The 70,964-nt window shown below is 43.7% G+C and overlaps 2 protein-coding genes and 1 long non-coding RNA gene across 3 annotated transcripts in view; all 3 read right to left on the minus strand.

The window, feature by feature from the left end:
- The window catches only part of LOC145423202 (L-selectin-like), a 15,515-nt gene extending 4,076 nt beyond the window's left edge, over positions 1-11,439 (minus strand). The window contains exons 1-3 of the mRNA XM_080295419.1: positions 11,267-11,439; positions 976-1,189; positions 155-493 (exon numbers count right to left, since the gene is read on the minus strand). Of these exons, the coding sequence (XP_080151545.1) occupies positions 155-493; positions 976-1,147 (511 nt within the window). The 5' untranslated portion in view covers positions 1,148-1,189; positions 11,267-11,439. The remainder of the gene's footprint in view (positions 1-154; positions 494-975; positions 1,190-11,266) is intronic.
- Positions 11,440-32,514: 21,075 nt separating this feature from the next.
- LOC145423279 (uncharacterized) lies at positions 32,515-33,614 on the minus strand. The gene is made up of 2 exons (XR_013904361.1): positions 33,358-33,614; positions 32,515-32,772 (listed from the first exon to the last, which is right to left on the minus strand). It is a non-coding gene; the product is annotated as an uncharacterized LOC145423279 (long non-coding RNA).
- A 12,595-nt stretch (positions 33,615-46,209) lies between these two features.
- On the minus strand, positions 46,210-60,418 carry LOC145423277 (secretory phospholipase A2 receptor-like). Its single transcript, XM_080295554.1, has 8 exons — positions 60,187-60,418; positions 50,189-55,422; positions 49,914-50,010; positions 49,501-49,685; positions 48,753-48,948; positions 48,278-48,607; positions 47,648-47,739; positions 46,210-47,071 (listed from the first exon to the last, which is right to left on the minus strand). The coding sequence occupies exons 3-8, from the start codon at positions 49,945-49,947 to the stop codon at positions 46,952-46,954; spliced, it is 957 nt and encodes a 318-aa protein (XP_080151680.1). The 5' UTR covers positions 49,948-50,010; positions 50,189-55,422; positions 60,187-60,418; the 3' UTR covers positions 46,210-46,951.
- Positions 60,419-70,964: the final 10,546 nt, after the last annotated feature.

The following is a 70,964-nucleotide window of genomic DNA, read 5'->3' on the forward strand; positions in this document are numbered from 1 at the left end:
TTAGTTGCAGAGAAAGCTTAGTGTAACTTAGCATGAACCTCACAACAACACAAACAAACCCATCTTCTCACTTTCTTAAGAATAAGTCACTTTTTGTTAGTGCAGCGGGTTTTGTTATATCAGCAACTGCAATCAAAGTAAACCTGGAGGGTACCTGAGCCATTGTAGCAAATAAATCCTCTCTGAAAGTCACATGTATAGGATTCCCATTTTCCAGCAGCTCCAAAGTATAGTGCTGCACAATTATACGACACGACACTGCTAGGCTGGTTCACATTCCAGTATGTAAATGAGGTTTTACTTCCATCAGTCCACATCCAGCCTCTGAAAAGGCCGATCCAGACCTTTTGTCCTGCAGGTATCAGCTCCTTTATCTTCTGGTTCTCTGACATGTTCCTCACACTGGCCAGGTCTGTGTAATGAGCTCTGCAGAAGCTCCGGGCCTCCGTCCATGTCATGGGATTATTGATTAAGATAAAAGTCACATTAGCCCCTGAAACAGATCAAAGTGAAGTGCCATATAATATCATAAAATATTTTTGCAATACATTAATATGTAAAAAACAAACAAAACAAAAAGCATTACAGTCTAAATAAATCATATTAAGTGGTTAAGGTCTCCCTCTAAATCTGGGACTCTCCACCATTTGACCTTAGAACTGAAGAAGCTTCTCGGATGAGAGGGGAAACGTCTTCAAGCAACTTAAGGAGGTCCAGACGCTTTTCTTTGCAAGCTCCTTTGAGCCATCATAATATTTTGCATCCACTTGTGTCAGTCCTCAGTCCTAGACAGGCTGCACTTAATTTCTTAAATCCACAAGTCACGTTTTATTGCTTACATTTCAACTCTCTGATCTTTAGTTATCAATATGAGCTGTATGAAAAGAGATAAAATTGTGCAGCAACAGGCATAACTCATAGATGCAGAGCTGAAACTGGTTTGTGTTGTGGTCTTTAAACTGTTTAAATCCTCACCTCTGACACTGGAGCAGACTGCCATAACATTTAGATAACAAGGTACATCATTCCATTCTCCGGTACCGATCATCTGTCCACATTCTTCATTACCGTTCTGGTTGTTTGGGTCACCAGGTGCCCAATTTCTGAACTCAGCTTCACTGTTTTTGTAGACATCTGTGCCTGACATCGACCAGCTCCAAATCTTATTGTATAACCCAATCCAGCCATACTGCAAAGACAAATTTTAAAATGACTTCGTTAGCGTCCATAGCTAACATCTGTCTCGATCCCCCCCTCATGTTGCATATTCATATTTTGTGGGGACATCAAATTGACATAATACTTTTCCTAGCCACTTACCCTAACCATCAAAAGTGAATGCCTAACGCTTACCCTAAACCTAACCATAGCCTAATTGTAGCCCTGACAATAAAACCATATTTTAAGTCTCAAAAATGCCCCACATGCATATTAAACTTCATATTTCTGGTCCCCACAAAGATATGAATACACACACACACACACACACACACACACACACACACACACACACACACACACACACACACACACACACACACACAGTATATTAAAGTTATATATATATATATATATATATATATATATATATATATATATATATATATATATATATATATATATATATATATAGCTCAGTGTTCCAACATTCGAAAGAAGGGACTGCTCTCACAGCTAGAGATTGACGAGGTACAACACAAATGCTACGGCAAGGAGGAGTCAGGACGCCAGGTCAGGGGGGAGATATCATCACCCCCACCCGAGATTGGGTACATAGCCCCAAGTGCGATAGGAGAAGGATCGTTGAGTGCGAGAGGAACTGACCTGAAAAATAGGATCATGGCCAAGCTTGAAACCTGGATCCCGCGTAGCCGGTTACCAAGATTACGTGAAGTTCCCTCAGAAGGTCTGCTAGATGATGTTAATGCAGCACTACGGGCAATACCTACAACCACGATTACCGACACTAACAAGCTGATCTACAATACGGCAACAGTGATCAGTGAGATGCTTGGCTACAAGTTGAACAGCGACAAGGGGCAGTACCCTCCATGGAGAAGGAGGCTAGAGGGCAAGATCAAAGTAGCACGGAGGGAGGTTAGCCAAGTAACGGAGTTGCAGAAAGGTGCGACAAATAAGGTGCCTAAGAAATACAGCAAGCTGTCCATACCTGAGGCCTTGGAAACTGCCAAGCAAAGACTCACAGCCTTGGCCAGCCGCTTGAGGAGGTACACCAGAGAGATAGAAGGCAGGAGAATAAACCAGCTGTTCTCCACAGAACCAGCAAAGAAAGAGGAGGGAGACGAGGAACCATCATGGAAGGACAGGCCCCTGCACGGTATGTACCACCGGCAGATAGAGGAGGTGGCTGATATCCAGAAATCCTACCAGTGGCTGGACAAAGCTGGACTGAAAGACAGCACAGAGGCACTAATCATGGCAGCACAAGAACAAGCTCTGAGCACAAGATCCATAGAGGCTGGGGTCTATCACACCAGGCAAGACCCCAGGTGCAGGCTGTGTAAAGATGCCCCAGAGACAATCCAGCACATAACAGCAGGGTGCAAGATGCTAGCAGGCAAGGCATACATGGAACGCCATAACCAAGTGGCCGGCATAGTGTACAGGAAGATCTGTGCCGAGTATATCCTGGAAGTCCCGAGGTCAAAATGGGAGATGCCCCCAAGGGTGGTGGAGAATGACCGAGCTAAGATCCTGTGGGACTTCCAGATACAGACGGACAAAATGGTGGTGGCTAACCAACCGGACATAGTGGTGGTAGACAAACAGAAGAAGACGGCCGTAGTGATCGATGTAGCGGTTCCGAATGACAGCAATATCAGGAAGAAGGAACACGAGAAGCTGGAGAAATACCAAGGGCTCAGAGAAGAGCTCGAGAGGATGTGGAGGGTGAAGGTAACGGTGGTCCCCGTGGTAATCGGAGCACTAGGTGCGGTGACTCCCAAGCTAGGCGAGTGGCTCCAGCAGATCCCAGGAACAACATCGGAGATCTCTGTCCAGAAGAGCGCAGTCCTGGGAACAGCTAAGATACTGCAGGACCCTCAAGCTCCCAGGCCTCTGGTAAAGGACCCGAGCTTGAAGGATAAACCGCCCGCAGGGGCGTGCTGGGTGTTATATATATATATATATATATATATATATATATATATATATATATGTATATATATATATATGTATATATATATATATATATATATATATATATATATATATATATATATATATATATATATATATATATATATATATATATATATATACACATGCATGGAGGGTTTCACCCCAAGTCCAGCACCCTGAGGCTGTACGCTAAGCGGAAGGAAGGGGGCCGGGGACTGGTGAGTGTCAGCACCACAGTCCAGGATGAGACAAGGAACATCCAAGAATACATTGGGAAGATGTCCCCAACTGACCGAGTGCTCAGTGAATACCTCAGGCAGCAGAAACCCAAGAAAGAGGAGGGAGACGAGGAACCATCATGGAAGGACAGGCCCCTGCACGGTATGTACCACCGGCAGATAGAGGAGGTGGCTGATATCCAGAAATCCTACCAGTGGCTGGACAAAGCTGGACTGAAAGACAGCACAGAGGCACTAATCATGGCAGCACAAGAACAAGCTCTGAGTACAAGATCCATAGAGGCTGGGGTCTATCACACCAGGCAAGACCCCAGGTGCAGGCTGTGTAAAGATGCCCCAGAGACAATCCAGCACATAACAGCAGGGTGCAAGATGCTAGCAGGCAAGGCATACATGGAACGCCATAACCAAGTGGCCGGCATAGTGTACAGGAAGATCTGTGCCGAGTATATCCTGGAAGTCCCGAGGTCAAAATGGGAGATGCCCCCAAGGGTGGTGGAGAATGACCGAGCTAAGATCCTGTGGGACTTCCAGATACAGACGGACAAAATGGTGGTGGCTAACCAACCGGACATAGTGGTGGTAGACAAACAGAAGAAGACGGCCGTAGTGATCGATGTAGCGGTTCCGAATGACAGCAATATCAGGAAGAAGGAACACGAGAAGCTGGAGAAATACCAAGGGCTCAGAGAAGAGCTCGAGAGGATGTGGAGGGTGAAGGTAACGGTGGTCCCCGTGGTAATCGGAGCACTAGGTGCGGTGACTCCCAAGCTAGGCGAGTGGCTCCAGCAGATCCCGGGAATAACATCGGAGATCTCTGTCCAGAAGAGCGCAGTCCTAGGAACAGCTAAGATACTACAGGACCCTCAAGCTCCCAGGCCTCTGGTAGAGGACCCGAGCTTGAAGGATAAACCGCCCGCAGGGGCGTGCTGGGTGTTTTTTATACGCCTTTGGAGTGGAGGATGGCAAGTTCGATTCCCGCCTGGGGTGTCTGTATCCAGCAGGGGTCCTAAGGCTAGGCCCCCCATGTAAAGCGAGCCTACCGCAGACATGAGCGAGACAGATAAATATGAAGGCATGCCTGGCTGGACATCGCCCTGATCAACCAGGTCTGCATCAGGTGTTGAGGAACCAGGGCACTCTGACGAGAAGTGGGCTACTGGAACAAGAAGGCATCATTGGGTAAGAGACAAAAACAGGGCGTTGTTGCAATGTTACTACGTAAGTAACCCTGGTGGAAGGGGCTACATGAATAGGATGAGGGACCTATGGATTCTTCAATACCCAACATCCACAATGACGGTGAAACAACTAGTAGCTCAGTGTTCCAACATTTAAAACAAGGTGCTGCTCTCACAGCTAGAGATTGATGAGTTACAACATAAATCTGTTCTTCATGCAACGAACCAAGGTGTACTCTCAGTGGCAGGGGAACAATATGAGAACAGCATCACCAAGGCTGGAGATGGAACAATACTGGAAGAGCATATGGGAGAAGGACGCAACCCATAACGGCAATGCTCAGTGGCTAGTGGATCTGAGGGCAGATCACAGAAACCTCCCTGAACAGCTTCCAGTAACCATCACAGTGGCAGATATCCAAGAAAGGGTTTCCAGTATGAAGAGTTGGACAGCACCAGGCCCCGACATGGTTCACGCCTACTGCCTGAGAAGCTGACTGCACTCCATGAGTGTCTGGCAGCACAAATGAACTAGCTGCTAGTTGACGAGAGACACCCGGAATGGCTAACCGAAGGTCGGACGGTCCTGATCCCCAAGGACCCCAAGAAGGGACCGGTCCCCTCCAACTACCGACCAATAACCTGCCTCAGCACCACGTGAAAGCTCCTGTCAGGCATCACAGCGGCTAAGATGAACAGGCACATGGCTCAATACATTAGTGGGGCACAGAAAGGGGCACACAACACCAGCTACTGGTAGACCGAACAATCAGCCGAGACTGCAAGACCAGACTGACCAACCTGTGCACTGCCTGGATTGATTACAAGAAGGCCTATGACTCAGTGCCCCACACATGGATCCAGGAATGCCTAGAACTATATAAGATCAACAGGATGCTAAGAGTATTCATCAGGAACTCAATGGAGATGTGGCGGGAACACTAGAGGCCAACTTCAAGCCATAGCACAAGTCACCATCAAGTGCGGGATCTACCAAGGAGATGCTCTGTCCCCACTGCTGTTCTGCATAGGCCTCAACCCCCTCAGTGAGATCATAGACAAGACTGGCTACGGATACCGACTACGGAGTGGAGCAGTTGTCAGCCACCTCCTGTACATGGATGACATCAAGCTGTATGCCAAGATTGAACGAGGCATCGATTAAATCTTGATGCACCAGGATATACAGCAATGACATCGGAATGTCATTCGGACTGGAGAAGTGTAGTCGGATGGTAACAAAGAGAGGGAAGGTAGCCAGAACTGAGGAGATCGAACTACCAGACGGCAACATTGCAGACATAGAGGACAGTTACAAGTACCTGGGGATCCCGCAGGCGAATGGGAACCATGAAGAGGTCGCTAGGAAAGCTGCAACCACCAAGTACCTGCAGAGGGTCAGGCAAGTCCTGAGGAGTCAGCTACACGGTAAGAACAAGATCCGGGCTATCAACACCTACGCCCTGCCCGTGATCAGGTACCCGGCTGGGATAATAAGCTGGCCAAAGGAGGAGATAGAAGCCACTGACATCAAGACAAGAAAGGTCCTGACCATGCATGGAGGGTTTCACTCCAAGTCCAGCACCCTGAGGCTGTACGCTAAGCGGAAAGAAGGAGGCCGGGGGGTGGTGAGTGTCAGCACCACAGTCCAGGAAGAGACAACGAACATCCACGAATACATCACGAATAAGGCCCCAACTGACAGCGTGCTCAGTGAATACCTCAGGCAGCAGAAACCCAAGAAAGTGGAGGAAGGCGAGGAACCATCATGGAAGGACAGGCCCTTGCACGGTATGTACCACCGGCAGATAGCAGAGGTGGCTGATATCCAGAAATCCTACCAGTGGCTGGACAAAGCTGGACTGAAAGACAGCATGGAGGCACTAATCATAGCAGTACAGGAACAAGCTCTGATCCATAGATGCTGGGGTCTATCACACCAGGCAAGACCCCAGGTGCAGGCTGTGTAAAGATGCCCCTGAGACAATCCAGCACATAACAGCAGGGTGCAAGATGCTAGCAGGCAGGGCATACATGGAACGCCATAACCAAATGGCCGGCATAGTGTACAGGAACATCTGTGCCGAGTATAACCTGGAAGTCCCGAGGTCAAAATGGGAGATGCCCCCAAGGGTGGTGGAGAATGACCAAGCTAAGATCCTGTGGGACTTCCAGATACAGACGGACAAAATGGTGGTGGCTAACCAACCGGATATAGTGGTGGTAGACAAACAGAAGAAGACGGCTGTAGTGATCGATGTAGCGGTTCCCAATGACAGCAACATCAGGAAGAAGGAACTCGAGAAATACCAAGGGCTCAGAGAGGAGCTCGAGAAGATGTGGAGGGTGAAGGTGATGGTGGTCCCCGTGGTAATCGGAGCACTCGTTGCAGTGACTCCCAAACTAGGCGAGTGGCTCCAGCAGATCCCGGGAATAACATCGGAGATCTCTGTCCAGAAGAGCGCAGTCCTAGGAACAGCTAAGATACTGCAGGACCCTCAAGCTCCCAGGCCTCTGGTAGAGGACCCGAGCTTGAGGGATACATATTAGTGCTGTCAATAGATTAAAAAAATTAACTAATTATTCTCACAATTTTCTGTAATTAATCACGATTAATCGCAATTACTTGATCAAGAGGCTGGTTGCAATTACATTTTTTCAACTTTAAACTCAAAGAATGTTAAATGCTTAAATTCAAAGAAAATTTGAATAGCTTTCTTCAATCTTTTAGCACAGGTTCTCTCCTGTGAAATACAAAAAAAAAACTATATAATAATAGGTAAGTATACACTAATATATAATATATATATTAGTGCTGCCAAACAATTAAAATGTTTAATCAGATTTATCACAGGGTTACTTTGGATTAATTTGTATTAATAACTATAAAATATTATCCATCCATCCATCCATCCATCCATCCATCCATCCATCCATCCATCCATCCATCCATCCATCCATCTTCATCCGCTTTATCCAAGGCCGGGTCGCAGCAGCCTAAGCAAAGAGGCCCAGACCTCCCTCTCCCCAGCCACCTCCTCCAGCTTATACAGGGGAACACCAAGGCGTTCCCAGGCCAGCCGAGAGATATAATCTCTCCAGCGTGTCCTGGGTCTGCCCCGGGGCCTCCTCCCGGTGGGACATGCCTGGAACACCTCACCCAGGAGGCGCCCAGGGGGCATCCTTGTCAGATGCCCGAACCACCTCAGCTGGCTCCTTTCAATGTGGAGCATCAGCGGCTCTACTCTGAGCCCCTCCCGGATGGCCGAACTTCTCACCCTATCTCTAAGGGAGAGGCCAGACACCCTTCGGAGGAAGCTCATTTCTGCCGCTTGTATCTGCGATCTCGTTCTTTCGGTCACTACCCACAGCTCGTGGCCATAGGTGAGGGTAGGGACGTAGATCGACCGGTAAATTGAGAACTTCGCTTTTACACTCAGCTCCCTCTTCACCACGACGGACCGGTGCAGCGTCCGCATTACTGCAGCTGCAGCCCCAATCCGTCTGTCGATCTCCGGCTCCCTTCTCCCATCACTCGCGAACAAGACCCCGAGATACTTGATGATAGGTTTTGTATTGTTGATTGTCATTTATGCTTAGAAACATTTACTCATATATGCTTAGAAGTATATAATCATTTGTAGATTGAAAGAATGTTTCATCCTAAGAGGTCTGTAACAACTCTGTGTAGCATGAAGGGGGGGTGAGTTCACTCCCCTACAGAGGAGAGATCGTATCTTCCTTTGCTGATTTATGGTATAGCAAACACACGTATATCTGTTTAAGTATAAGAGCCTTTTGTTTAGATAAATCTGCTAGACTTCTAGGCGCCAGCCTTGGGGAGGCTTCACAGGGTCACATCTTGACCTCACACACACACACACACACACACACACACACACACACACACACACACACACACACACACACACCCACATACACAGGCAAGGTACTCTTTGTGTGAATGTAGACGTCATATGTTAATGAACCTATGCATATTCATGTAACCTCAATAAAAGGACAGTGGTACGGGAGAACGGACGAGAGCAACTGGGGTCAAGCGAAGGGACGGCGCTTTGTCCGGTTCTCTCCCGTATACGAGTAACATGAAGAAGCTTGCCTATTTGTGTCTTGCTTTGCGGTGTAATTATATTGTCTTCAACGTTCCAGCGAATAGGTTTATGCTACAAACCTATCACTTGAACTCCTCCACTTGGGGCAGGAACTCATCCCCGACCCGGAGTGGGCACTCCACCCTTTTCCGGCTGAGAACCATGGCCTCAGATTTGGAGGTGCTGATCCTCATTCCCGCTGCTTCACACTCGGCTGTGAACTGCTCCAGTGCGAGCTGGAGGCCCTCACCCGATGAAGCCAACAGAACCACATCATCTGCAAAAATCAGAGATGAGATTCTGAGGCCACCAAAGCGAAAGCCCTCCGCCACTTGGCTGCGCCTAGAAATCCTGTCCATATAAATTATGAACAGAACTGGAGACAAAGGGCAGCCCTGGCGGAGCCCATCACCCACCGGGAATGAGTCCAACTTATTGCCGGCAATGCGAACCAAGCTCTTGCAACGGTTGTATAGGAATCGAATGGCCCGTAGCAATGGGCCATTGGACTGGGGCCTCTGCTAGATGTTCCCAGCACACCCTCACTACGGGTTCAGGTACACCGGGTCTGTCCAGCGTCCTCCCCCGCCACCTGATCCAACTCACCACCAGGTGGTGATCAGTTGACAGCTCCGCCCCTCTCTTTACCCGAGTGTCCAGAACATATGGTCGCAGGTCTGGTAATACGATTACAAAATCGATCATTGACCTACGGCCTAGAGCGTCCTGGTGCCACGTGCACTTATGGACACTCCAATGTTCGAACAAGGTGTTCGTTATGGCCAAACTGTGATTAGCACAGAAGTCCAACAACAAAGCACTGCTCAGGTTCAGATCAGGGAGGCCGTTCCTCCCAATCACGCCCCTCCAGGTCTCGCTGTCGTTACCCACGTGAGCATTGAAGTCTCCCAGCAGGACAACAGAGTCTCCAGGTGGAGCACCTTCCAGCACCCCCCCCCCCCCCCTCCCCAGGGACTCTAAGAAGGCTGGGTACTCCAAACTGCCACTCGGCGCATAAGTGCAGATGACAGTCAGATACCGTTCCCCGACCTAAGGTGCAGGAACAAACCCTCTCGTCCACCGGGAAAAACCCCAACGTACCGGCAGCAAGCCGAGGGGATATTAGAATACCCACCCCAGCCCGCCGCCTCTCACCAGGTGCAACTCCAGACTGAGACAGAGTCCAGCCCCTCTACAGAAGACTGGTTCCAGAGCCCAAGCCATGCGTAGAGGAGAGCCCGACTATATCTAGCCGGTAACCCTCAACCTCACGCACTAACTCAGGCTCCTTCCCCACCAGAGAGGTGACATTCCATGTCCCTATTGCCAGTCTTGGCAGCCAGGGGTCAGTCCGCCAGGGCCTCCGCTCCTGGCCGCCACCCGGTACACAATGCACCCGACCCCTATGGTGCCTCCTGCGGGTGGTGGGCCTGCGGGAGGATGGGCCCATATCTCCTCTTCGGGCTGTGCCCAGCCGGGCCCCATGGACTAAGGCCCGGCCACCAGACGCTCACCCTCGGGCACCCTCCCTGGGCCTGGCTCCAGGGCGGGGCCCCGGTAACCCTATCCCGGGCAGGGTAAACTGTTCCCTCGATGTTCTTTTCATAAGGGTTTTCTGAATCGCTCTTTGTCTGGTCCCTCACCCAGGACCAATTTGCAATGGGAGACCCTACCAGGGGGCAAAAGCCCCCAGACAACATAGCCCCTGGATCCCTGGGACACACAAACCCCTCCACCACGATAAGGTAGCGATTCAAGGAGGAATAAAAGTGAATAATATTAAATATTATTCACTTTTATTCTACATTAATCGCATTTCATTTTGCATGAGCAAACAGACTCGAGATAAAAGGGAAAAATATACGAACTTAACATGTTTATTGAACATCTTGAACATTCATGTTAACAAAAAACTCTGTAAACATTTATCCAATCTCTCTGTCACTCTTGGGGAGGCACTTCAAGTCCTTGAAACAAGGAACCAAAGCTATATAAAGCGCGTGTTCTCAATGGTATTAACAGGTCTGCAGTTTGTTGCAATCCACTTGGCATTGTGTCAGTCAATATGTCCGAGGCAGACTTACTGAGTCCCCGATGTTCCGTGAGTGGTTTGTCTCAAGCTGGGTGACGCGTTAGCCAAAGTGCTAGCAGCATCCCCGACTATCGTATGCTTCTCATCAATGTGATATTTAAAGCTGGAAGTGCTTCAGTGAAAAGGAAACTCCTTCTTCCACAAGGTGCATAATACTTTATATCGGTCGACTGTTCCGTCTTGTTATTTTTTTAATACTCAAATTTCCCATCGAGAGGACCGATGTGTTCCAAATTGAGTGGATTGGTTCAGCTGCCTGTCACTACAAGATCAGCTGCCCATTTGCGCATGTGCGAAGGTAACTCTACTTGGACAAACGAAATGCGTTGACAGAAATATTTCAGGGATTTTGAGTAATTCTGCACTCCAGATGCGTTAATAATTTTAATCGCGTTGACCATGATGTGGGATTAATTTACTTTTACGCGTTAATTTTGACAGCGCACGCACACATACACGTACGTGTGTGTGTGTGTGTATAAAAACTCTAACAGAACTTACAAAGTTGAGATGATTGTTTGCGACTGCTCCGTCATTCAGGGTCTTCACATCCTCTGTGCTGCTAATAATAGCCAGGTCTGTGTATTTCTCTCTACAGTAACGCTGTGCTTCAGTCCAGTTCTTTCTAGAAGCAATGATATGGTACTGACGTTGAGCATTCAAGGTGATGGCACACAGCCCTGCAGTGACAGATGTAGAAATGAATTATATTTGAGATAAAACTTTGTAAATATACAACACAGCAACAATGCATTATTTCTTCTGCACTGAGGAAAGAAACAAAAACACTTCTTTTTACAGTAATGATGTTTGAAGTCTCACTGCTGTATACACATCATAAAGACAGCACATAGATCAAATTATTAAAGGTTAATTTAATAATTTCTAGAGAAAACTTACCTGATGTAGCTATAATGTACAGAAGAACTTTGTCCATCATTGTGCATCGGTTCTCACCTTCAGTTTGTGACTGTTGATGAAATGGATTTTAACTGTTCACACCTTAATGCAAAGTATTTATGCAAACATTTTTTTCATAGAAGGTATAAATCATCAGGCAGAAGTCAAGTCAAAACAAGGGACTACTGTTGTAAATAATATAGACCAGTATAACATGCAGCAAATTGCCATCAGTGACAAAACAACCTTTCCCACCTCCACCTCACTTCTTCAAATAAAAAATGGGGACAAACGGACACAATCAGCAGCGGTGTGGCCAAGATGTATATGTCAGTTACTTAGAGACCCAACTGTATACATACATATCCTGTTCCTGATTGGGAGACAGAGCATGCTGCATGTTTTCTATTTATAACACAATTTCTCGTTTCTAAAGTTTAAAAGAAATTTGAAGCAACTGTTGCCTTGCTTTCTATCCTCACGTTACACATGGCAGTGAGACAGGTGTCTCTTTGTGCTACTGACAGAATGAAACTGTGTAGCTGATCAGGACTCACACAACATGAATGCAAACCAGTAGGTCTGGAGCTGCCTGGCTGCTATCTCATTCACAGGACTGTCAGCAAATTTTACTCTAATTTGACTGTTACTCTGTCAGTGTCAGCAACATCCTGTGACAGATAAAGAGGTACATACTTGAAAAGTATCAATCAAACATGACAGTGTTATTTTAAAGAAACTGCATAATTTTTAATCACCAATCAGGTTTCACATTATGACCACTGGCAGATGAACATCGAGACATAAAACAGCTGATCTGTTGAGATTTGGACTTGACTAGACCCCTTAAGGTGTGCTGGCACCAAAGTGTTAGCAACAGATTCTTGAAGTCCTGTCATTTTTGACCTCCATGGATTAGAAGTGTTTGTGCAGCACATAGGCAGGTGGTACGTGTCTAAATAAAATCCACATGGATTGGATGAGCCAGTGTTTCTCAGCGTAACATTGCCCAAAACATCATGCTGCCTCCATTGGCTCACAGTCTTTGCATAGTGCATCCTGGTACCAGGTGTTACTGTAGTGCACAAACAAAGAAGGGATGGTGACTCAAAGTGAGCAAGGCAGCAAAGCTTGTTTTTCCCAAAACATTATTTCTCAATTACTAACAGAAGTTAGTAGTACTGATTGTGACTTGTGTGTAACTCCTCCTGTACTTCACACAAGGCTCAACAAGGTCCGCGTCAGGTGTTGAGGAACCAGGGCACCCTGATGAGAAGTGGGCTACTGGAACAAGAAGGCATCGGTGGGCAAGAGACGAAAACAGGGCGTTGTTGGAATGCTACTACGCAAGTAACCCTGGTGGAAGGGGCTACATGAATATTGGATGAGGGACCTATGGATTCTTCGATACCCAACATCCACAATGACGGCGAAACAACTAGTAGCTCAGTGTTCCAACATTCGAAAGAAGGGACTGCTCTCACAGCTAGAGATTGACGAGGTACAACATAAATGCTACGGCAAGGGGGAGCCAGGACGCCAGGTCAGGGGGGAGATATCATCACCCCCACCTGAGATTGGGTACCAAGCCCCAAGTGCGATAGGAGAAGGATTGTTGAGTGCGAGAGGAACTGACCTGAAAGATAGGATCATGGCCAAGCTTGAAACCTGGACCCTCCGTAGCCGATTACCAAGATTACGTGAAGTACCCTCAGAAGGTCTGCTAGATGATGTTAATGCAGCACTACGGATGATACCTACAGCCACGATTACCGACACTAACAAGCTGATCTACAATACGGCAGCAGTGATCAGTGAGATGCTTGGCTACAAGTTGAACAGCCACAAGGGGCATCTCCTCCCTGGAGAAGGAGGCTAAAGCCTAAGATCAAGTTAGCACGGAGGGAGGTTAGCTAACTATCGGAGTTGCAGAAAGGCGTGATGAGGAAGGTGCCTAAGAAGTACAGGAAGCTGTCCATACCTGAGGCCTTGGAAACTGCCAAGCAACGACTCACAGCCTTGGCCAGCCGCTTGAGGAGGTACACCAGACAGATAGAAGGCAGGAGAATAAACCATCTGTTCTCCACTGAACTCTCAGTGGCAGGGGAACAATATGAGAACAGCACTGTTCAGTGGGGAATTATATATAAAAAACACCCAGCACGCCCCTGCGGGCGGTTTATCCTTCAAGCTCGGGTCCTCTACCAGAGGCCTGGGAGCTTGAGGGTCCTGCAGTATCTTAGCTGTTCCTAGGACTGCACTCTTCTGGACAGAGATCTCCGATGTTGTTCCCGGGATCTGCTGGAGCCTCTCGCCTAGTTTGGGAGTTACTGCACCTAGTGCTCCGATTACCACAGGGACCACCGTCACCTTCACCCTCCACATCTTCTCGAGCTCTTCTCTGAGCCCTTGGTATTTCTCGAGCTTCTTGTGTTCCTTCTGCCTGATGTTTCTGTCAAAAGGCGATGCTCTGCATGTCAACAAGAAAACAGGGACTGTGACCATTGTTTCAAATGTGGCAGTGACTCTCACTGGGCAAAAGGATTTAAAGTAAGGGGAGCTCAGAAGCAGGGAAACTGGGCGGGGCTGTGACTGCGGGACAAGCCACAGCTTCAGCACCAATGTCCCAATGTGACAACATTCCCAAGGCCCAAAGCTTATCCCATGCATCACCAACTGACTTAGGAAATCCTAAAATTAGGAACCAACCCCCAAACGTGTTCAATCTGAGTACCAAAAAAAGAAAAGTAGCACAGCTCATGGGCAAAAAGTGTCTAGTATGGTGTAGAATGAAAAACTGCAAAACACAGGCACTCTGGGACACGGGAGCCCAAGTTTCAATAATGAGTGTGTTACGTTCTTAGTCTAGGCGAGTATTGAACGCAACAAGAAGTTGGCCCACTCAAACACCACCCAAGCAAGAACACAAACAACAATATCTTTTAAAATGCTAAGTAGCCATTTATTTGCTTCAGCAGTGAGCAGTGCCAAAAATAACAAACAAAACTCCCTAATGGTCCCTACGCTTTCCTACACAAAATGAAAACCAAACAAAAGACAATTCTCTTACCTAACTTTCTACATGAAAAACAGGAGAAAACTTAATCAACAAAAATGGCTTCTCACGCCTACTAGGCTGCTGATGGATATCAAACTCACTGATCAGATTCCTGTAGCCAAATCCTATAATGCGGTCCCACATGCTCTCTATGATGAAGTAAAAAGTCACATTCAGGACTTGTTAAAAAAAGACTTTATCCGCAAATCAACCTCACCATATGCCTCTCCAATAGTGTGTGTGAGGAGGCGGGATGGAGGCCTGAGACTGTGTGTATAGGGGCCTATATAAAAAGACCATTCCAGACAGACACCCTATTCCACGAATACAGGAAATCCTTGATGGACTTGGCGGTAATACGTGGTTTAGTGTGCTTGACCAAGGCAAAGCGTACTATCAAGGTGAAATCAGCGAAGACTTGAAAATATATACCACCTTCACAACACCCTGGGGGCTGTATGAATGGAATAGAATTCCATTTGGACTCACCAATGCGCCTTCAGCTTTCCAATGTAGTATGGAGGAAAGTTTAGAAGGCTTGAGGGACAAAATATGCACTCCATATTTAGATGATGTTTTAGTGTACAGTCAAACATTTGAGCAGCATATTGAAGATTTGAGATCAGTTCTCAAACGTCAGCAGGCTTGGTGCGTAAAACTAAGACCTGATAAATGTGACTTGTTTAAAAATGAGGACGGTTACAAAATGGATGAAAAAGAGGTACAAGCAGGACGAGCTTTGAAGGACAACCCACCGACAAACATTAAAGAGCTGAGAAAGCTTTTAGGATACTACCGAAGCTATGCACAAGATTTTTCAAGACATGCAATGTGCCTATATGATTTACTCTCAGTTGACCACACCCAAACACCAGCGTGGTCAGCCAAGGCGGGGCATGCTGCACCCACCCAAAAAAATCATATGGAGCCACCCAAAAAGCACTAGACTATTTGGTGGATGTTTTGACTAATCCACCCGTGATGGCTTATCTCAAGTTTGAGGAACCCTTCATTCTGCACATCGATGCATCAGAAGAAGGCCCTGGTGCAGTTTTGTACCAGAGGCAGGACAGTAAATTAAGAGTAATTGGATATGGATCAAGAACATTAACACAGGCTGAGAAGAACTACAGGTGGCACTCAGGGAAACTGGAGTTTTTGGCACTAAAATGGGCGGCGACTGAGCGCTTTAGAGACTATTTGTTCTATGCTCCCTCAGTGACAGTATACAGTGACAACAACCCTTTAACGGTTAAAGGGTTGTTGTCACTGTATACTGTTTACCTGTGCCTAAAACATAGGTTAAAGTTTAACCTATGTTTTAGGCACAGGTAAACTGAATGCGACAGGACACAGATGGGTTTCCGAGCTGGCTGATTTTAACATAACACTGAAATACAGACCTGGAAAAAGTAACGTGGATGCAGACTTTTTGTCCAGAACACCTTCTAGTATGAACTCATACATGTCAGAATGTACTGAGCTGTGTTCGCCTGAAGTGTTAAGCGCAGTACTGAATGCCATTGAAACACAGGAAGAACAACAACTGGATTGGATATCAGCTATAACGTGCAATCCAGAAGTAAATAAGATACTTAGAGAAACTCAGCCAGATGTGAGAATCACAACACAGGAGCTATTACAAGCTCAAAAGCAGGACTCTGCCGTAGCTTATGTTCTCAACTTAAAGAGCACAGGTGCAAGCTTTGACAAAACATCAGCGACCAAAAATCCTAAAGTAAAACAGCTACTACATGAGTGGAAAAAGCTGTTTATTTCAGATGATGGGTTGCTGATACGAAAGACTGTGACTTATACTCAGATTGTGATTCCAGAATCGAACAAAGAACTGGTGTACAAACACCTTCACTGCGAAATGGGTCACTTGGAGGTGGACCGTGTGATGAATTTGGCAAGGAGTAGGTTTTATTGGCTGAATATGTACAAAGATATTGAGTTTTTCATCACACGTGTGCAAATGTAATATTCAGAAAAAACCTACAGTTCAGCGTAGCGCCTCCATGTGTCACATGCCGGCTACTGCACCCTTTGAAATGGTTTCAATAGACTATGTCCATCTCGAAAAGAGCAGGGGAGGGTATGAGTATATTTTAGTGTTACAGGACAACTTCACCAAGTTTGCTCAAGTCTACTCTACACGCAACAAATCTGGCAAAACAGCAGCAGATAAAATTTTTAATGACTTTTCCTTGAAATTTGGTTTTCCTGGTAAATTACATCATGATCAAGGCAGAGAATTTGAAAACCATTTATTCAAACAGCTGCAGAAGTACAGAGGAATAGCTAATTCAATGACTACACCCTACCACCCACAGGGGAACCCAGTAGAAAGGTTTAATCGCACCGTGCTGTGAATGCTGCGGACCCTGGATGAGGAAAAGAAAGAAAACTGGAGTGACTATGTAAACAAAGTTGTGCATGCCGATAATTGCACAACTAGTGACAGGATACTCGCCCTTTTATTTACTCTTTGGTAGACATCCACGTCTCCCTATTGATGTAATTTTTGGACTGAGTGAGACAAACAAATGCAAATCAGGATAATGATGAGCCGGCCCATCTCATAATATTCGTGCTGTCAGCTTTAATCTAGTTAAAATGACGCTAAGGCCATAACCGCACCAATGTGCAAATCTCCGTTAGCAAGTTCACCCCGTGCGTGGGGCTGACCTGCTTTTGTGAAGAATGCGCCATCTTTACAGCCTCAATCAGCTTCTAATTCTGCTTCTACTGCATCAAACACTCAGTGGCTGTCTGTAAAGTGCAACAGCGAAAAACCGCATGTATTAAAATTACAGTGAACTGTCACCAAATACCCAGCAAACGTCTTGTGTTTTAAATGTTAACAGGTAAGAATAAAACTATGTAAAACTATGCAAAGACATCATAATTAGATTTTTGTTTTCTTTGGATGATGATATTCACACAAAGCATAGAATAATATGATAATATGGCACAATAGCACTTGAAAGGTCAAAGGCGAAAGCAACATTTCTTGAACTATTTTCAGACGATGCTCTTCTTCTTCGTTTCCTCGTCCTTGTGGAAGACCAATCCATCTGACTGCTTCCTCCAGCTCAGTTTGACGTCTCCCTGTACTCCCTGCTCCTTCAGCTTCTGTTGGATCTGACACACACAAATACTTAACATTACTCAGACAATAATATACACTAAATTCTTCAGAATCTATTTTTAAGAGAAGATATTTAAATTTGCAGTAATATTTCACAAGAGAGTTGATGACTAATAATAATGTCTAATAAACCTACAAAAGCACATGAGATTGGTCCAAATATTAGAAATGAAATATATAAAAAGTTATTATAATGTGTGATAAAAATAAAACAATCCCAGGTGTAAATGTGGCGCAGCTACTCTTAAAGGAGGACTATTTGAACACCTTGTGCTTTTCAGACTTTGGTTACTATTTTTTGATCGCTCTTTGCAAGCGTCGTACTGACCACGTGTACTTGTCATGGTCCTGGGTCGTGCGACCCAGTGTTTTGTGTTTAACCTATTTTGATGATTATCGTTTATTGTTTGTTTAGGTTCACTAGGTAGTCCAGCCAGTTGTATATATTACCCTTGTATTAAGACTCCCTTGCCCTTCGTGTGTTTATGTCTGTGTGTCTTGTATTGTCAAGTTCATGCTGTCAGTTATGTCATCTCTCCTGTACTAAGTCTCCCCGGTTCATGTGTCTTGTCTAATCTCCATGTTTCCTGTTTTACTTTGAAAGCCTGTATTCACTGTCAGTGTAGTCAGTTTCACCCCTCCTGTCCTGTCGTTAAGTTCATGTGTGTCAGCTGTGTTCCCATGTGTGGCCACTTCCCCTGATCATCCCTCATGTGTATTTAGTCTCTGTGTTTCATACAGTCTGTGTCGCGTCGTCTGTGTTCTCACCCCCATGTTTTCACGGTCAGTCTTTTCAGTGATCATCTTCGTCTCTGAGTTTTCTTAGTTTGTCACAGTATTAGTTTTCCCAGTTTAGTTATAGTTTAGCCACGCTATCCCTGCTGTGTTTGTACTCCTGGTCTTCAGTCATATTAAAGGCTCGCTTTCTGTTAAGCTCACTCCCGGCTACTCACTTGTGTACGCACCTGGGTCCATTACACACACCACCGCACGGCCTGTCTCTGCAGACCGTGACAGTACGACGCGACCATGCCGGACCCAGCGACACAAGAACGGGAGATCATCCGGACAGTGGAGTCGCTATGCGGCAAGTGGTTGCGGTGTTCCAGAGAGGAGGAACGGAACGAGTTAGCCCGCCAGGTAGGGGTATGCGTGTCCGTATTCCCTTGGTTATGGGAGGCGCTGCATCCCCTCGTCATTGACTTTCTCGTCTCCTCTCTCCAACTCCGCCCGCAACTGCAGCGGTCCTGTGTGCGTGAGCCGTCGCCAGAGTCATGCGGTAGCTCTGTTTCCCCGCTGCCTCGTGAGCCCGAAGCAGTCAGAGTCACCGCCGACACACCCTCGGCTCACGCTCCATCAGCTTCCGCATCCTCGCCACCGCCTGACTGCACTACGCGGATCAAGGAGATGCCAGCGGCTATTGACTTCGGCGAGGAGGAGTGGCAGCAGGTATTACGGGCGTATCGCGAGGACGAGCGCTGTTGGAAGCCCTGGCTCATCCCCGAGGAGGAGTTCTCGCCAACCGCCCCGCCTCGCACCTGCCGCCCGCCCTCGCCGCCTCGATCGGGCTACTCGTCTCCTGCTGCCTTTCTGGCACAGATGTGGTTGGAGGACGAGGAGCCGGTCGCTATGGAAAGTCAGGTTTTGTCCAAAGCCGCTTCAAGGAAAAAGCGGCATTCTCGCAGCCGTCGCGCACCGCTACGTCCCGCCTCGCCCTCCACGGAGCATCACGAGGATGCTGTGGGGGTCCTGGATGTCGATCTCGAGGAGCAGCAGCACGCCGCATACGCACAGCTAGAGGAAGAGTTCGGGAGGGAGCCGTGGCTCGCCCCTGATCGTGATGAGCGCTCTTTCCGGGGAACTCGACTGGCTCTTGGGGGTCCCCGGAGTTGCCAGGGACTTCCACCGCTCACCCCGCCCGCTTCCACGGATGGAAAGAAGCGGCACTCTCGCCGCCGGTGCTCTGAGCCTCAGCCTAAGGAGGTCCCTCAGTTAATGCCATCTGAGGCTTTAACTCCCATCAGCCATCCAGCCGTGAGTACCCCTGACTCAGTTTCTGACGTTGTATCTAGCCCCATAGCCAGAGACCTCAAGTCAAAGGGTTTTTCTGAGTTAACTAGTGATGAGCACGTTACGTCTCACACAGTGAACCTGCAGTCGGTGGGTTTTTCTGGAATAATGAAAGATGCTGGGAGTAAGGGGTCAGACTCAAAGTATTCTGTATCATACGACTTTCGATTTAATGTGTTGACATCCTTAGCGAGCAGTCCTAGTTGTGTGGGTGATCAAGAATTAAATCCTATTACCTCTGACAATTTAACGATTACCAAGCCACCTCATGCCAGGTTTGAAACTTTGTGTGAACCATTTACCGAGTCTGAAGAGAGACTGCCTAGCTTTCCTCAAGGAGCAACTAAAGACTGTTTGTACTGTGCTGAAGTCTCTGAAGAGGTGGGGGCAGCAGCTGTCCAGTCAGCACCCGTCCTAGTTTTGCCCCAGACTCCTCTTATAACGGAGGTGAGTGACTGTGCTTTTTCATCTCATGAGCCTGATATAGTGGAGTGTACTGGGTTGCCCTTTTGTGGGCCCAGCTATGAAGAAACTGGTGCCAAAGACTGCTCTACCATTAATCATGATTTCATAGACACCCATGCTGTGACTGACCTAACTCTAGTTACGACTGAGGGCCAGTCAGAGCAGTGTTGTGATAATGAAAGGACTGTGTGTAACTGTTTTGAAGAAACACACAACGAAACCACAGACCATGTTCTTGACCCTGTAGAATCCAGGACTTTTTCTAGTGTAGCTCCCATAGCTGCACCACATGAAGCCAAGGTTCATGAGACAGCGAAAGGGGTTCACACGTCGACTGTACAGTCTGCTTCTGAGCCTGCTAGGAATGGCGTGAGCTTTCTCTCCGCCTCAGACTGTTTTCTACCGCAGCCAACTCGTACAGCCGAGACGGAGTGTTACCCCCGCGTGCAGATTGTAGTGGAGTCTAGTACCGTATTCCCTGATGGTGGGATTGCAGACAGTGCTCAAGACCAAATGCACAGGAACGTGAGCTCTGATGCTACTGCTTCTCAGTTGCAGACTGTTAGGCCAGCCATAAGCATGCCTGCCTCTTTATGTGACTCTGAATCCAGCTACGGACTTATGTGTAATCCTACCATGAACTATTGTGTTGACAATACCGACAGGGAGTTGGCATCTACCACTCGAGTTACCGAAAGTGTTCATGACCTAAGAAATTATGTTTTCAAAGCTTGTCATGCTAACAGTGTTCTATGTGCTGCCTCACCAGTCACTTCTGAGCTTAAGACTCTCCCCAGGGCCTCCTCAGATGCCACATCAGCTGGAGGGCCCGAGGAGCCCGTCCAGCCGTATGCCACGTCAGCTGGAGGGTCCGAGGGGCCCATCCGGCCTCCTGACCGGCTCTGTCACCTGTGGCGCCCGCCTGGTCGGCCCCCCGACCGTGTGACCCTTGAACTCTTATGCCCATGGGCTCCGGGTCGGCCTCCTGAACTGCACCGCCACTGCCTCCGGCGTGGACGGCCTCCTGATGGGAGATGGCGTGGCCTGTTGGGTTGCCAACCCCCTGAACTCATAAACTGTGGGCTGGTGTGTTGCCGCCCTCCGGGCCGGCCCCCTGAACTATGTTTGGACTATTGTCACGTGCTCCAGTGTTTTCTGTTGGCTGTTTTTTTTCTTGTTCTGGTCCCTCCCTCCTGGTCCCCCGCCGCCCGCCCGGGCTCGGTGGTCTGTTTTTTTTGGTTTTGGGCTGTCTGGAGTCAGCCCTTGGTGGGGGGGTGGTGTCATGGTCCTGGGTCGTGCGACCCAGTGTTTTGTGTTTAACCTATTTTGATGATTATCGTTTATTGTTTGTTTAGGTTCACTAGGTAGTCCAGCCAGTTGTATATATTACCCTTGTATTAAGACTCCCTTGCCCTTCGTGTGTTTATGTCTGTGTGTCTTGTATTGTCAAGTTTATGCTGTCAGTTATGTCATCTCTCCTGTACTAAGTCTCCCCGGTTCATGTGTCTTGTCTAATCTCCATGTTTCCTGTTTTACTTTGAAAGCCTGTATTCACTGTCAGTGTAGTCAGTTTCACCCCTCCTGTCCTGTCGTTAAGTTCATGTGTGGCCACTTCCCCTGATCATCCCTCATGTGTATTTAGTCTCTGTGTTTCATACAGTCTGTGTCGCGTCGTCTGTGTTCTCACCCCCATGTTTTCACGGTCAGTCTTTTCAGTGATCATCTTCGTCTCTGAGTTTTCTTAGTTTGTCACAGTATTAGTTTTCCCAGTTTAGTTATAGTTTAGCCACGCTATCCCTGCTGTGTTTGTACTCCTGGTCTTCAGTCATATTAAAGGCTCGCTTTCTGTTAATAATAATAATAATAATGGATTGGATTTATATAGCGCTTTTCTAGGCACCCAAAGCGCTTTACAATACCACTATTCATTCACTCTCACATTCACACACTGGTGGAGACAAGCTACAGTTGTAGCCACAGCTGCCCTGGGGCAGACTGACAGAAGCGAGGCTGCCATATCGCGCCATCGGCCCCTCTGGCCAACACCAGTAGGCGGTAGGGTAAAGTGTCTAACCTGACTTTCCACAACGACCAGGACAGAGAGCCCAGGGATCGAACCGGCGACCTTCCGGTTACAGATGCGATTCCCAACCCCCTGAGCCACAGTCGCCCATAAGCTCACTCCCGTCTACTCACTTGTGTACGCTCCTGGGTCCATTACACACACCACCGCACGGCCTGTCTCTGCAGACCGTGACAGTACTTTTATATCTGTGACTTCAGTGGATCTTAAACTTGTGCACAGAGCAAGCACTCGTGGATTAAATCGAACCTCATTTTCATAACCAGGACTACAACAAGCTACAAACCAGAGGCCAAACGGGATCATGGTCCTAAGCTGAGGAATTTGGCTTGAACACTGTGGGCTGATGATTTTCACAGTACTCGAAGGATTGCTCCCCACAGCTTCATCTGCCAGGATGAAACAGACTGACACTCATGGCTCTTACATATAACTGAGAACTCAAAACCTGACTCAGCCTAAGGTACATGAGCTGAAGGAGGTGTCTGTGCAAACAAGCATGACAAAACATTTTGTGTAGACAACTTTAATACACAGAAGAAATCATCTCTAATAGTCAGTGTTTTGAATATTGAATATTGAATATTATATGCTGTAATAAAGCACTTGTTTAGTGATCAAGTAGAAGTAATACGCTGCTTTAAGTTTGATTTGAGAAAAATTCTTGTTTCTATATTGTTGTGAAGCAGATACAGTCGACTGGCAGTTTCAGTGACACATCATGAGGACAGACCCAGAAGTAGTGAGAGTCTTAAGTTGTTCACACAGTCGTGCAACTGAATCCAGCCAGATTGTTAGGTCCACATTCAGTGTTGTGATAAAGCTGCAATTCAGTGAGAGCTTCAATTTTTAAATACATGCACACATACACAGATGTATGTGTGCATGTATAATCTCTCTCTCATGTATATTAATAAATAAACATGACTTGCCTGGTTCAGCATGGCTTCCATCACATCAGGGTGGGTCAGATCCAGACCGGAGTTTATCAGGTTCACTTTCACCACTTCCTTGTAAACAGGTGCTTTTAAAATAAGAACAAATTGTTACATCCTTCATCAGCTCTATCTTTCACTTGCATTTTCATATTCTGCTTTTAAATACATAATTTACTTGCAATTAAACACTTATGAGTGCCAAAATCTCAGATTAACCTTCCTGGTGTGTTGTTTGCTGTTTTAATATTATATTTAAGCGACAACCAGAAAACAGAAATGGCCCATTTGTTATGACCCATCCTGTCATACTAATATTCACAATAATTTTACAGTGTTCACTTCAAACCTCTGAACTGAACACAACGGTTGATGCAGCTTCCATCACAACACTGAATGTGGGTCTGGCAGAATAAACTGTGTGACCACTTGAGGTTTCTGGGTGACAAAATGTGAAGCCAGCAGCTAGGAGCTCACTGTACAGGACTGTTTTCTCACATACAGTTACTTTCACATATTGAGCAGCTGCCACCACAACAGCGGATGTACAGCAAGAACCTTTTACATTAGGGTGTAGTTTGTAAATTGTGACCAATAGCAGCCAATGATTCAGGTAGTAATGCTTACCAACATTGCAAACAAACTCCTTCTGTGACTCACAATTCCAGTCCTCCCATTTTGCATTTTGTTCAAAGTTTGCTGCCACACAAAGCTCTGGTCCATTCTTGTTATTGGGTTCATTTGTTTTCCAATATGTAAATGAGAAGTTACTTCCATCCATCCACTTCCAGGACTCTCTGAAAAGGCCGATCCACACCCTTATCCCTGGAGGTACCAGGTTATCTATCTTCTGGTTCTCTGTCATGCTCCTCACACTGGCCAGGTCTGTGTAATGAAGTCTGCAGTAGCTCTGGGCGTTCGCCCATGACGTTATAATGTCAATGAAGACAAATGTCCTAGTCGACCCTGAAAACAGACCATACTCAAGTGCTGTGTACAACTGTAAATGCATTTGTAAGTCTAAACAATTAGGCCGTTGTTGAAACATCAATAAAAGCACAGAACAGGACCTGTTTTGTTCTAAGCTTCTAGTTAAGTTGAAAATCCTCACCTCTGTTATCAGAGCAGACGAATCTGTACCCATTCGCACAAGGGCCATCCAACCACGGTCCATCAAGCATATATACGCAGTATTCTATAACCCATTGGTTATCTGGTTGTCCAGGTGACCAGTTTCTGAACTCACTGGTTTCTGACATCGACCACCTCCAGCTATTGATGTCATCATACAGCCCGATCCAGGCTCTCTGAAAGCACCAGTGGGTTTGTTTCATTAGACATAAAATATATGAGTTAGGCTGTCAGATTATCAGTAAGCACTGATATATACAGTATAAAACATTTCATATCTTGTGATATTTTGTAATTTAGTTCTTTAATTTTTTCCATTTTTATTTATAAAGATTAATGCCGGAAAAGGGTGGAGTGCCCACTCCGGGTCGGGGATGAGTTCCTGCCCCAAGTGGAGGAGTTCAAGTATCTCGGGGTCTTGTTCGCGAGTGATGGGAGAAGGGAGCCGGAGATCGACAGACGGATTGGGGCTGCAGCTGCAGTAATGCGGACGCTGCACCGGTCCGTCGTGGTGAAGAGGGAGCTGAGTGTAAAAGCGAAGCTCTCAATTTACCGGTCGATCTACGTCCCTACCCTCACCTATGGCCACGAGCTGTGGGTAGTGACCGAAAGAACGAGATCGCGGATACAAGCGGCAGAAATGAGCTTCCTCCGAAGGGTGGCTGGCCTCTCCCTTAGAGATAGGGTGAGAAGTTCGGCCATCCGGGAGGGGCTCAGAGTAGAGCAGCTGCTGCTCCACATCGAAAGGAGCCAGCTGAGGTGGTTCGGGCATCTGACAAGGATGCCCCCTGGGCGCCTCCTGGGTGAGGTGTTCCAGGCATGTCCCACCGGGAGGAGGCCCCGGGGCAGACCCAGGACACGCTGGAGAGATTATATCTCTCGGCTGGCCTGGGAACGCCTTGGTATTCCCCCGGATAAGCTGAAGGAGGTGGCTGGGGAGAGGGAGGTCTGGGCCTCTTTGCTTAGGCTGCTGCCCCCGCGACCCGGCCTCGGATAAAGCGGATGAAGATGGATGGATGGATTAATACAAATTAAGAAAATCTCAATTAATTTGTAGATTTTTGCATCACAATTTTTCTGTCAAAAACATTTTCCACTTGACAAAAATTATATTCAAATATTTGTAAGTTCACAAGATCCTAACGCTAACCTTATTCAGTTCAATTCAAAATGGTTCATAATAATTCAGTTTTATTTTTATAAAAGCAAATCACAACAACTGTTGCCTCAATCTGCTTTATTATACTGTAAAGTCAACGATCAGATGACCCCATGTGAGCACTTGGCAACAGTAAGAAAAGAAAAGTGATCTTTCAAGAAAATATAGTTTAAATATAGTTCAGTACCATAAAATTCAAATAATGTACAAAAACCTAAAGCCCTACTGTCACAAAAAAAGCCAGAAAAATAATTTACATTGCCGTATGTCATGGTGGTCATTTTGCTTAAATCTACTGTGCTGGTCAGCATCTGCACATCCTGCATGTCATCTATAGTAGCCAGGTCTATGTATTTGTCTCTGCAGTAACTCAGCGCTTCAGTCCAGTTCTTCTGTTCATAAACAAACTGGTAGTGATGTTTAACATCTGAGGCGACGGCACACAGGCCTGCAAACACAGTAAATAAATGAGTTTAGCTTCAATGCATTTCTGTGTAATCTATTCTGTTGGCAGAAAATTTGTGTCAGGAGTAAATATAACGCACTAATGCATCATCTTTTTCATTTCTGTGAAGAAAAACAATGAAAGTTGAAGTCCCTTAGAGTTACAGTAATAATCTTCATCACAAGGATCACACTTAAATATGATGATGGAAACGTAATAATTCAGACTTGCCTGATGCCGCTATGATGAACAGAGCTTTGTCCATTCTTGTATGTTCCCTGCTTTCTCCTTTGGTCCGACTGTTGTGACATGACTTCTCATCTTCATCTTCATGGAAAATGAATATGCAAGTTACTTCCAAGGAGGCGATGGATGCATGTGTGTGTGCAGAAGTCAATTCAAAACAAGTCAAATCAGTTTTCCTTACAGTCAATCATTTGCATGAGGGCGTCCTAGCTAATTAGGACATAAAGGAAACCTACTTACACCCCATCTAGAAAAACATGGAAGGAACAGAAGTAATAAGATTCACAGATATTTTATATACACTTTTATACCACTTCATGAAAAAGGTAAAGCCCTGAAATCACACAAGCACGAATATCATGAGATGGGCCGGCTCAAAACTGTGTTAAGGGTTCAAATATCGAGGAGGGATACAGGAGGGATTCAAAATCACGTGTGGGGAGATGAACGGTCACACACTCAGCGTCGATCTCCGCCCAATAATACACAAGCAGTTGTTTTTATAGCATCAGGGTATTATTGATGACGCCCCCTCATGCGTCAAAGCAGATACAATACATGCATAACTTCCAAAACCACAAATGTTCTGGTAACGACTTTTGACACAGTTTGAAAAGAACATTTTCTTCGCCTCCAAGCCAGGTGCATCCAGCTCATCTCGCTCTTGCTTCTCCAAAACCTCAGATGCATGCTCTGCAACAAAACTGTCAATTCTGCAGGCACTTTGTTTCACCTCTCACCTCGCCTACTAAAGCTCCCAACCAGACAGAGGCCACTCTCAAATCAAATCACTTTTTATTGTCACATCACATGTGCAGGCACACTGGCACAGCACATGCGAGTGAAATTCTTGTGTGCAAGCCCCACAAGCAACAGAGATGTGCAAACACAACAACACAAACGAGCAAAATACAAGAATGGCCAACCTGAAACTAATAAATATATGTACAATATATAATAGTGTATGCATTTCTGGATGTGTATACTAAATATTTTCCTACGTGTGTGTGTGTGTGTGTGTGTGTGTATACACATTTTTACAAATTAAATAGTAAAAAAATAAAATAAAATAATAATAATAATAATAAAATATATAAAATATACAGAGTTGAATATGTGCAAAACAGTGGCATTTATATACAGTATGGAGTGCATAATGTTAAAGTTCCAGTAGTGAAGCTGAGGTGTCTATGACGTGTTCAGCAGTCTGATGGCCTGATGGAAGAAGCTGTCTCTCAGTCTGCTGGTACGGGACCGGATGCTGCAGAACCTCCTTCCTGATGGAAGCAGTCTGAACAGTTTATGGCTGGGGTGACTGGAGTCCTTGATGATCCTCCCCGCTTTCCTCAGGCAGCGCTTCCTGTAGATGTCTTGGAGGGAGGGAAGCTCACCTCCAATTATCCGTTCAGAGCACCGCACTACTCGCTGGAGAGCTTTGCAGTTGTAGGCGGTGCTGTTGCCATACCAGGTGGTGATGCATCCAGTGAGGATGCTCTCAATGGCACAGTGATAGAAGGTCCTGAGGATGCGGGGGCTCATGCCGAATCTTTTCAGTCTCCTGAGAAAGAAGAGGCGCTGCTGCGCCTTCTTCACTGTTTTGTTTGTGTGTACTGACCACGTAAGATCCTCAGCCAGGTGTACGCCAAGGAACCGGAAGCTGCTCACTCTCTCCACAGCAGCGCCGCTGATGGTGATGGGGGTGTGTACTTCTCTGCACCTCCAGAAGTCCACTATCAACTCCTTTGTCTTTGCGACGTTGAGGGTGAGATGGTTGTCTTGACACCAGTGGGTCAGGGCGCTGACCTCCTCCCTGTAAGCCGTCTCATCACTGTTGGTGATAAGACCCACCACTGTAGTGTCGTCCGCAAACTTCACAATGATGTTGGAGCTGTTAGTGGCTGTGCAGTTGTAGGTGTAGAGTGAGTACAGGAGAGGGCTCAGTACACACCCCTGTGGAGCACCAGTGTTCAGTGTGACGGGGGATGAGGTGATGCTGCCCAGTCTGACCACCTGGCGTCTGTCAGACAGGAAGCTAAGGATCCAGCTGCAGAGGGAGCTGCTTGAATGATGAGCTGTAATCTACAAACAGCATTCTCACATACGTGTCTCTCTTCTCCAGGTGTGACAGGGCAGTGTGTAGTGTCAGGGCTATGGCATCATCAGTGGACCTGTTGTGGCGGTATGCAAACTGTAGAGGGTCCAGTGAGTCGGGTAGTGCAGAGCAGATGAAGTCCCTGACCAGCTTCTCGAAGCATTTGCTTACGATGGGGGTCAGGGCTACAGGTCGCCAGTCGTTCAATGAGGAGATGGTGGAGGATTTGGGTACGGGGACGATGGTGGCCATTTTGAAGCAGGCTGGGACTACAGACAGAGAGAGGGAAAGGTTGAAGATGTGTGTGAACACTCCAGCCAGCTGAGCCGCGCATGACCTGAGGACGCGGCCGGGAATCCCGTCCGGACCAGTAGCTTTGCGTGCGTTCACCTTCCTGAAGCACCTCCGCACATCCTCCTCAGACACAGTGTGCGCACTGACGTCATCCGCGGTGCGCACACTGTCCGGTCTCATGGTGTTCGCTGTGTCGAATCTAGCGTAGAATACGTTTAGATCCTCACACAGAGAGGCCGTGGTCTGCGGTGTGCTGGGTTTCCCTCTAAAGTCTGTGATCGTGTTTAGTCCCTGCCACATACTCCGAGGGTTGTCAAACTGTTGCTCCACCCTGTCCCTGTACTCACGTTTGGCTGCTTTGATCGTCTTCCGGAGTTGGTAATGTGCGTGTTTGTAGTCCGATGTGTTCGCGGAGGCAAAGGCGGTGTTCCGTGCCGCCAGTGCCGCGCGAACATCTCCGTTAATCCAGGGTTTTTGATTTGGGAAGGATTTGACTGTTCTGGATGGGACGACATCTTCCACGCATTTCCTGATAAATCCACAGACTGAGTCTGTGTATTCATCGATGTCTCTGGTGGCCACGTGAAACATTTCCCAGTCCGCGTGATCAAAACAGTCCCGCAGCGCAGACTCCGATTGGTCCGTCCAACAGTGCACCGCCCTCCGGGTTGGAGCTTCCTGTTTCAGCTTCTGCCTGTAGGCGGGCAGGAGCAGGATGGAGCAGTGATCTGATTGGCCGAATGGGGCGCGGGGGAGGGCTTTGTACGCATCCCGGAAAGAGGTGTAACAGTGGTCGAGTAGCCGGTTTCCACGTGTGTTGAAAAGGATGTGTTGATGGAGTTTTGGTGAGACTTTCTTCAGGTTTCCCTTATTAAAGTCTCCGGCTGTGATAAACGCTGCCTCTGGGTGTGCGGTTTCCTCGCTGCTGATCGCGCTGTACAGTTCCCTGAGTGCACGGTCAGTGTCGGCTTGTGGGGGAATGTAAACAGCCGTAATAATCACTGCTGTAAATTCCCTCGGTAGCCAGAATGGCCGGCACTTAATCATCAGGTACTCCAGGTCCGGTGAGCAGAAGGATTTGACCGGGTGCACGTTCGCATAATCACACCAGCTGTTGTTGATCATGAAACACACACCACCGCCTCTGCTTTTCCCAGTAAGATCCTGTGACCTGTCCGCGCGGTGCACAGAGAACCCCGGCAGTTGTATTGCGGAGTCCGGTACTTTGTCCGATAGCCAGGTTTCTGTGAGGCAGATCACGCAGCAGTCCCGCATCTCTCGCTGGAATGAGATCCGTGCCCGAAGCTCGCACAGCTTGTTCTCCAGAGACTGCATATTAGCCAGTAATAAACTGGGTAACGGTGGTCTGTAAGTGCGCCGTCTCAGTCGAACCAGAGCGCCAGATCTTCTCCCTCTGCGTCGGCGTTTGCGGCCTCCAGGGCCAGAGAACAAAGGCGTCTCAGGTGAGATGAATGGGGGGTCTGCAAACGGAGCGTCCGTGTTGCAAAACTTGAACTCCGGAAAGTTATAAGAAAGACCGTCTTTTATGTCCAGTAAGGTTTGTCGGTCGTACACAAGGAGACATGTGCTGCTCGTGAAAAAATAAAGGAAAAGTAAAATTAAACACAGAAGAAAGCCGTTGCTTGGGGGAGCTCGCGACGAGGCTGCCATACTCGGCGCCATCTTGATCACTCTCATATGTGTAACCATCTAACTAAAACTATACATGTATATATTGAATAAATGCTTTAATTAAATTCCACTACTCAAAGCTTAATAAAAAGAATATAAACAAATAAAAGACAATAATGAATAACCTGGTTATTCAAATAGCCTCATCCAGACAGCTCCTCAAAATAACCAGAAAAAATGCACACTTTACAGAGGAAACAAAGACATTTCAGAAGTACACTTCCTGACTTATTCTGAGTCATCTGTTACCAAGAAAACTCAAACACAGCAGGTTGCTGAATACACTCAGGCCTTTATTCAGGCCTGTTTCTAGATTATATGTGATATATGTATTGTAAGCATGTATGCAATCCTTCCATAGCTCTAGGCCACTTTGCTCAATAGATCGGCCGGACATCGCGCCGGATGAAGCTTCTGACCAGCAATTAACTGACCGAGCTTCAACTCTTTAACCCTTTAAGACCTACCATAGAACCAAGCCCGCCAGAGCTTATATTATATTTTTACCTGCTGTGGAGCCATTTTTGGGAGCATTTCAAGTTGCTATACATCAATACAACCATTACAGCCTAAATTTTAATAATATGTCTGCATTAAGTGCATAGTCATTACATAAATTGCAAAAAAGTGCAATAAACTACAAAAGAATTTAAAATAGTTTTTTTTAACATATATTTCTAGTTAGAGAAATTTAAGAGGCTTATCCCTCAAAACTGTAAATACAAAAAAGTTGCACAAAATAGTTTCCCACCACTTCATAGTTTTATTTTTGAAATACACCAATTTTTATACACTGCAGGAAAAACGAAAATAAATATTATAGTGCAAATTTGCAAAAAAGCCGCATATGCATCAAAATAAACTATTTCCAGCTGTGCATTATGAGTCCTAAGCATCCCAGAAACGACACAGAAAGTCATAAAGTCCAAGATAATTTTTAAAAACACCAGTATAGGCTCATGAGGCCCTGATGGTAAAAAACTACATTTCTGCAAAAATGACATCACTTCCGGTTTTCGGGCAGGTAATGGCGGACATGCGATAGTTCATGCTGATGTCTATTCCAACATAGGAAGTGTTACAAACAGCTGATCGGCAAAGCGTGTTTCTGGAATATTATGTTTTTGTTGCTGCAAGTGCTTTTTATGCAGTTTTTGCAAAGCTATATGTGGAAGGAAACTGTGACCGAGGACAAGCTGATGGCATGAGATGTAATTACAGCTCCTCCGGTTTCATATGCAAAAAAAATTATTGTGCTAGCTTACGTGGTTGCAGTGCTACTGGGATTTAAAAATAGTTATGCAAAACGGAGCGTGCCCGCTCTGATTGGTTTTAAAGGGTTAAAAACACCAAAATGCAATGTGTATAAAATGATTACAGTTGCTCCTGCAATGAAAGATTATTATGTGATTATGCTAACACCTGAAATACAGACTTTAATGTAATATCAACAGCTCCAATAAATGCTTTAACGCAATGCTTGTTATGTGGTTCTAATGCAATAATAATGACTTAATGCAAGGTTAATTAATGCAATGATAATACAGATAACAAGTAACAGTGAAATAATTTGTTTTATCCCACAACTGGAAGGTCCATGTCTGTAGGTTCAGCTGTGTCTCCCTCCTGTGTTTTGTTTCCCTTTGTGTATATAAGTGTGTCTTCTGTCGGGATGAGAATATTATTTTACTGTTACTACACAGCAAATCCAGCATGTCCAAATTAACACTGTCGGATTTGATTTCAACACTATTAAAGTGTCTATATGGGTCCACACCAGAGAGTGTTAATTTAACTCTTTTTGGAGAGTTGGTACATTAACACTGATTTAGTGTTAAACACCAAATCTGTCTGGAGTTGATAATTTAACACTTAGTGTTAAGAGTTTATATATTAACTCTCAAAGAGTATTTTAGTTTAACTACGTAAGAGTTATCTTCTAATTCATTCTAAAAAGCGGGAATTTTACTGTTCTGAACTTCTAGAAATTTCTTTTGGAAATAAACATTTACTAAAAAGATGCAATGGTTTTTGAAAAACATTTATTCTGAACTGTGCACCACAATTTCAAAACATTTTCTGAAAGATGTAACAGTATACATGTTCTCACTTTCATTAGAATTTTGTTTATCAAAAGGTCTGACATAGGTGAGCTGGTAAATGCAAATAACAGCATTCTCAACACTTATTTCTTCAATACAATATGCATGTCCTTCATTCATCCCTTTGTGGAACTTCAACGCACTTCTGCTCTCCCCCATATTCCATCTTCACAAGCATATCCTGTGCGGAGATTGAATACAAATTAGTTGACACTAATTAATGGCACAAATAATCCAGTAAACAATTGCAGCACAGTAAAAAAAAAAAGGAATCCTCTTTGAGTCATTACTTGTGTAAAGTATTTTCCCAAAAGACAAGGACACAGGCAACAGGTAATACTGAACTAAATGTAAAACCTCAACCTTTTTCATTTTTACCTAAACCGTGTGCATAAAACTGGAGGGATCTAAATGCTAACGTAGAATCCAGTCAGGACGTCTGCTACTGCTGTTTGCTCGTTTGTTTGTTTTTATGGGTGATCGTTTTCAGGCTTCATGCAGCACCATTATACCAACATTTCACATTCTACACATTGTTTTAGGTGTATTTGACCAAAAGTTTGACTGAAAATTCACATGCAAGCTTTTTTTCAAAGCTGTGGTATTTGCCCGCAAACAATACCTTTCAGCTAGCTAAAACAGAATGTTATGCTATCAGCGAGCAACATGGCTAATGCCTTTCACACAGCTTTGTCTCAAGTCCAAAGAGCCACAGAAGTAAACGCTAATAGAAATAATTGAAACAATCTTTGAAAGAATGACTTACCAAGCATGGCAAACAACTCAAATATGTAGAGCAAAATGTTCCGAAACGGCTTCACTTCAGCTTCGATTGGAGCCGTGCTGGGGGCGGAGTCTGTGAATTTACTCTATTGGTGTCATAGCCCCTGTAGGAGTTCAGAGTTAAGAGGTCAAGAGTTAATGTTTCCATTGTAACACCTCCAGATTTGACATAGAAACACTCATTTTTAACACTCGATTTTAACTACTATCATTTTACACCTCAGAGTTACATTAAAAGAATGTGACTCTACTTGGGCTAAAATTAACTCTACTTTTGCAAGAAGACTATTAACACCAAAACATTTAACACTTTTGAATTTGCTGTGTATTCATAACCATTATTATTACTGTTGCATCACTTATGATTTATCATTATTATTTCATTAGAGCATTTATTGAAACTGTTGATGTTACATTAAAGTCTGTATTTTAGGTGTGAGCATAATTACATAACAATCTTTCATTGCAGGTCCAACCGTAATCATGTTATGCACATATTGCATTTTTGTGCTAATTAAAGAGTTGAAGGTCGGTCAAGTTAATTAATGGTTTGCTCCTCAAAGTACAGCTATTGAAAGGATTGCACGCATGCTTACAGTACAATTTACCACATATTATACATGCTGTCCAGAGATGGAATAAAGGCCTGTGTGCCCTGTGGTATTGAAGTTTGCCTGGTAACAGATGACGCAGAGGGAGGTCATGCACTAAGGTTAAAACACAGACACACAGTCTGCCTGAATACACATTCACAAATAAGTGAAGTGCAGTAAGTGATATAACAGGAAGCATCTGGCGGGTGGCGGAGGAACAGAGGAAGGAACTGTTCTTTTTTTAGAATATGTCCTTGGCAGAATTACTGGAACATGCATGTGTTTTTTATCTGCGTTGACGCATATTACTCGTCATCAACTATGTTATATATATGACACCCCATTTATTGTTCGGAGGAGATCTAGGCTGATGTTTTGCAGAGCTCATCTTCCCACATATATGTGTTTTAATAAAATCATTGTTTTGACGCACAATGGACCTTCAGTCGTATGTCTCTTTCCTCAAATACGAATCAGGACACTTCTCTCAGTGCTTGTTGTTGGTTCATCTGCTTTTCATGCCCTGTGTTTCATGTTTTCTTGTTTGTTTTGTTAGTTATCCCAGTTCAGGGGTCCGTTCTTCGTACCTCGCTTACTACATCCAAGATCAAATGACACATCCAAGATCAAATCATCGCGCTAACTTTGAGCTCGCTATTCCAGTTCTTCAAACACACCTGTTGTTGACGATTAGTACAGCTGGATGAAGTAATGTGAGATCACTGGGTGGCTTAACAGGGGCTATGCATCGAAAGTAGAAACATTGATCGGCAACCCTTTGATTGGTCGGCGAAAATGTCGAAGGAGCGCGCTCAGTATTTTTCTGCAGCAGAGGAAGAACTCTTGATTGAGGGATTTCAGGAGTTTCAGAGTTTAATTAAAACGCAAGGGAACACTGCAAAGGCTGCAGAAGCAAGGAGAGAGGGCTGGCAGGAAGTTGCTGACAAATTAAACTCGTAAGTAATTTAATAATAATAATAATAATGGATTGGATTTATATAGCGCTTTTAAAGGCACCCAAAGCGCTTTACAATACCACTATTCATTCACTCCCACATTCACACACTGGTGGAGGCAGCTACGGTTGTAGCCACAGCTGCCCTGGGGCAGACTGACAGAGGCGAGGCTGCCATATCGCACCATCGGCCCCTCTGGCCAACACCAGTAGGCGGTAGGGTAAATTTATTATATTACACTATATTATATTATATTATATTACATTATATCCTCTTTCACATTAGAGCCACGACAGGACCCACTAGAACATGGGAACAAGTAAAAGTGAAATATAAGAATATTCTACAGAATGGTAATATTTATCACTTATATTGCTTTTAGTCTCTTGAAAAGAGACCCTGAAATAATCTGTTTGTTTATAACAGCAACCAAGAAAAGGGCAGAGCAAAAAAAGACAGGTGGTGGTTGATAGGTTTGTAGCCTGAACTTATTCGCTGGAACGTTTAAGACAATACAATTACACAACAAAGCAAGACACGAAGTAGGCAAAGTTCTTCAGCCGTTCCTTCGCTTGACCCCAGTTGCTCTCGTCCATTCTCCCGTAACACTGCTCTTTTATTGAGGTTACATGAATATGCATAGGTTCATTAACATATGACGTCTACATACACACAAAGAGTACCTTGCCTGTGTGTGTGTGTGTGTGTGTGTGTGTGTGTGTGTTTGTGTGTGTGTGTGTGAGGTCAAGATGTGACCCTGTGAAGACTCTCCAAAGCTGGTGCCAGGAGTCTAGCAGGTCCATCTGAACAAAGGGCTCTTATACTTAAAGAGATGTACGTGTGTTTGCTATACCACATATCAATAAGAGAAGATACGACCTCTCCTAGGAGGTGTGTGATCTATGCCAGAACACTCTGTAGAGGAGTGAACGCACTCCCCTCTTCATGCTACACAGAGTTGTTACAGACCTCCTAGGATGAGACATTCTTTCAATATACAAATGATTATATACTTCTAAGCATATATGAGTAAATATTTCTAAGCATAAATGACAATCAACAATACAAAACCTAACATTCCCCCTTTTGACAATTATGCTAGAAAAGTTCCCAGTTATGAATACCTCATGTCTGACAGTTTCAATACAAACCTTTTTATACTCAGCATATGTCAAATCACCCTAGATTACTGAAAAAGTACACAGTTTAACAAATGTGTTTGCAGTTATCCCATTCCTCATTGATCTCATCCAATGGCAAACTGCATCCTACGAGCAAACAAATGAATTGTTAATGGTCAAAAGAGAAATTAACATTTTCAAAAACATCCCAGCTCTGCGGTGATCACTCATCATCTGTGCAGAGTGGTTTGAGTTCTGCAGGGCGTCATGAATGTCTCTTCCAGTTGTTTCCATCACTGTCCATAGGACCAGAGTTCAAATGTATGTAGAATAAACATTCAAACATACCAGTTGGTTTTGTTGTTTGTCAACATGGGTCTCAGCTATCTCCAAAGCTGCAGACCTCTCAGCACTCTAGTTTTATGGCCTCTACCAACCCCCATCACCTCACTTCAGGCCTTCGTCCTGCGAGGGGGATATTTATGAATCCTCCATTGTCCATGCTCTGCAGAAAAACCTCTCTGTGAAAAGGGTGCTGGATTCAGTTATCTTACTGCTGTTGTGATCCCAGCAGCCTTCAGAGTGTCATCGTATGCACAGTATAGTGGCACAGCATTAGGTGATGTTCATAGGAAACTGCTGTCATCACCACCATAGCTTCTGGTTCCTGTGCTTTTCACAGAATCATGATGCCATCCTCGAACTCCCTCTGCGCTGTCGATGGAGCTTGGCACGCTCCCCTCATCCTTCAGGTGTCCGTCTGTTGTCCACAATCTCCTCTGTTGGTCTCTGGAAATCCCCTTTGGCACAGCTCTCATTCCAACGCAGTTTCATGGTCCTTGCTGTGGCTCCAAAGTCTGGTCTCATGATGGGCCCCAACCAGCTCGACCTTTGACCTCAACCACTGCCTGGGCTGTCAGCTATGCCTGGAATGGTTCTTGCTTCTCACTGGGCCTCTTAAGATTTCTCAGGAGATCCCTTTCAGCAATACTCTGACTGCTGCACCTGTATTTCCTTGCTAGGAGGAAAAACTTCCATTTGGAGAGCATGTCAACAATCATCAAACCACATTTTTTAGTTCAGTGAACTTCACTTATAGGCCATCAAAGCCTCATCTGAACACGGATGTACGACTTGCATAGGTTTAATACCTGTAAATAAACAGTTAATCATAGAAAACATTATTTCATGTTAATCCTGGACCCCTCCTCTTGACTCATGGACACTCCCACGAGTCAACCCATCAAACCTGGATCCCTGTCCTAAAGAAAAAGGTTAGCTAGATCATGTCCCAGGCAACATCAGGGCATCTCCGCTGGAGTAGCTCCGTAACCCTGCAATAAAAGATGTTAGCGTGTTTTGCATATTAAGTTTGCTTAACACCTGGCTCTCCCAGGAGCCTGCATACACACCATCGTGGCCTGGAAAGCAAAATCTGGAAGTGAAATCAAACTTCACACTTGTAAATAATTGTATCATAAAAGTAATAAAGCATTCAACATCAGCAAGACAAGTGTCATGTGCAGGTTTTCCCAAATCAGTAAACTACAACTATTACCCTAATTTGCCTCAGACATGGATCATCCCATGTGCTCAGTTAACATTAATGTAATCGGTGACTGCCCTTAAGCAAAGTCACTCCACTCATATATTACTATGGGCTCAAAAGTGGCCAGCAAATGAGCCCATATTAAACTATCCCATAAACACTGCATCTCTTATTTGTTTTTCCTCATGTCACTTGTCCGCTTCTGCTGAATCCTCTACATGCATTCTTAGAAAAACAAACATTAGCAATACACATTGACTGTGGTCAGACGCAGGTCGACAGGTTCCAGAGGTGCCATAAAAAGACCATAAAGTTAGCCATCCATTGCGTGGAAAGAAGTGACACTAGTTTTCAACACAGGAAATTTCTCACATGTTATTCACATCATCAAAGTAACCTTCACATTATCCCAACAACACAGTGTAACAGCACCACCACTCATGACCTGGAAACACAGTTTCTTCACATATAAACCCAGAAATCCTGTAGTAGGAAAAAACATCAACCAGTTGTCCTGGTATAAATCACGTGATCAAACCACATGAAGAACTGTAATGCTGTAGAAAAGAAAATGCAAATGTTAGCGCTGCGCAGGTGTATACACACTTTCTCACAGTTTCCTCTGTGAGCAACACAAGGTAGTGAATAACACCCCTGGTAGATGCACAGACACAGAAAGTGGCACTTAAAAGGTTAAATCATCACGCAACCTCGAATGTTGCTGTCATCTTTCTGCTCCTGTAAAAGGAAATACACATAGATTCATCTGCACCTTTGTCAGGCGGGGGTCAACTTCGCACAGTCGTGTTACAATAGTAAAGTCTTGTCAGCTTTTGTCAGCTTTTACCAGTCAGTCAGTCAGTTTTTTTTTCTTTCACTCATTCATTCATACATTCATTCTTTCTTTCTTTGCTGATAGTGGAACCTATCGTCGCATTTAGTTTCCACTCTCAGCAAAATGACGTCATTTCAAAAAGAAAAAGAACTTTAGCTCGGAATACATCGCTGAATCCTTTTTGGACAGGAACTTACTTTCTAATTGTCCCAAATAAGTGGCTTTCTCCAGAGCCCATTTTAATGTGGAGAAACTCGTAATAATTTCCTCGACGACGTGTCGTACAGCACTTTCTGTTCTAATCGTGCAGATCTGCTCAAACGACAGAGATTATCGAACAAAACTTTCAGTGCACTGTAAAAGTATCAAAATAAAAAAGCCTTGTTAAGTCATGACACAAGCTCCTCATCTCAGGAGGGTAAATCATACCATTAGCATGGTTTATCATACCATCATACTAATTGGCAGGCTCAACTTCACAACAAAAGGAAAAATTTTCAGCTAGATTCACTCCAAACCAACCATCAGCTGCACAACACACAACATAACCCTAATGTCCTATTAGCTATGAGTTTAATCCCCAGGTCTGTGCTCTTCACTCATTTAGGCCACAGATTTTATTCCGTTTTCCTTTTTCCCTTCATCCTAAAACATGTGACATGGTGTCATGAACTTCACAAAGGAAGTTTGTTCTGACGTATCCAGAATTGTGTATCTAGGTACAGGATTCACTCGCACATCAAAATAGGAAACTCAGTGTTTTAGAGTCTCCACTCAACACACAACAAACTCCAACACATCTCATTCACTCGTGCTAAAATTCAGTCACCTTTCCTTAATCTAAGAACGATCAACTAATTTGCATATCAGCTATTAACCCACTAAGTTGACAGGACAACAGAAATGCACGTTCAAAATGTTATCACAAAAATAGAATTTCCCTCATACAGTAAATTACTTGTGCTGCATCAATCAAGCAGCAAGCATTTCCCAATTTACTATATCAACGACTAAATTTATTGTCTGATCACTGGTTGGTCAAACCAGAATCTTTTTTTTTTTTCCACAAAAGTTAAACTGTTGTCCTGCAACCTAGAGAGTTAATTGTCAGCATTGGATAAATTCAGTATTTGATAACAAGTGTCTGTTAAATTCACACTATTTTAACACTGACGAGAGATAACAAGCTAATTTTCATTGCATGTGTGTTTGTGTTATTAGGCAGATTTAATCAATGTCTGTGGAGCTGCATCTCCAGCAGGGCATGTTCTTAAAGCTGCCTTTCCTACACACTTCTCTGCTATTATTTGACCATTTCTTAACTAATGTGCTATGAGTCCACTGGTCTTTGCATCACACGAGGTGACTTGGACAAGATGATAAACAGACTCACATGCTTAAGATGTTGTGTAATCTTCATGAGCTCTCTTGTGTTTGTAAGTGTTAGTAGGGTTAATGCATGTTCTGCTTGTGTGTGTGATTTTGTATATGTTTCTTTTTTTGCAGTGTTTCAGACTCCTTCACAATTTTCCAACTTAAGCAGTCAGTTTTCTTTTCCCCAGGTTTGCTAACCCAAATTTTGATTTCCCACATTAAATAACAGCATTCCTCTGTGTTTCCACTTACTCTCACTCTGTTGTCCTCTCCCACTTTGACAGTCCAACAGCCGGCAGTTCTCCTTCAACTTTGTCCTGTGTTTCACTGTCTCTTCTTGCCATTTTACTGCAAGGTGGCAAATGTCAAACTCCAACAGTCTCCTCAGTTCTCCTCAAACGTTCTTTTCACATGCACAGTGAATTTGCAGCTTCTTGTAAACACAGTGCCATTCATCCGATCAGGCAGGATGATGGGTTTGCTCTTCTTCTCCGATGCTGTTTGTCCACACTGCTGCTGCTTGCTGGGACTCTTTGCTCAGGACTTTGCTGCTGTCTCTTTATCTGCCATGCTATTGCTCTTTGGAGCTGCATTCCTTGTCTTCAGGGAGGAGTGAGAGCTTGCTTGTGAGGTTGAGAAACACATGGCGCTGTAAATAAGTCAGCCAGAAACTTGGCCTGCATGTTTCCAATGATGTTAAACTATAACTTTCTTCCGACTGCTGCATGTGGAAAATTGATTCAGGTCTGCTTTTCACCTGAAAGTGACAAACTAACAAACTAAGACATTTTCATTATTATCATCACTGCTTAATCAACACACATCTCTCTCTCTCTCTGTGTGTGTGTTTTTGTGAACAATCCTTTCTTAAAAGCAGAAAATGAAATTGTAGTTGTTTTTGGCTAATCAACACAAAACCTTTTTCCTATGTTTTTTTTTCATCTACAATACAAATTCTTTCTTCTTCACTCTTTTTTTCTTTCTTTACAATAGCTGGTGACCCGCAGAATCAGCGCTCTCACAATCAGAGGCAATTACTTTTACACAGCGCACAAAAACACTGTGACGTCAGACACATTCACACTCACTTTGTCAGTTGCATAAATAAATCATATGGCTGATGATATGTGCCATGGTGATCCATAGGCAGGATCACAAGTTTATTTAATTATTTTTAACTCAACAAAACAAATAAACAAAAACATGATGCTGATGCTATGAACACTCCACACACATGAGTCAAGATGCAGGAAAACTGCTCACGGAAACGCTGCACACTCCAGTTATCACAGTTATCATAGCTCTGTTTCCCTCTCTTTGAGTAGTCCTCAGACAGCTCTCGATCTGATAATGTGTAGCTTGCTCATCAGCTCAGAAGAGACCGCAACGCAACCTCACACAGTGGTTGTGTGCTTTGCCCACAGTGGCAAAGACTTGCACTTTCATATTCAATTCAGCTTCTCCATCATGTACTTTTAGATGTTTCATACAGGGTTCAGCATATTAGTTGTTTTCACAGATGTGCTCTATATCTCAACAATGGCTCATAATAAGACGACAGTCTTTCACACAGGTCAAGTGCCTCTATGCACATCATTAGTTTAAATATTTGCCTATATCACTTCACCTCATATGTCATTGTACTGAATTTGAGCAACCACAAGCTTAATGCAGATTACTTTTAGCAATTATCCACCTCAATTAAATCTATGGTCTGGCACACAGGCTGTTGTCGAACAGGGCAAGCTAAAGAATAAACATTTTGTGTCAGCAAGGGGTGGGGGAAAGCCATTCACCAGAGCATATCTTAAGTGCTGCTGATGTGGGCTGGCCTTCTCCACACGCTCTTCACAACAACAGCTGCTGACGTCACAGACCACGTGTTCTGCTCCGCACACACTCACACAACAACAACAACAACGACGACGGCAACAACGACAACAACACAAAATAGGCCTATCGTCCAGCACAGTCTGGACCCCGCGGAACTTCTCAACGTCCCACAAAGTGGCGGAGAACTCACCTCTCGCTGCACAAAGTAGCGAGGAACCTCTCGCTGCACAAAGTAGCGAGGAACCTCTTTCTCCACAAAGTAGCGAACTTCTCAACGCCCCACAAAGTGGCGGAGACTGCACAACCACACGGTTATACAGTCGGGCTCTTTAAACTTACTTACTTAGCGTGTAATATCAGCCTCGGATCCTGCCGATCGTCATTCATCGAGGAGAAAAGACAGACAGCTAATCCACAGGAACTTCCTGGCTGACGTCTCACATTCGATGGCGTCTGGCACGTTGGAGAGGTGTGCGCTTCACGGATGAATCATGGTTCACATTGTTCAGGGCAGATGGCAGCTGAGAATGTCCCAGTTCTTGCATGGCCAGCATACTCACCGGACATGTCACCCATTGAGCATGTTCGGGATGTGCTTGACCGGCGTATATGACAGCGTGTACCAGTTCCCACGAATATCCAACAACCTCGCACAGCCATTGAAGTGGAGTGGACCAACATTCCTCAGGCCACAATTGACAATCTGATAGACTCCATGCGACGATGTGTTGCACTGCATGAGGCAAATGGTGGTCACACCAGATACTGACCGGTTCTGGGTCCCCAGACCCCCAATAGCGCAAAAAACTGCACATTCCAGGGTGGCCTTTTGTTGTGGGCAGTCTGAGGTACACCTGTGCACTACTCATGATGTCAGATCAGCATCCTGATGTGGCACACCTGTGAGGTGGGATGGATTATCTCAATATAGCAGATGTGCCCACTACCACACATTTGGACTGATTTGTGACCACTGTTTGGGAGGGATGGTTATATTGTGTATCTGGAATGAATTTTAGGTCTCTACGTCCATCCCATGGGGAATGGGAGCAAAAACAAAAGTGTTGCGTTTATATTTTTGTTCAGTGTAACAAACAAAACTCCCTAATGGTCCCTACGCTTTCCTACACAAAATGAAAACCAAACAAAAGACAATTCTCTTACCTAACTTTCTACATGAAAAACAGGAGAAAACTTAATCAACAAAAATGGCTTCTCACGCCTACTAGGCTGCTGATGGATATTAAACTCACTGATCAGATTCCTGTAGCCAAATCCTATAATGCGGTCCCACATGCTCTCTATGATGAAGTAAAAAGTCACATTCAGGACTTGTTAAAAAAGGACTTTATCCGCTGTTGGGGGAAACTCTGTTAAAGACCCAGGAGAAATAAAGACACAATGAGACAAAGTTACTTTCTTTATCAAACGTATACACGGATGAGCTGCGAACAACTCACAACGTGAACAGAGGCTTGGCACTTTTTTATAGGAAAGACAGTGAGAACAGGATAAGAAAATACAAAACAGATAAAATAAACAACTCCATATGTGGCGCTAGTCTCGTCAGCAGAGAGCTGTGAGAAAGCTGTGAGAGATAAAACAATCTAAAACAATATGTCCCAAAACAGTGTCTTTGCTGAGAAAGTCTAAAAGGATAATTCTAAACTAATCTAACCATAGACAAAGGGCATCTTTGTACATTTAAAAGAAGGTAAAGAAACACAGAATAATTTTTCCTGTAACATCCGCAAATCAACCTCACCATATGCCTCTCCAATAGTGTGTGTGAGGAGGCGGGATGGAGGCCTGAGACTGTGTGTCGATTATAGGGGCCTCAATAAAAAGACCATTCCAGACAGACACCCTATTCCACGAATACAGGAAATCCTTGATGGACTTGGCGGTAATACGTGGTTTAGTGTGCTTGACCAAGGCAAAGCGTACTATCAAGGTGAAATCAGCGAAGACTTGAAAATATATACCACCTTCACAACACCCTGGGGGCTGTATGAATGGAATAGAATTCCATTTGGACTCACCAATGCGCCTTCAGCTTTCCAATGTAGTATGGAGGAAAGTTTAGAAGGCTTGAGGGACAAAATATGCACTCCATATTTAGATGATGTTTTAGTGTACAGTCAAACATTTGAGCAGCATATTGAAGATTTGAGATCAGTTCTCAAACGTCAGCAGGCTTGGGGCGTAAAACTAAGACCTGATAAATGTGACTTGTTTAAAAATGAGGACGGTTACAAAATGGATGAAAAAGAGGTACAAGCAGGACGAGCTTTGAAGGACAACCCACCGACAAACATTAAAGAGCTGAGAAAGCTTTTAGGATACTACCGAAGCTATGCACAAGATTTTTCAAGACATGCAATGTGACTATATGATTTACTCTCAGTTGACCAAACACCAGCGCGGTCAGCCAAGGCGGGGCATGCTGCACCCACCCAAAAAAATCATATGGAGTGACAGCCACCCAAAAAGCACTAGACTATTTGGTGGATGTTTTGACTAATCCACCCGTGATGGCTTATCCTAAGTTTGAGGAACCCTTCATTCTGCACATCGATGCATCAGAAGAAGGCCCTGGTGCAGTTTTGTACCAGAGGCAGGACAGTAAATTAAGAGTAATTGGATATGGATCAAGAACGTTAACACAGGCTGAGAAGAACTACAGGTGGCACTCAGGGAAACTGGAGTTTTTGGCACTAAAATGGGCGGCGACTGAGCGCTTTAGAGACTATTTGTTATATGTTTCCTCAGTGACAGTATACAGTGACAACAACCCTTTAACCCAGGGGTGGGCAATCTCAGTCCACGAGGGCCGGTGTCCCTGCAGGTTTTAGATGTGTCCTCGAACCAACACAGCTGATTTAAATGGCTAAATTAGCTCAACATGTCCTGAAGTTCTCCAGAGGCCTGGTAACGAACTAATCATGTGATTCAGGTGTGTTGACCCAAGGTGAGATCTAAAACCCGCAGGGACACCGGCCCTCGTGGACTGAGATTGCCCACCCCTGCTTTAACCTATGTTTTAGGCACAGGTAAACTGAATGCGACAGGACACAGATGGGTTTCCGAGCTGGCTGATTTTAACATAACACTGAAATACAGACCTGGAAAAAGTAACGTGGATGCAGACTTTTTGTCCAGAACACCTTCTAGTATGAACTCATACATGTCAGAATGTACTGAGCTGTGTTCGCCTGAAGTGTTAAGCGCAGTACTGAATGCCATTGAAACACAGGAAGAACAACAACTGGATTGGATATCAGCTATAACGTGCAATCGAGAAGTAAATAAAATACTTAGAGAAACTCAGCCAGATGTGAGAATCACAACACAGGAGCTATTACAAGCTCAAAAGCAGGACTCTGCCGTAGCTTATGTTCTCAACTTAAAGAGCACAGGTGCAAGCTTTGACAAAACATCAGCGACCAAATATCCTAAAGTAAAACAGCTACTACATGAGTGGAAAAAGCTGTTTATTTCAGATGATGGGTTGCTGATACGAAAGACTGTGACTTATACTCAGATTGTGATTCCAGAATCGAACAAAGAACTGGTGTACAAACACCTTCACTGCGAAATGGGTCACTTGGAGGTGGACCGTGTGATGAATTTGGCAAGGAGTAGGTTTTATTGGCTGAATATGTACAAAGATATTGAGTTTTTCATCACACGTGTGCAAATGTAATATTCAGAAAAAACCTACAGTTCAGCGTAGCGCCTCCATGTGTCACATGCCGGCTACTGCACCCTTTGAAATGGTTTCAATAGACTATGTCCATCTCGAAAAGAGCAGGGGAGGGTATGAGTATATTTTAGTGTTACAGGACAACTTCACCAAGTTTGCTCAAGTCTACTCTACACGCAACAAATCTGGCAAAACAGCAGCAGATAAAATTTTTAATGACTTTTCCTTGAAATTTGGTTTTCCTGGTAAATTACATCATGATCAAGGCAGAGAATTTGAAAACCATTTATTCAAACAGCTGCAGAAGTACACAGGAGCTAACTCAAAGACTACACCCTACCATCCACAGGGAAACCCAGTGGAAAGGTTTAATCGCACCGTGCTGTGAATGCTGCGGACCCTGGATGAGGAAAAGAAAGAAAACTGGAGTGACTATGTAAACAAAGTTGTGCATGCCGATAATTGCACAACTAGTGACAGGATACTCGCCCTTTTATTTACTCTTTGGTAGACATCCACGTCTCCCTATTGATGTAATTTTTGGACTGAGTGAGACAAACAAATGCAAATCAGGATAATGATGAGCCGGCCCATCTCATAATATTCGTGCTGTCAGCTTTAATCTAGTTAAAATGACGCTAACGCCATAACCGCACCAATGTGCAAATCTCCGTTAGCAAGTTCGCCCCGTGCGTGGGGCTGACCTGCTTTTGTGAAGAATGCGCCATCTTTACAGCCTCAATCAGCTTCTAATTCTGCTTCTACTGCATCAAACACTCAGTGGCTGTCTGTAAAGTGTGTTACGATTTCAAAATTGGGGATGGAGACAAGAGAAAAAAACCACAATAACAACACTGGTCCGGCCGGGTTAAGTCAAACGATGATTTTAATAGTCACACGCGTGGGAGATGGACACTGTATGCAGACAGCCTCAGATCTCAAAATGGTGGAGCATTGATCAAACTCTTATAGCCTCTGGTGCCCCCACCTTATCATAAAAGCCTAAACATTCACATGCTTTCTCTCACACGGCGCCTAAGCTACGACCTTGGCTCCCCGTTTATCTGCTCCTGCTGAGATGGGGCAGAAAACTCCAGCATATTCTGTTCTCTTCTAATCAGACAAATAAGGCGATGACTTTCTGCGAACAGTATTTCTTATAACTCAGCAGTATAATGCATCATAAAACAATATCATTCATCCACAATAAATCAGCAGTCTAATGTAATGCAAATCAGTTTAACAGATGCAATAGTTATCAGCTTCTTCTAATTCAGGAGAATAATGCAAACTAAAACTACATAATAATTCACAATCTTTAATTAGGGGTATAACATGGCATAAAATAATATTATAGTCTAACAAGTGCAACAGCGAAAAACCGCATGTATTAAAATTACAGTGAACTGTCACCAAATACCCAGCAAACGTCTTGTGTTTTAAATGTTAACAGGTAAGAATAAAACTATGTAAAACTATGCAAAGACATCATAATTAGATTTTTGTTTTGTTTGGATGATGATATTCACACAAAGCATAGAATAATATGATAATATGGCACAATAGCACTTGAAAGGTCAAAGGCGAAAGCAACATTTCTTGAACTATTTTCACACGATGCTCTTCTTCTTCGTTTCCTCGTCCTTGTGGAAGACCGATCCATCTGACTGCTTCCTCCAGCTCAGTTTGACGTCTCCCTGTACTCCCTGCTCCTTCAGCTTCTGTTGGATCTGACACACACAAATACTTAACATTACTCAGACAATAATATACACTAAATTCTTCAGAATCTATTTTTAAGAGAAGATATTTAAATTTATCTGACTCAGCCTAAGGTACATGAGCTGAAGGAGGTGTTTGTGCAAACAAGCATGACAAAACATTTTGTGTAGACAACTTTAATACACAGATGAAATCATCTCTAATAGTCAGTGTTTTGAATATTGAAGAAAAATGTATTTATATGCTGTAATAAAGCACTTGTTTAGTGATCAAGTAGAAGTAATACTCTGCTTTAAGTTTGATTTGAGAAAAATTCTTGTTTCTATATTGTTGTGAAGCAGATACAGTCGACTGGCAGTTTCAGTGACACATCACGAGGACAGACCCAGAAGTAGTGAGAGTCTTAAGTTGTTCACACAGTCGTGCAACTGAATCCAGCCAGATTGTTAGGTCCACATTCAGTGTTGTGATAAAGCTGCAATTCAGTGAGAGCTTCAATTTTTAAATACATGCACACATACACAGATGTATGTGTGCATGTATAATCTCTCTCTCATGTATATTAATAAATAAACATGACTTGCCTGGTTCAGCGTGGCTTCCATCACATCAGGGTGGGTCAGATCCAGACCGGAGTTTATCAGGTTCACTTTCACCACTTCCTTGTAAACAGGTGCTTTTAAAATAAGAACAAATTGTTACATCCTTCATCAGCTCTATCTTTCACTTGCATTTTCATATTCTGCTTTTAAATACATAATTTACTTGCAATAAAAAACTTATGAGTGCCAAAATCTCAGATTAACCTTCCTGGTGTGTTGTTTGCTGTTTTAATTTTATATATAAGCGACAACCAGAAAACAGAAATGGCCCATTTGTTATGACCCATCCTGTCATACTAATATTCACAATAATTTTACAGTGTTCACTTCAAACCTCTGAACTGAACACAACGGTTGATGCAGCTTCCATCACAACACTGAATGTGGGTCTGGCAGAATAAACTGTGTGACCACTTGAGGTTTCTGGGTGACAAAATGTGAAGCCAGCAGCTAGGAGCTCACTGTACAGGACTGTTTTCTCACATACAGTTACTTTCACATATTGAGCAGCTGCCACCACAACAGCGGATGTACAGCAAGAACCTTTTACATTAGGGTGTAGTTTGTAAATTGTGACCAATAGCAGCCAATGATTCAGGTAGTAATGCTTACCAACATTGCAAACAAACTCCTTCTGTGAGCCACAGGCCCAGTCCTCCCATTTTGCATTTTGTTCAAAGTTTGCTGCCACGCAAGGCTCTGGTCCATTGGGTTCATTTGTTTGCCAATATGTAAATGAGGAGTTACTTCCATCCATCCACTTCCAGGACTCTGTGAAAAGGCCGATCCACACCCTTATCCCTGGAGGTACCAGGTCATCTATCTCCTGGTTCTCTGTCATGTTCCTCACACTGGCCAGGTCGGTGTAATGAAGTCTGCAGTAGCTCTGGGCGTTCGCCCATGACGCTATAATGTCAATGAAGACAAATGTCCTAGTCGACCCTGAAAACAGACCATACTTAAGTGCTGTGTACAACTGTAAATGCATTTGTAAGTCTAAACAATTAGGCCGTTGTTGAAACATCAATAAAAGCACAGAACAGGACCTGTTTTGTTCTAAGCTTCTAGTTAAGTTGAAAATCCTCACCTGTGTTATTAGAGCAGACGAATCTGAACACATTCGTACAAGGGTCATAAAACCACGGTCCATCAAGCATAAATACGCAGTATTCTATAACCCATTGGTTATCTGGTTGTTCAGGTGACCAGTTTCTGAACTCACTGGTTTCTGACGTTGACCACTGCCAGCCAACGATGTCATCATACAGCCCGATCCAGGCTCTCTGAAAGCACCAGCGGGTTTGTTTCATTAGACATAAAATATATGAGTTAGGCTGTCAGATTATCAGTAAGCACTGATATATACAGTATAAAACATTTCATATCTTGTGATATTTTGTAATTTAGTTCTTTAATTTTTTCCATTTTTATTTATAAAGATTAATACAAATTAAGAAAATCTCAATTAATTTGTAGATTTTTGCATCACAATTTTTCTGTCAAAAAGATTTTCCACTTGACAAAAATTATATTCAAATATTTGTAAGTTCACAAGATCCTAACGCTAACCTTATTCAATTCAATTCAAAATGGTTCATAATAATTCAGTTTTATTTTTATAAAAGCAAATCACAACAACTGTTGCCTCAATCTGCTTTATTATACTGTAAAGTCAACGATCAGATCACCCCATGTGAGCACTTGGCAACAGTGAGAAAAGAAAAGTGATCTTTCAAGAAAATATAGTTTAAATATAGTTCAGTACCATAAAATTTAAATAATGTACAAAAACCTAAAGTCCTACTGTCACAAAAAAAGCCAGAAAAATAATTTACATTGCCGTTTGTCATGGTGGTCATTTTGCTTAAATCTACTGTGCTGGTCAGCATCTGCACATCCTGCATGTCGTCTATAGTAGCCAGGTCTATGTATTTGTCTCTGCAGTAACTCAGCGCTTCAGTCCAGTTCTTCTGTTCATAAACAAACTGGTAGTGATGTTTGGAGGCGATGGCACACAGGCCTGCAAACACAGTAAATAAATGAGTTTAGCTTCAATGCATTTCTGTGTAATCTATTCTCTTGGCAGAAAATTTGTGTCAGGAGTAAATATAACGCACTAATGCATCATCTTTTTCATTTCTGTGAAGAAAAACAATGAAAGTTGAAGTCCCTTAGAGTTACAGTAATAATCTTCATCACAAGGATCACACTTAAATATGATGATGGAAACGTAATAATTCAGACTTGCCTGATGCCGCTATGATGAACAGAGCTTTTTCCATTCTTGTATGTTCCCTGCTTTCTCCTTTGGTCCGACTGTTGTGACATGACTTCTCATCTTCATCCTCATGCAAAAGGATTATGCAAGTTACTTCCAAGGACGCGATGGATGCATGTGTGTGTGCAGAAGTCAATTCAAAACAAGTCAAATCAGTTTTCCTTAAAGTCAATCATTTGCATGAGGGCGTCCTAGCTAATTAGGACATAAAGGGGGCGATCGTGGCTCAAGAGTTGGGAGTTCACCTTGTAATCGGAAGGTTGCCGGTTCGAGCCCCGGCTCGGACAGTCTTGGTCGTTGTGTCCTTGGGCAAGACACTTCACCCGTTGCCTACTGGTGGTGGTCAGAGGGCCAGGTGGCGCCAGTGTCCGGCAGCCTCGCCTCTGTCAGTGCGCCCCAGGGCAGCTGTGGCTACAATGTAGCTGCCATCACCTGTGTGTGAATGGGTGGATGACTGGATATGTAAAGTGCTTTGGGGTCCTTAGGGACTAGTAAAGTGCTATACAAATACAGGCCATTTACCATTTTTTACCATTTTAAAGGAAACCTACTTACACCCCATCTAGAAAAACATGGAAGGAACAGAAGTAATAAGATTCACAGATATTTTATATACACTTTTATACCACTTCATGAAAAAGGTAAAGCCCTCAAATCACACAAGCACGAATATCATGAGATGGGCCGGCTCAAAACTGTGTTAAGGGTTCAAATATCGAGGAGGGATACAGGAGGGATTCAAAATCACGTGTGGGGAGATGAACGGTCACACACTCAGCGTCGATCTCCGCCCAATAATACACAAGCAGTTGTTTTTATAGCATCAGGGTATTATTGATGGTGCCCCCTCATGCGTCAAAGCAGATACAATACATGCATAACTTCCAAAACCACAAATGTTCTGGTAACGACTTTTGACACAGTTTGAGAAGAACATTTTCTTCACCTCCAAGCCAGGTGCTTCCAGCTCATATACCAATATAAACAAATAAAAGACAATAATGAATAACCTGGTTATTCAAATAGCCTCATCCAGACAGCTCCTCAAAATAACCACCAAGAAATGCACACTTTACAGAGAAAACAAAGACATTTCAGAAGTACACTTCCTGACTTATTCTGAGTCATCTGTTACCAAGCAAACTCAAACGCAGCAGGTTGCTGAATACCCTCAGGCCTTTATTCAGGCCTGTTTCTAGATTATATGTGATATATGTATTGTAAGCATGTATGCAATCCTTCCATAGCTCTAGGCCACTTTGCTCAATAGATCGGCCGGACATCGCGCCGGATGAAGCTTCTGACCATCAATTAACTGACCGAGCTTCAACTCTTTAACCCTTTAAGACCTACCATAGAACCAAGTCCATCAGAGCTTATATTATATTTTTACCTGCTGTGGAGCCATTTTTGGGAGCATTTCAAGTTGCTATACATCAATACAACCATTACAGCCTAAATTTTAATAATATGTCTGCATTAAGTGCATAGATAAATAAATAAATAAATAAATAAATCGTTTTTTTTTAACATATATTTCTAGTTAGAGAAATTTAAGAGGCTTATCCCTCAAAACTGTAAATACAAAAAAGTTGCACAAAATAGTTTCCCACCACTTCATAGTTTTACTTTTGAAATACACCAATTATTATACACTGCAGGAAAAACGAAAATTAGAGTACCACTTCCCCTGCCGGTGGCAGACGCCCTCAGACGTCGGTGCGTTGGTGTTTCTTTGTGTCCGGGGGTGGGCGTCCAGGTACACACCGGCTCACTCCTTGGCGGCCGCTTATCGGGGCCTGGAGCCTGGGGCTCGCTCGGGCCACTTCGGGGGTGGGGTGCCCCCGGCCTCTCGGCCTGGGGCTCGGTCACTCAGGCACGGCTGGCTGCTGGCAGGGCTCACGGGCGCGTCACTGCAACCCCCCCTGGCTTCTGCTCCGCGGCTGCTGAGTGAGCCCTCATCTGGGACTCTCCTCAGCTCTTTCCGGGACAGTGGCGCGGCTGCCCCTCTGTTGGTCTTCCTTGGTCTCTTGTGTTCTGGGGGCCTCTGGATGTCTGGAGTTTTGATCTCCTGCATACCTGCTTCATGCCCTGGAGGACGGGGCTGTGGCCCCCCCACACCCTCTAGCAGATCATTACATGAAGGAACCTTTTAAAAAAACAAGCGCGTCCATGCTCACAGGTGTACGCACCTTCCCCCAGTCAAGTCTGTCCCGTATTCAGCAAGTGAAAATAAAATAAACAATAAAGGGTGAATCAAATGGACCATTACGGCAAGGCTGGGATGGTCAATTTGGTAAAGTAAATCCGTTGGGCATCTTTCTTCACCTTTAGACAATAATTCTGATGCGAAAGAGCCAAACGGGACAGGCAAAAAAAAAGGGAAAAAAAAGGGGAAAAAAAAGATATTGAGTTCTTCATCACACGTGTGCAAATGTAATATTCAGAAAAGACCTACATTTCAGCGTAGGGCCCCCATGTGTCACATGCCAGCTACTGCACCCTTTGAAATGGTTTCAATAGACTAAAATACATCATGATCAAGGCAAGCAAAAAACCGCATGTATTAAAATTACAGTGAACTGTCACCAAATACCCAGCAAACGTCTTGTGTTTTAAATGTTAACAGGTAAGAATAAAACTATGTAAAACTATGCAAAGACATCATAATTAGATTTTTGTTTTGTTTGGATGATGATATTCACACAAAGCATAGAATAATATGATAATATGGCACAATAGCACTTGAAAGGTCAAAGGCGAAAGCAACATTTCTTGAACTATTTTCACACGATGCTCTTCTTCTTCGTTTCCTCGTCCTTGTGGAAGACCGATCCATCTGACTGCTTCCTCCAGCTCAGTTTGACGTCTCCCTGTACTCCCTGCTCCTTCAGCTTCTGTTGGATCTGACACACACAAATACTTAACCTGGGACCTGGGAAATTGTCAACCAGCGGCCGCTCAGGGTTAATTGATCCCTTACACTGACCACAGGAGCCCCTTAAACAACTATGCCCCAAGTGTGGTCCTTTGCTGGGCCTGACAACCTTGTTAGTTTGAGAACCATGAGTGACTGTTTTCAAATCAGGCCTTCTTCCCTTTCGATACGCTTTCCGCTTAAGTGCCAGTTTCACACAATCAGCAACCACATGGCCAGGCTTGTGGCAGAAGAAACACAGTTTTGTTTTGGGTCTCGAAACCACAACTTTTTCAGCCTTGTTAGCTGGCTCCCTCCTAGCTCTCCAAGATGTGTTACCGTGAGAAGGGATGTCACATTCCACCGCGTTTGTTTTATGAGTTAGGGTAAACCCATCCGCCAGTACGGCAGCCTGCTGTAGAGTGGAAACCCTTTGCTCACTTAAATAACACGAAATAGACTCAGGAACAGAGTTTTTAAAATCCTCCACAAGCATGAGCTCACGTAACGACCCCAAACTGTTAACCTGGCTTGCAGAGCACCACCTACCAAAAAGCTTTGCCTTCTCCCGAGCAAAGTCAAGGTAGGACTGACCCTGTGCCAACTCCAAACCTCGAAAGTTCTGCCTATAGGCCTCAGGCACAAGTTCATAGGCTTGGAGGACGGCACTTTTAATCTTTTCATAAACTAGGCTGTCTTGCCTAGACAGACCAAAGCAAGCTTCCTGAGCCTTACCTGTGAATTTACACAGCAACATCACCCCCCACACGTCTTCAGGCCACTGTAATGCAGTTGCTATGCTTTCAAATACACTGAAGAAGCTCTCAACACTGGATTCACAGAAAACGGGAACCAGGTGGATGTTATTACTTACAAACGAGCTTCTAGGCACCTGTGCACTTATGGCTGCATCAGCCATTTTAGGGGCCGGAGAAGGGTTAGAAAACACACCCTAATTAAGACACAACCACACCTCTCTGCCAACTCACTCCAAAACTACACAACTTAGTTTAAATGACCAACTTACCTCTTACAGTTTACACAATAAACAAACACAACTTACCCAGTTCCTAAGCACAACAAACTTTATCTTCTGGAGCGTGCCGGGCTCGAGGCAACTTGAAAGGCGAAACTTCAGCGACTGGAGCCCTGAATTGCCTACCCCCAACAGGGAACTAATCCCCGCCCAGGATTACTCCGAAAATAAAAAAGGCAAAACAAAAAAAAGAGTGCCCGAAGGAAGAACTTAAAACAAAGCTCAGCTGGACACTCACCTAACTAAACTGGGAAGTTGAATCTCCAAAGGTAAAAAACAGCCAGATAATCAAAAACCAATTCCAACTCAAAACTCCCTTTTCAACGATCCCGGACGAGCCCCCACTTGTTACATTCCCCCGAGGGGTCTAGGCGGTGAGGGGGAAGTAACAAAAGGTGTCCAGGTCAGAAAAAGGAGTCAAGGAGGCAAAAGGGTTAAATTAAAGAGTTTTATTGAAGTAGCTCAACTAAGAGAGACGGACAAGCCGCTATCACCATTTAAGAAAAACAAACAAAACTCAGGCGTTGGTCAATAAAGCAAAGTCAAAAGGAAAGCGCAGCTCACTAGCTGCAATCACCACAAAACACAGACAGCTCACTAGATGCAAACACCACAAAACACACACAGCTCACTAGCTGCAAACACCACAAAACACACACAGCTCACTAGCTGCAAACACCACAAAACACACACAGCTCACTAGCTGCAAACACCACACAAAATGGCACTCTGGCCCAGAGCTCACCTTTCCCTGGGCTTAAATACTTTTAATTACTGATGTGAGTCAGCTGTGTTACAGGGAAAGGTGGCACCTCAGGCAGAAGAGGTGGTGGGACACGCCCACACAGGCACCTTCAGGAGGAGGCCCTGCTAGGGCCGTAACACTCAGACAATAATATACACTAAATTCTTCAGAATCTATTTTTAAGAGAAGATATTTAAATTTACCTGACTCAGCCTAAGGTACATGAGCTGAAGGAGGTGTTTGTGCAAACAAGCATGACAAAACATTTTGTGTAGACAACTTTAATACACAGATGAAATCATCTCTAATAGTCAGTGTTTTGAATATTGAAGAAAAATGTATTCATATGCTGTAATAAAGCACTTGTTTAGTGATCAAGTAGAAGTAATACGCTGCTTTAAGTTTGATTTGAGAAAAATTCTTGTTTCTATATTGTTGTGAAGCAGATACAGTCGACTGGCAGTTTCAGTGACACATCACGAGGACAGGCCCAGAAGTAGTGAGAGTCTTAAGTTGTTCACACAGTCGTGCAACTGAATCCAGCCAGATTGTTAGGTCCACATTCAGTGTTGTGATAAAGCTGCAATTCAGTGAGAGCTTCAATTTTTAAATACATGCACACATACACAGATGTATGTGTGCATGTATAATCTCTCTCTCATGTATATTAATAAATAAACATGACTTGCCTGGTTCAGCGTGGCTTCCATCACATCAGGGTGGGTCAGATCCAGACCGGAGTTTATCAGGTTCACTTTCACCACTTCCTTGTAAACAGGTGCTTTTAAAATAAGAACAAATTGTTACATCCTTCATCAGCTGGTATACAATGTACTCACAATTCGAAGTTTTTAACTCCGGATCCGAGCTGGCCGAGTGAGATCTTGAGGGAGAACAAAGGGAAGCGGCGGCCTAGAGGGAAGCGAGCCGGCGTCAGGAACAGGCTGAGAGCTCGTGCACACCGCACACCTGTGCCTAGCATCCTGCTCGCCAATGTCCAGTCACTGGAGAACAAGCTTGACGACCTCAGGGCCAGCATAAAGTTCCAGAGAGACATTCGGGACTGCAATCTCCTCTGCTTCACCGAGACATGGCTGAACCCAGCGGTGCCGGACCACGCCATCCAGCCGGCCGAGTTCTTCTCGGTTCACCGCATGGACAGGACACGGGACTCGGGGAAGTCAAGGGGAGGCGGCGTGTTTTTAATGGTGAACAACAACTGGTGCAACAGTGCGAACGTTGTTCCTCTCACACGCTCCTGCACACCAAATCTGGAACTACTGTCCATCATGTGTCGTCCTTTTTATCTACCTCGGGAATTTACATCGGTCATTGTAAGTGCCGTTTATATTCCACCACAAGCGGACACGGTCACCGCCTTATGCGAGCTGCATGAGGCACTCACACAGCACCAGACACAACACCGGGACGCTGCGCTTATTGTGACGGGGGACTGTAATAGCGCCAACCTCAAACGCGCAGCGCCGAACTTTTATCAACACATCACCTGCCCCACCAGAGGTGAAAGGACACTGGACCACTGCTACACTACGGTCAAGGACGGCTACAAGGCACAATCCCGCCCTCCGTTTGGCAAATCTGATCACGCCGCCATCTTCCTCATGCCAAAATACAAACAAAGGCTGAAACAGGAAGTTCCGGTTCAGAGGAAGGTCGCGCGCTGGACGGATCAATCAGTGGCCGCGTTACAGGACGCACTCGATGACGCAGACTGGGCCATGTTCAGAAACAGCTCCGATGATGACGTCAACGTGTTTACGGAAGCGGTTGTGGGATTCATCGGGAAACTAGCGGACGATACCGTGGAGACAAAGACTATCACAACGTTTCCCAACCAGAAGCCGTGGGTGGATAAAACCATCCGCGACGCTCTGAGATCCCGCACCGCTGCCTACAACACGGGACTCACGACGGGGGACATGGACCCGTACAAAGCCGCGTCATATAACGTGCGGAGGGCGGTAAAAGAGGCGAAGCAGCGCTACGGGAGGAAACTAGAGTCACAACTCCAACAGAGTGACTCTATTCAATTCAATTTCAATTCAATTTTTCTTTATTGTCCCACAAGGGGAAATTAGTTTAGCAGCAGGAGGATAAGAACAACAGAACAATACTATAAAACAATAATAACAATAATAATGATAGAAAATTCAAGGACAATTATTTGCCATTAAGGAGACAAGACGCAGTAGGGATAAAAGAGACCTGGAGTCTTTTAGTCCTCCTCGGAGGTACTCTAAAACGGCGGCCGGAAGGCAACAACTCAAACTCACTGTGAAGTGGATGGTTCACACAATTAATAATAGAATGAGCCTTTCTAAGCACGTTTTTATTGTAAATGGCCAAAAGTCCATCTTGCCAGCGCCCTGAAATTTTGCTAGCGGTTTTTACCAGAAGTCCCAACCGATTCTTATTCTTCACCGTCAGGTTACCAAACCAGGCAGCGATACAAAAAGACATCACAGATTCGATAAAACTTCTATAAAACAAAGACAACATCTCAGATGAGACATTAAAAGATCTCATTTTCCTTAAAAAGAACAGTCTTTGTAGGAGCCTGTGGCGGGGACTAAGGACAATAACGGACTATAAAGCACCAACAACCGGTATGACGAGCGCGGCCGTGACTCTGGCAGACGAGCTGAACACTTTCTATGCTCGCTTCGAGGCTGCAGCTAAGGACTCCAACGATGCTAATGCTAGCGGCGCTAACGGCTGCAGACAGGAAGATACTGCCAGCACCGGAAACGTGCTCGTCATCTCCGAGCATGAAGTAAGGAGAGCCTTCAAGAGAGTGAACACCAGGAAAGCAGCAGGACCAGACGGCATCCCAGGTCGTATCCTAAGAGACTGCGCATACCAGCTAGTTCCTGTGTTCACTGAGATATTCAACATCTCTTTATCTCAGTCGGTGATCCCCACATGCTTCAAAGAGTCCATCATTGTTCCTGTCCCGAAGAAACCCCACCCTGCTTCTCTCAATGACTATCGCCCTGTAGCCCTCACCTCAGTAGTGATGAAGTGCTTTGAACGCCTGGTCAGAGACTTCATCATTTCTTCACTACCAGACACACTGGACCCACTACAGTTCGCTTACCGTCCAAATCGTTCCACAGACGATGCCATCTCTCATCTCCTCCACACATCACTCACTCACTTGGACACTAGAAGGGGGAATTATGTTAAAATGCTCTTCATAGACTACAGCTCTGCATTTAACACCATAATTCCCTCCACACTCACCACCAAGCTGGAGCATCTGGGACTCAGCTCATCTATGTGTCAGTGGATCTCCAACTTCCTAACTGGCAGACCACAGGCAGTAAGGATGGGCGGACATGTCTCAGCCTCCACCACTCTCAGCACTGGAGCCCCCCAGGGGTGTGTTCTGAGCCCCCTGCTGTACTCTCTGTACACATATGACTGCGTGGCCACTACCAGCTCCACCACCATCATCAAGTTTGCTGACGACACCGTCGTGGTGGGCCTGATCTCTGATAACAACGAGACGGCCTACCTGAAGGAGATTAGGAATCTGGAGAACTGGTGCCAGAGGAACAACCTCCTTCTAAACGTCAGTAAGACAAAGGAGCTGATAGTGGACTTCAGCACTAAGCAGGAGAGGAACTACCAGACCCCTGTCATCAACGAGTGCCCAGTGGAGAGAGTGGACAGCTTCAAATACCTCGGAGTTCACATCACGCAGGACCTGTCATGGTCCTGTCACATCAACTCCGTGGTGAAAAAGGCCCGACAGCGTCTCTACCACCTCAGACGCTTGAGAGACTTCCAACTGCCCTCCAAGGTGCTCAGGAACTTTTACTCGTGCACCATAGAGAGCATCCTGACGGGAAACATCTTAACCTGGTTCGGGAACAGCACCATGCAGGACAGACGAGCTCTACAGAGGGTTGTGCGGTCAGCTGAGCGCACCATCCGCTCCGAGCTCCCTGACCTGCACTCAATCTACAGCAGGCGGTGCTGGACCAAGGCCAGGAAGATGGTGAAGGACCTCAGCCATCCCAACAACAGACTGTTCTCTCTGCTGAGGTCAGGAAAGCGATTCCGCTCCCTGAAGACCAACACAGAGAGACTGAGGAGGAGCTTCTTCCCGCAGGCGATACGGTCTCTCAATCACACCACAACACAGTACTGACCCACACATATGGTTCTTACACACACACTGGACTTTCTGGACATTGTTTTCACTTCATCACTTAAATCACTGCTGCTGTTATTGTGTATATATTTATTTTTACTTCTTGTGTATTTTGTTCATACATTCTTATATAGTTCTATATTGTGTATTTTGTTGTACAGTTATTTTATTTTCAATTTAATTTATATATTTTATCTTATTCTTTCCCAGTGTGTTGTACAGTTATTTCATTGTTAACCTTAATTTATATTTTATTCCTTCCTAGTTAAATTTACCCTTTTTAATTTTTCATATTTATTTCCTATCTTATTCATAGCCTTTTCCTTTTTTGTTTTCTTTAGGTCACGAGCAGTTGTCCAAGCATTTCACTACATATCGTACTGTGTATGACTGTGTACGTGACAAATAAAAATTTGAATTTGAATTTGAATTTGAGCTCTATCTTTCACTTGCATTTTCATATTCAGATTTTAAATACATAATTTACTTGCAATAAAACACTTATGAGTGCCAAAATCTCAGATTAACCTTCCTGGTGTGTTGTTTGCTGTTTTAATTTTATATATAAGCGACAACCAGAAAACAGAAATGGCCCATTTGTTATGACCCATCCTGTCATACTAATATTCACAATAATATTACAGTGTTCACTTCAAACCTCTGCTGATGTGTAATATAAACAACAATATAAGGTGGAACACAGCGTGTCTCTTTAGAAAAATGACTACACAGTAAATAGTGCTGGGTGTCGTCACTGATTTCTATAATCGATTCGATTCAGATTCAGTTTTGATTCAGTCAGAAATATTATAATTCTGATCATTTACCAGTACATATCCATATTTTTAAATCTGTGTATAAAAACAAAGCTGACACTGTGAGACTTCATCAGAGGCATCACAGCAGCTGCTTTTGTGTCAGAGTAACTGAGGACAAAATACAGAAAACCAAAGTTACACTGGTTTTGTTAGAGACACAATTTGACATAATTTTAAAACGTTTACATTTCTTTGCTATTAAACAGCAGAAACGAGGCTTTCTTGTTAAAGGTCATTTTGGAAAAAAACCTTAAAATGAAACAAAGGCCAACAGCACTGAACACAACGGTTGATGCAGCTTCCATCACAACACTGAATGTGGGTCTGGCAGAATAAACTGTGTGACCACTTGAGGTTTCTGGGTGACAAAATGTGAAGCCAGCAGCTAGGAGCTCACTGTACAGGACTGTTTTCTCACATACAGTTACTTTCACATATTGAGCAGCTGCCACCACAACAGCGGATGTACAGCAAGAACCTTTTACATTAGGGTGTAGTTTGTAAATTGTGACCAATAGCAGCCAATGATTCAGGTAGTAATGCTTACCAACATTGCAAACAAACTCCTTCTGTGAGCCACAGGCCCAGTCCTCCCATTTTGCATTTTCTTCAAAGTTTGCTGCTTCCAGGACTCTGTGAAAAGGCCGATCCACACCCTTATCCCTGGAGGTACCAGGACATCTATCTTCTGGTTCTCTGTCATGTTCCTCACACTGGCCAGGTCTGTGTAATGAAGTCTGCAGTAGCTCGTTATAATGTCAATGTAGACAAATGTCCTAGTCGACCCTGAAAACAGACCATACTTAAGTGCTGTGTACAACTGTAAATGCATTTGTAAGTCTAAACAATTAGGCCGTTGTTGAAACATCAATAAAAGCACAGAACAGGACCTGTTTTGTTCTAAGCTTCTAGTTAAGTTGAAAATCCTCACCTGTGTTATTAGAGCAGACGAATCTGAACACATTCGTACAAGGGTCATAAAACCACGGTCCATCAAGCATAAATACGCAGTATTCTATAACCCATTGGTTATCTGGTTGTCCAGGTGACCAGTTTCTGAACTCACTGGTTTCTGACGTTGACCACTGCCAGCCAACGATGTCATCATACAGCCCGATCCAGACTCTCTGAAAGCACCAGCGGGTTTGTTTCATTAGACATAAAATATATGAGTTAGGCTGTCAGATTATCAGTAAGCACTGATATATACAGTATAAAACATTTCATATCTTGTGATATTTTGTAATTTAGTTCTTTAATTTTTTCCATTTTTATTTATAAAGATTAATACAAATTAAGAAAAAAATGGTTCATAATAATTCAGTTTTATTTTTATAAAAGCAAATCTTCTATAGTAGCCAGGTCTATGTATTTGTCTCTGCAGTAACTCAGCGCTTCAGTCCAGTTCTTCAGCTCATAAACAAACTGGTAGTGATGTTTAACATCTGAGGCGACGGCACACAGGCCTGCAAACACAGTAAATAAATGAGTTTAGCTTCAATGCATTTCTGTGTAATCTATTCTGTTGGCAGAAAATTTGTGTCAGGAGTAAATATAACGCACTAATGCATCATCTTTTTCATTTCTGTGAAGAAAAACAATGAAAGTTGAAGTCCCTTAGAGTTACAGTAATAATCTTCATCACAAGGATCACACTTAAATATGATGATGGAAACGTAATAATTCAGACTTGCCTGATGCCGCTATGATGAACAGAGCTTTGTCCATTCTTGTATGTTCCCTGCTTTCTCCTTTGGTCCGACTGTTGTGACATGACTTCTCATCTTCATCTTCATGCAAAATGAATATGCAAGTTACTTCCAAGGAGGCGATGGATGCATGTGTGTGTGCAGAAGTCAATTCAAAACAAGTCAAATCAGTTTTCCTTACAGTCAATCATTTGCATGAGGGCGTCCTAGCTAATTAGGACATAAAGGAAACCTACTTGCACCCCATCTAGAAAAACATGGAAGGAACAGAAGTAATAAGATTCACAGATATTTTATATACACTTTTATACCACTTCATGAAAAAGGTAAAGCCCTGAAATCACACAAGCACGAATATCATGAGATGGGCCGGCTCAAAACTGTGTTAAGGGTTCAAATATCGAGGAGGGATACAGGAGGGATTCAAAATCACGTGTGGGGAGATGAACGGTCACACACTCAGCGTCGATCTCCACCCAATAATACACAAGCAGTTGTTTTTATAGCATCAGGGTATTATTGATGACGCCCCCTCATGTGTCAAAGCAGATACAATACATGCATAACTTCCAAAACCACAAATGTTCTGGTAACGACTTTTGACACAGTTTGAGAAGAACATTTTCTTCACCTCCAAGCCAGGTGCTTCCAGCTCATATACCAATATAAACAAACAAAAGACAATAATGAATAACCTGGTTATTCAAATAGCCTCATCCAGACAGCTCCTCAAAATAACCACCAAAAAATGCACACTTTACAGAGGAAACAAAGACATTTCAGAAGTACACTTCCTGACTTATTCTAAGTCATCTGTTACCAAGAAAACTCAAACGCAGCAGATTGCTGAATACCCTCAGGCCTTTATTCAGGCCTGTTTCTAGATTATATGTGATATATGTATTGTAAGCATGTATGCAATCCTTCCATAGCTCTAGGCCACTTTGCTCAATAGATCGGCCGGACATCGCGCCGGATGAAGCTTCTGACCATCAATTAACTGACCGAGCTTCAACTCTTTAACCCTTTAAGACCTACCATAGAACCAAGTCCATCAGAGCTTATATTATATTTTTACCTGCTGTGGAGCCATTTTTGGGAGCATTTCAAGTTGCTATACATCAATACAACCATTACAGCCTAAATTTTAATAATATGTCTGCATTAAGTGCATAGTCATTACATAAATTGCAAAAAAGTGCAATAAACTACAAAAGAATTTAAAATCGTTTTTTTTAACATATATTTCTAGTTAGAGAAAATTAAGAGGCTTATCCCTCAAAACTGTAAATACAAAAAAGTTGCACAAAATAGTTTCCCACCACTTCATAGTTTTATTTTTGAAATACACCAATTATTATACACTGCAGGAAAAACGAAAATAAATATTATAGTGCAAATTTGCAAAAAAGCCGCATATGCATCAAAATAAACTATTTCCAGCTGTGCATTATGAGTCCTAAGCATCCCAGAAACGACACAGAAAGTCATAAAGTCAAAGATAACTTTTAAAAACACCAGTATAGGCTCATGAGGCCCTGATGGTAAAAAACTACATTTCTGCAAAAATGACATCACTTCCGGTTTTCGGGCAGGTAATGGCGGACATGCGATAGTTCATGCTGATGTCTATTCCAACATAGGAAGTGTTACAAACAGCTGATCGGCAAAGCGTGTTTCTGGAATATTATGTTTTTGTTGCTGCAAGTGCTTTTTATGCAGTTTTTGCAAAGCTGTATGTGGAAGGAAACTGTGACCGAGGACAAGCTGATGGCATGAGATGTAATTACAGCTCCTCCGGTTTCATATGGAAAAAAATTATTGTGCTAGCTTACGTGGTTGCAGTGCTACTGGGATTTAAAAATAGTTACGCAAAACGGAGCGTGCCCGCTCTGATTGGTTTTAAAGGGTTAAAAGCACCAAAATGCAATGTGTATAAAATGATTACAGTTGCTCCTGCAATGAAAGATTATTATGTGATTATGCTAACACCTGAAATACAGACTTTAATGTAATATCAACAGCTCCAATAAATGCTTTAATGCAATGATTGTTATGTGGTTCTAATGCAATAATAATGACTTAATGCAAGGTTAATTAATGCAATGATAATACAGATAACAAGTAACAGTGAAATAATTTGTTTTATCCCACAACTGGAAGGTCCATGTCTGTAGGTTCAGCTGTGTCTCCCTCCTGTGTTTTGTTTCCCTTTGTGTATATAAGTGTGTCTTCTGTCGGGATGAGAATATTATTTTACTGTTACTATTCATAACCATTATTATTACTGTTGCATCACTTATGATTTATTATTTCATTAGAGCATTTATTGAAACTGTTGATGTTACATTAAAGTCTGTATTTCAGGTGTGAGCATAATTACATAACAATCTTTCATTGCAGGTCCAACCGTAATCATGTTATGCACATATTGCATTTTTGTGCTAATTAAAGAGTTGAAGGTCTGTCAAGTTAATTAATGGTTTGCTCCTCAAAGTACAGCTATTGAAAGGATTGCACGCATGCTTACAGTACAATTTACCACATATTATACATGCTGTCCAAAGATGGAATAAAGGCCTGTGTGCCCTGTGGTATTGAAGTTTGCCTGGTAACAGATGACGCAGAGGGAGGTCATGCACTAAGGTTAAAACACAGACACACAGTCTGCCTGAATACACATTCACAAATAAGTGAAGTGCAGTAAGTGATATAACAGGAAGCATCTGGCGGGTGGCGGAGGAACAGAGGAAGGAACTGTTCGGTGCCTGAGGAAAGCGGGGAGGATCATCAAGGACTCCAGTCACCCCAGCCATAAACTGTTCAGACTGCTTCCATCAGGAAGGAGGTTCTGCAGCATCCGGTCCCGTACCAGCAGACTGAGAGACAGCTTTTTCCATCAGGCCATCAGACTGCTGAACACGTCATAGACACCTCAGCTTCACTACTGGAACTTCAACATTATGCACTCCACACTGTATATAAATGCCACTTGTTTTGCACATATTCAACTCTGTATATTTTATATATTTTATTATTATTATTATTATTATTTTTATTTATTTATTTTTTTTATTTATTTATTTTTTTTACTATTTAATTTGTAAAAATGTGTATACACACACACACACACACACACACACACACACACGTAGGAAAATATTTAGTATACACATCCAGAAATGCATACACTATTATATATTGTACATATATTTATTAGTTTCAGGTTGGCCATTCTTGTATTTTGCTCGTTTGTGTTGTTGTGTTTGCACATCTCTGTTGCTTGTGGGGCTCGCACACAAGAATTTCACTCGCATGTGCTGTGCCAGTGTGCCTGCACATGTGATGTGACAATAAAAAGTGATTTGATTTGATTTGATTTGATTTGTTCTTTTTTTAGAATATGTCCTTGGCAGAATTACTGGAACATGCATGTGTTTTTTATCTGCGTTGATGCATATTACTCGTCATCAACTATGTTATATATATGACACCCCATTTATTGTTCGGAGGAGATCAAGGCTGATGTTTTGCAGAGCTCATCTTCCCACATATATGTGTTTTAATAAAATCATTGTTTTGACGCACAATGGACCTTCAGTCGTATGTCTCTTTCCTCAAATACGAATCAGGACACTTCTCTCAGTGCTTGTTGTTGGTTCATCTGCTTTTCATGCCCTGTGTTTCATGTTTTCTTGTTTGTTTTGTTAGTTATCCCAGTTCAGGGGTCCATTCTTCGTACCTCGCTTACTACATCCAAGATCAAATGACACATCCAAGATCAAATCATCGCGCTAACTTTGAGCTCGCTATTCCAGTTCTTCAAACACACCTGTTGTTGACGATTAGTACAGCTGGATGAAGTAATGTGAGATCACTGGGTGGCTTAACAGGGGCTACGCATCGAAAGTAGAAACATTGATCGGCAACCCTTTGATTGGTCGGCGAAAATGTCGAAGGAGCGCGCTCAGTATTTTTCTGCAGCAGAGGAAGAACTCTTGATTGAGGGATTTCAGGAGTTTCAGAGTTTAATTAAAACGCAAGGGAACACTGCAAAGGCTGCAGAAGCAAGGAGAGAGGGCTGGCAGGAAGTTGCTGACAAATTAAACTCGTAAGTAATTTAATAATAGAAATAATAATGGATTGGATTTATATAGCACTTTTAAAGGCACCCAAAGCGCTTTACAATACCACTATTCATTCACTCCCACATTCACACACTGGTGGAGGCAGCTACGGTTGTAGCCACAGCTGCCCTGGGGCAGACTGACAGAGGCGAGGCTGCCATATCGCGCCATCGGCCCCTCTGGCCAACACCAGTAGGCGGTAGGGTAAATTTATTATATTACACTATATTATATTATATTATATTATATTATATCCTCTTTCACATTAGAGCCACGACAGGACCCACTAGAACATGGGAACAAGTAAAAGTGGAATATAAGAATATTCTACAGAATGGTAATATTTATCACTTATATTGCTTTTAGTCTCTTGAAAAGAGACCCTGAAATAATCTGTTTGTTTATAACAGCAACCAAGAAAAGGGCAGAGCAAAAAAAGACAGGTGGTGGTTGATAGGTTTGTAGCCTGAACTTATTCGCTGGAACGTTGACGACAATACAATTACACAACAAAGCAAGACACGAAGTAGGCAAAGTTCTTCAGCCGTTCCTTCGCTTGACCCCAGTTGCTCTCGTCCATTCTCCCGTAACACTGCTCTTTTATTGAGGTTACATGAATATGCATAGGTTCATTAACATATGACGTCTACATACACACAAAGAGTACCTTGCCTGTGTGTGTGTGTGTGTGTGTGAGGTCAAGATGTGACCCTGTGAAGACTCTCCAAAGCTGGTGCCAGGAGTCTAGCGGGTCCATCTGAACAAAGGGCTCTTATACTTAAAGAGATGTACGTGTGTTTGCTATACCATATATCAATAAGAGAAGATACGACCTCTCCTATGAGGTGTGTGATCTATGCCAGAACACTCTGTAGAGGAGTGAACGCACTCCCCTCTTCATGCTACACAGAGTTGTTACAGACCTCCTAGGATGAGACATTCTTTCAATATACAAATGATTATATACTTCTAAGCATATATGAGTAAATATTTCTAAGCATAAATGACAATCAACAATACAAAACCTAACATTCCCCCTTTTGACAATTATGCTAGAAAAGTTCCCAGTTATGAATACCTCATGTCTGACAGTTTCAATACAAACCTTTTTATACTCAGCATATGTCAAATCACCCTAGATTACTGAAAAAGTACACAGTTTAACAAATGTGTTTGCAGTTATCCCATTCCTCATTGATCTCATCCAATGGCAAACTGCATCCTACGAGCAAACAAATGAATTGTTAATGGTCAAAAGAGAAATTAACATTTTCAAAAACATCCCAGCTCTGCGGTGATCACTCATCATCTGTGCAGAGTGGTTTGAGTTCTGCAGGGCGTCATGAATGTCTCTTCCAGTTGTTTCCATCACTGTCCATAGGACCAGAGTTCAAATGTATGTAGAATAAACATTCAAACATACCAGTTGGTTTTATTGTTTGTCAACATGGGTCTCAGCTATCTCCAAAGAAGTGACACTAGTTTTCAACACAGGAAATTTCTCACATGTTATTCACATCATCAAAGTAACCTTCACATTTTCCCAACAACACAGTGTAACAGCACCACCACTCATAACCTGGAAACACAGTTTCTTCACATATAAACCCAGAAATCCTGTAGTAGGAAAAAACATCAACCAGTTGTCCTGGTATAAATCACGTGATCAAACCACATGAAGAACTGTAATGCTGTAGAAAAGAAAATGCAAATGTTAGCGCTGCGCAGGTGTATACACACTTTCTCACAGTTTCCTCTGTGAGCAACACAAGGTAGTGAATAACACCCCTGGTAGATGCACAGACACAGAAAGTGGCACTTAAAAGGTTAAATCATCACGCAACCTCGAATGTTGCTGTCATCTTTCTGCTCCTGTAAAGGGAAGCACACACAGACTCATCTCCACCTTTGTCAGGTGGGGGTTAACTCCGCACAGTCGTGTTACATCAGTAAAGTCTTGTCAGCTTTTGTCAGCTTTTACCAGTCAGTCAGTCAGTTTTTTTTCTTTCACTCATTCATTCATACATTCATTCTTTCTTTCTTTGCTGATAGTGGAACCTATCGTCGCATTTAGTTTCCACTCTCAGCAAAATGACGTCATTTCAAAAAGAAAAAGAACTTTAGCTTGGAATACATCGCTGAATCCTTTTTGGACAGGAACTTACTTTCTAATTGTCCCAAATAAGTGGCTTTCTCCAGAGCCCATTTTAATGTGGAGAAACTCGTAACAATTTCCTCGACGACGTGTCGTACAGCACTTTCTGTTCTAATCGTGCAGATCTGCTCAAACGACAGAGATTATCGAACAAAACTTTCAGTGCACTGTGAAAGTATCAAAATAAAAAAGCCTTGTTAAGTCATGACACAAGCTCCTCATCTCAGGAGGGTAAATCATACCATTAGCATGGTTTATCATACCATCATACTAATTGGCAGGCTCAACTTCACAACAAAAGGAAAAATTTTCAGCTAGATTCACTCCAAACCAACCATCAGCTGCACAACACACAACATAACCCTAATGTCCTATTAGCTATGAGTTTAATCCCCAGGTCTGTGCTCTTCACTCATTTAGGCCACAGATTTTATTCAGTTTTCCTTTTTCCCTTCATCCTAAAACATGTGACATGGTGTCATGAACTTCACAAAGGAAGTTTGTTCTGACGTATCCAGAATTGTGTATCTAGGTACAGGATTCACTCGCACATCAAAATAGGAAACTCAGTGTTTTAGAGTCTCCACTCAACACACAACAAACTCCAACACATCTCATTCACTCGTGCTAAAATTCAGTCACCTTTCCTTAATCTAAGAACGATCAACTAATTTGCATATCAGCTATTAACCCACTAAGTTGACAGGACAACAGAAATGCACATTCAAAATGTTATCACAAAAATAGAATTTCCCTCATACAGTAAATTACTTGTGCTGCATCAATCAAGCAGCAAGCATTTCCCAATTTACTATATCAACGACTAAATTTATTGTCTGATCACTGGTTGGTCAAACCAGAATCTTTTTTTTTTTTCCACAAAAGTTAAACTGTTGTCCTGCAACCTAGAGAGTTAATTGTCAGCATTGGATAAATTCAGTATTTGATAACAAGTGTCTGTTAAATTCACACTATTTTAAACACTGACGAGAGATAACAAGCTAATTTTCATTGCACGTGTGTTTGTGTTATTAGGCAGGTTTAATCAATGTCTGTGGAGCTGCATCTCCAGCAGGGCATGTTCTTAAAGCTGCCTTTCCTACACACTTCTCTGCTATTATTTGACCATTTCTTAACTAATGTGCTATGAGTCCACTGGTCTTTGCGTCACACGAGGTGACTTGGACAAGATGATAAACAGACTCACATGCTTAAGATGTTGTCTAATCTTCATGAGCTCTCTTGTGTTTGTAAGTGTTAGTAGGGTTAATGCATGTTCTGCTTGTGTGTGTGATTTTGTATATGTTTCTTTTTTTGCAGTGTTTCAGACTCCTTCACAATTTTCCAACTTAAGCAGTCAGTTTTCTTTTCCCCAGGTTTGCTAACCCAAATTTTGATTTCCCACATTAAATAACAGCATTCCTCTGTGTTTCCACTTACTCTCACTCTGTTGTCCTCTCCCACTTTGACAGTCCAACAGCCGGCAGTTCTCCTTCAACTTTGTCCTGTGTTTCACTGTCTCTTCTTGCCATTTTACTGCAAGGTGGCAAATGTCAAACTCCAACAGTCTCCTCAGTTCTCCTCAAACGTTCTTTTCACATGCACAGTGAATTTGCAGCTTGTTGGACACACAGTGCCATTCATCCGATCAGGCAGGATGATGGGTTTGCTCTTCTTCTTTGATGCTGTTTGTCCACACTGCTGCTGCTTGCTGGGACTCTTTGCTCAGGACTTTGCTGCTGTCTCTTTATCTGCCATGTTATTGCTCTTTGGAGCTGCATTCCTTGTCTTCAGGGAGGAGTGAGAGCTTGCTTGTGAGGTTGAGAAACACATGGCGCTGTAAATAAGTCAGCCAGAAACTTGGCCTGCATGTTTCCAATGATGTTAAACTATAACTTTCTTCCGACCGCTGCATGTGGAAAATTGATTCAGGTCTGCTTTTCACCTGAAAGTGACAAACTAACAAACTAAGACATTTTCATTATTATCATCACTGCTTAATCAACACACATCTCTCTCTCTCTCTGTGTGTGTGTTTTTGTGAACAATCCTTTCTTAAAAGCAGAAAATGAAATTGTAGTTGTTTTTGGCTAATCAACACAAAACCTTTTTCCTATGTTTTTTTTTCATCTACAATACAAATTCTTTCTTCTTCACTCTTTTTTTCTTTCTTTACAATAGCTGGTGACCCGCAGAATCAGCGCTCTCACAATCAGAGGCAATTACTTTTACACAGCGCACAAAAACACTGTGACGTCAGACACATTCACACTCACTTTGTCAGTTGCATAAATAAATCATATGGCTGATGATATGTGCCATGGTGATCCATAGGCAGGATCACAAGTTTATCTAATTATTTTTAACTCAACAAAACAAATAAACAAAAACATGATGCTGATGCTATGAACACTCCACACACATGAGTCAAGATGCAGGAAAACTGCTCACGGAAACGCTGCACACTCCAGTTATCACAGTTATCATAGCTCTGTTTCCCTCTCTTTGAGTAGTCCTCAGACAGCTCTCGATCTGATAATGTGTAGCTTGCTCATCAGCTCAGAAGAGACCGCAACGCAACCTCACACAGTGGTTGTGTGCTTTGCCCACAGTGGCAAAGACTTGCACTTTCATATTCAATTCAGCTTCTCCATCATGTACTTTTAGATGTTTCATACAGGGTTCAGCATATTAGTTGTTTTCACAGATGTGCTCTATATCTCAACAATGGCTCATAATAAGACGACAGTCTTTCACACAGGTCAAGTGCCTCTATGCACATCATTAGTTTAAATATTTGCCTATATCACTTCACCTCATATGTCATTGTACTGAATTTGAGCAACCACAAGCTTAATGCAGATTACTTTTAGCAATTATCCACCTCAATTAAATCTATGGTCTGGCACACAGGCTGTTGTCGAACAGGGCAAGCTAAAGAATAAACATTTTGTGTCAGCAAGGGGTGGGGGAAAGCCATTCACCAGAGCATATCTTAAGTGCTGCTGATGTGGGCTGGCCTTCTCCACACGCTCTTCACAACAACAGCTGCTGACGTCACAGACCACGTGTTCTGCTCCGCACACACTCACACAACAACAACAACAACGACGACGGCAACAACGACAACAACACAAAATAGGCCTATCGTCCAGCACAGTCTGGACCCCGCGGAACTTCTCAACGTCCCACAAAGTGGCGGAGAACTCACCTCTCGCTGCACAAAGTAGCGAGGAACCTCTCGCTGCACAAAGTAGCGAGGAACCTCTTTCTCCACAAAGTAGCGAACTTCTCAACGCCCCACAAAGTGGCGGAGACTGCACAACCACACGGT

This window comes from Astatotilapia calliptera, chromosome 20, assembly GCF_964374335.1.
Source record: "Astatotilapia calliptera chromosome 20, fAstCal68.1, whole genome shotgun sequence".
Classification (NCBI taxonomy): domain Eukaryota; kingdom Metazoa; phylum Chordata; class Actinopteri; order Cichliformes; family Cichlidae; genus Astatotilapia; species Astatotilapia calliptera.

Bases quoted from the DNA above. Each gene is read 5' to 3' on its own strand.
- LOC145423277 (XM_080295554.1), bottom strand. From the start codon at position 49,947: ATGGAAAAAGCTCTGTTCATCATAGCGGCATCAG. The intron at 49,686-49,913 runs GCAAGTCTGAAT...CTGTGTTTGCAG, and splicing joins GTTCATCATAGCGGCATCAG to GCCTGTGTGCCATCGCCTCC. The intron at 48,949-49,500 runs GTAAATTATTTT...TGGTGCTTTCAG, and splicing joins CCACCATGACAAACGGCAAT to AGAGCCTGGATCGGGCTGTA.